At 46.1% G+C, this 71,482-nt stretch overlaps 1 protein-coding gene, 1 long non-coding RNA gene and 1 pseudogene across 4 annotated transcripts; all 3 read left to right on the forward strand.

Moving 5' to 3' along the window:
* Positions 1–14,166: 14,166 nt before the first annotated feature.
* LOC119862211 lies at positions 14,167–31,870 on the forward strand (annotated as a pseudogene).
* LOC119862487 (zona pellucida sperm-binding protein 3-like) lies at positions 28,332–49,755 on the forward strand. 3 transcript variants are annotated; one of them, XM_043493744.1, is made up of 10 exons: positions 28,332–28,337; positions 45,156–45,552; positions 47,245–47,414; positions 47,496–47,599; positions 48,045–48,222; positions 48,321–48,441; positions 48,532–48,623; positions 49,110–49,255; positions 49,380–49,487; positions 49,564–49,755. In XM_043493744.1, the coding sequence occupies exons 2-10, from the start codon at positions 45,367–45,369 to the stop codon at positions 49,650–49,652; spliced, it is 1,194 nt and encodes a 397-aa protein (XP_043349679.1). In that variant the 5' UTR covers positions 28,332–28,337; positions 45,156–45,366; the 3' UTR covers positions 49,653–49,755. The 3 variants fall into 3 exon arrangements, with proteins under 3 accessions (XP_043349679.1, XP_043349678.1, XP_038275218.1); XM_043493743.1 differs by lacking the exon at positions 28,332–28,337 and having other exon boundaries at positions 44,736–45,552; XM_038419290.2 differs by lacking the exon at positions 28,332–28,337 and having other exon boundaries at positions 44,750–45,552; positions 47,296–47,414.
* Positions 49,756–61,095: 11,340 nt separating this feature from the next.
* On the forward strand, positions 61,096–68,683 carry LOC122456078. The gene is made up of 4 exons (XR_006274723.1): positions 61,096–61,727; positions 62,288–66,802; positions 68,027–68,084; positions 68,216–68,683. It is a non-coding gene; the product is annotated as an uncharacterized LOC122456078 (long non-coding RNA).
* The last annotated feature ends 2,799 nt before the right edge of the window (positions 68,684–71,482 follow it).

A 71,482-nucleotide genomic window follows, 5' to 3' on the forward strand; every position in this document is an offset into this window, starting at 1 on the left:
CCACACAACAGAACCACTAACCCAGGAACCTATCCTTGCAACAAAGCCCGTTGCCAACTCTGTCCACATATCTATTCAGGGGATACCATCATAGGGCCTAATCACATCAGCCACACCATCAGAGGCTCGTTCACCTGCGCATCTACCAATGTGATATATGCCATCATGTGCCAGCAATGCCCCTCTGCCATGTACATTGGCCAAACTGGACAGTCTCTACGTAAAAGAATGAATGGACACAAATCAGACGTCAAGAATTATAACATTCAAAAACCAGTTGGAGAACACTTCAATCTCTCTGGTCACTCGATCACAGACCTAAGAGTGGCTATACTTCAACAAAAAAGCTTCAAAAACAGACTCCAACGAGAGACTGCTGAATTGGAATTAATTTGCAAACTGGATACAATTAACTTAGGCTTGAATAGAGACTGGGAATGGATGAGTCATTACACAAAGTAAAACTATTTCCCCATGGTATTTCTCCCTCCCACCCCACCCCCCACTGTTCCTCTGATATTCTTGTTAACTGCTGGAATTAGCCTACCTGCTTGTCACCATGAAAGGTTTTCCTCCTTCCCCCCCCTGCTGCTGGTGATGGCTCATCTTAAGTGATCACTCTCCTTACAGTGTGTATGATAAACCCATTGTTTCATGTTCTCTGTGTGTGTGTGTATATAAATCTCTCCTCTGCTTTTTCCACCAAATGCATCCGATGAAGTGAGCTGTAGCTCACGAAAGCTTATGCTCTAATAAATTTGTTAGTCTCTAAGGTGCCACACGTACTCCTTTTCTTTTTGCGAATACAGACTAACACGGCTGCTACTCTGAAACCAGTAGTTATTTTGTAGCAGGACTGTCCCTAGCCATTTTGGTGCCCTATGCAGCCCCCTGCGGGTGGGGCGGGGAGCCCCAGGCCTTCACAAGGGCAGGGGCAGGGCTGGCCTCAAGCCTCCATGGGGGGGCAGGAGGAAAACCACCCCCAGCACGAGCCGGCGGAGAGGAGTAGGTTGGGGCTGGGTCGCTCCACTTCCTGCTGCCTGGCGCGTGCAGGGCAGGCCTGACCCCGCAATTATGTGGCGGTGGGAAGTGGAGTGATCCGGCCTCAACCCACTGCACTCTGCTCCCCTGGCTCCCAGCCCTGGGACTTGGGGGGAGGGAGGAACTGCCCCCCAGCACTTATTGGCGGCGTGGGTGGGAGCCAGCGGTGTGGAGCAGGCTGGGGCCAGTTTGCTCCATGTCCTGCCACTCGGTGAGTGCAGGGCATTCCCAACTCCTGCTGCAGTCCTCAGGGGCCTAGCTCATGGGAAGGGGTGGAGTGAGGGCGGGGCTGGGGTGGAGCAGGGGCAGGAAGAGGCGGGGCAGGGGCTGGAGCAGCACACAGCTGCATAGGGCACCAGGAAATTTGGTGCCTCGAATTTCCTGGTGCCCTACACAACTGCGTACTTTGCATATGGATAAGGATGGCCCTGTTTGGCAGCACCACCATGGCAACCCCAGCTCATGATGTTTTGAATCTGCAAACAACCTGAGATTCTTTGCAAAAAGTACAGTGAGTCTCACACACCAAGGCAGACCGTCATCATGGTGTGGAGGGGAACTTTTGACTTTCAGCTGAGCACAGTAATATTACACGCTCCCTAATGATCATCCCATTGACAGTTACCCTCCTCCACACAATGCCCACAAAGTGATTACCAATGGCTGAGAATCACCAACCAAGCTGCTTCAAACCAGCTTTGCCGGGAACACCTTGGGCTGTCACTCTAAGTAATGTTCAGGGCAAAGGCAGAAACCAAATGCAAAACAACTGTAGTGAATTCCCCAAATGAAGTCTCATCCAGTCCTCATGGGCAAGGATAGTGGCTAAGTCTGCACAGCAGCTGGGCAGACACTTCCCAGCAAGGATAGACAGACACATGCTGATGCTTGAGTTAGCATGCTAAAAATAGCAGCTAGCCACCCATGTAGAATCCCGCCTGCCCCCCTGCATACATACGCAGGCATCTCGCCTGAGTCATGACCACACTGCTATTCAGTGGCTGTATAGCAGAGCCTGGCATGTTTGGGGAAAGGGCAGGGAGATGGGAGAGGGCAGGGCTTGAAAGGGAGAAAAATAGGGGACTGCTCAGAGAAGTAAAAACTCCAGAGAGGGGGGAAGTCTGTGCATGAATGCAGTCATGGGATCAGCAGGCAGGTAAGGGCAGCTCTGCTTACAGGCTCTGGTAGTCATAGAAATGTGAGGCTGGAAGGGACCTGGAGAGGGCATCCAGTTCAGCCCCTTGTGCTGAGGCAGGACCAAATAAACTTAGAGTGTCTCTGACAGGGGTTTATCCAACCTGTACTTAAAAGCCTCCAATGATAGGGATTCTGTGGGTGCTCCTGCCCCAAAGCACCTGTGGAGTCAACGCCTATGCAACTGAGTTGCAGGGCCCACCTTTTATACTTACTGTCCGGCCCCTCTGCTTCTGGCAGGGCAGGCGTGGCTTGCCTGGCCCAGCCCACCATTGGTTTCCTTCCCATTAGTCTCAGAAGAAGGCCATGTCCCCTTGCTTCAGAAACAATAAAGGAGCTAAAATTAATGAATGGTTCTAAAATATTCAGGGAGGGAATTCTGATGAGACGGTTGTGGTCTATGTCTTCTGCAGCTGTTAATGTAGCATGTCTATATATATATAATCAGATTAGAATAAGGCTAGTGATAGCTGCAAGAACTAATTTCTAACTGTAACATCCACATTTCCAGCAGAAAGTTCAGTTTATGCAACGTGTTTCAGGATGAGAGGAAATTCAATGTAGCAGAGAAAGATATAACACAATCCAAAGGCTAGAAATTGAAGGTAGATAAATTCTGACTGGATATAAGGTATAAATTTTTAATGGTGTGAGTAATTAACTTTTGGAACAATTTACCAAAGGGTGTGGTGGATTCTCTATCACTGACAATTTTTAAATCAAGATTGGATGTTTTTCTACAAGATCTGCTGTAGGAATTATTTTGGGGCAGTTCTCTGGCCTGTGCTATGCAGAAGGTCAGAGTAGGTGATCACAATGGTCCCTTCCGGCCTTGAAAGCTCTGAATCATAGAATCATAGAATCACAGAACATCAGGGTTGGAAGGGACCTAAGGAGGTCATCTGGTCCAACCGCCTGCTCAAAGCAGGACCAATCCCCAACTAAATCATCCCAGACAGGACTTTGTCAAGCCTGACCTTAAAAACCTCAAAGGAAGGAGATTCCACCACCTCCCTAGGTAACACATTCCAGTGCTTCACCACTCCCCTAGTGAAAAGGTTTTTCCTAATATCCAACCTAAACCTCCCTCACTGCAACTTGAGACCATTACTCCTTGTTCTGTCATCTGCTACCACTGAGAACAGTCTAGATCCATCTTCTTTGGAACCCCCTTTCAGGTAGTTGAAAGCAGCTATCAAATCCCCCCTCATTCTTCTCTTCTGCAGACTAAATAATCCCAGTTCCCTCAGTCTCTTCTCATATGTCATGTGTTCCAGTCCCCTAATCATTTTTGTTGCCCTCCGCTGGATGCTTTCCAATTTTTTCACATCCTTCTTGTAGTGTGGGGCCCAAATCTGGACACAGTACTCCAGATGAGGCCTCGCCAATGTCGAAAAGAGGGGAATGATCACATCCCTCGTTCTGCTGGCAAGGCCCCTACTTTTACATCCCAAAATGCCATTGGCCTTCTTGGCAACAAGGGCACATTGTTGACTCATATCCAGCTTCTCGTCACTGTAACCCATAGGTCTTTTTCTGCAGAACTGCTGCCTAGCTATTCGGTCCCTAGTCTGTAGCGGTGCATGGGATTCTTTCATCCTAAAAGCAGGACTCTGCACTTGTTCTTGTTGAACCTCATCAGAATCCATAAGTGCTGAACTTAGAGTGAAATTCACTAATGTGAAGACCTCTTAAGTCTCATGTAAGGCCTATTTAATCTGGAACTTAGATGATGCACTGGTGTTGTGCGACCCTCTGCAAAGGAATGAATTTCACCCAAGCAGAGGATTTTAGTCCTGTGATCAGAAGATGTGAGCGTTTTGGTGACATACTCTGTGAGGACTTCAGTCCTGTGTGAGGAATGTGGAATTAAAGGGACCCATTGTCTCTGTTCACCATTGAACCCATGAATCCCCCTGGCAAAGCCTTGGAAACATTGTAGATGCTTGAAAACACTGTAGACAGACTGAGGCTGCCAGTAAGTATTGTGGTAGGGCAGTGTTAGTGCCGTTTGCAACCAGTTTCCATTATAAAGGCCTATTGGAACTCACCACTTATAATTTTGGCCTGGAAATTTGCTTTGAAAGCCACCAGATTTGCTCAGAAGGCTAACAAGAACATTTGTGTGCAGTTAGTGGGAAATTCATCACACTGTTTGTGATTACAGATCATTTAAAAATTACCCTGCTCTGACATATTGACTTTCGTCTGTTTCATGTGCTGGGGAAAGGCGCTATGGTTGTAAAACTAAACTGGCTCTTTAGGAAGAGAACTATTGACAGAGGTGCTGCCACTGCATCTAGCCTTCTTGCCATGTGCACACAGGCTGACTTACTGGTGTCTCCTCCAAACTCTTTCCTCCTGTAACCTGTGTGCCTCCCTATGTTCAATGTAGGTTGCTACAGTTTAATATTGCTTTTCTCTGTGCAACTCAGTGAGCAGAAGGATGGTCCAGTGGTTAGGGTCCTTGCCTAGAACTTGGGAGAGCTGCATTCAGTTCCCTCCTCTACTGCAGTCTTTCTGTATGGCCTTAGACAAGACCCTTAGTCCCTGTGTGCATCAGTTCCCCATCTGTAAAATGAGGGTAACAGCACTTCCCTATCATTGAGGACATGAAAGACTACACCAGTAATGGGGGACCAGCTCGGTATCACAGATAGAATAACAAGCTGGTATTCAAACTTTACATGTAGCTACATTTCCTTGCAGGCTCATGTGTTGGCTGTAGCTGAAGATAAACACTGCTTATGATTAAGGGATGTTCTAAATGATTTTTGTTGCACACGGTTTTGGGGCCAGATCCTGATTTCAGTGGGAGTTATTGGACCAAATTGCTCTCATTATGAAAATGGGAAGTTTGTTCTTTGCCATAGATTTCAGAGGCAGCAGGATCAGGCCCCTTTCTGGCTAATTATATCTGATAAAGAACATGAGATTGTTTCTACTGTTGATATAAGGTTATTCCATGGCTGTGTTTCAGAGCTGAACTACCAGGGTTTCCATCACTACTCTGTTGCTGGGTGTTAGGGCCTGATCCATAGCCCATTGATGACAACAGGAGTCTTTTAGGCCCAGTTACTCACAGGAATTTTAGGAACCTAATTCCCATTGAAATCAGTGGGAAACATCTGCCTAAAGACTCTTGAGGGCCTTATTTGCTTTTGGTGAGCATTGTGGAGAGGTGATAGCTTCTCCCAAGCTATTGGTGCCAGGCTCAGCATTAACGTTGATTTCTTTTTCTTTAGCTCCGCTTGTTACAGCAAAAAGAAAGGAGAGAGAGAGCCTCATGCATTCACATTTTTATGGATAAGATCCAGGGACATCTAGTACTTTTTTTGAAAATATTGATGAATTTGAACAACGGCTTTGTGAGATTAAGCAATACGGAAACAAGGTAGAATATTTGTTTCTAAAAGATGGTCTCTTTTTTCCTTAAATTTGGTATGGCTCTTCACTTCTGCTTTCACTTGAATATTCCTTTTTCTAATGGCTCAAGGATGAAATATCCTTTCTGATACCTAATCTACTTGCGTCATTTCTTAATTCCAGCTTCTGTCTTAATGTTATGCCTCTCTCTGGAGTCTGAAAAGGTCTGTCTTTACATTTGTTTCCCTTCTGTAGATTTTTACTTGCTTTTAGGCCCTGATCTAGCAATGTACTTAAGCATGTGCTTAACTTTAAGCATATGTGTAGTTCCAATTCATAGGGACTACTTTTGTGCTTACAATTAAGCTTGTGAATAAGTGCTTGGTCTGATTAGGGCCTAAAGCCCTTCTATATCATAATTACAGCATTGATTTATTTTCCTTTATTTTATTTGGTCTCGCAACTGATGTGCCTTTTCTCTGAACCGGGTCTCCTGGTTACCACCACCATAGGGGCACTCTCCTGTTTCTCAGAATGTAGACACAAAGATGGGGCTTGCTCTGAAACTGCTGACTCTGCTTCTTCATGGATCATCAACATAGTGGGGGATGAAAAGCAGTTGCCAAGCTCTCTCCAAATCTTCAGGTTTCAGAGTAGCAACCGTGTTAGTCTGTATTCGCAAAAAGAAAAGGAGTACTTGTGGCACCTTAGAGACTAACAAATTTATTAGAGCATAAGCTTTCGTGAGCTACAGCTCGAAAGCTTATGCTCTAATAAATTTGTTAGTCTCTAAGGTGCCACAAGTACTGCTTTTCTTTTTGCAAATACAGACTAACACGGCTGCTACTCTGAAAACTGTAAGGAGAGTGATCACTTAAGATAAGCCATCACCAGCAGCAGGGGAGGGAAAGGAGGAAAACCTTTCATGGTGACAAGCAAGGTAGGCTAATTCCAGCAGTTAACAAGAATATCTGAGGAACAGTGGGGGGTGGAGTGGGGGGGAGAAATAACATGGGGAAATAGTTTTACTTTGTGTAATGACTCATCCATTCCCAGTCTCTATTCAAGCCTAAGTTAATTGTATCCAGTTTGCAAATTAATTCCAATTCAGCAGTCTCTCGTTGGAGTCTGTTTTTGAAGCTTTTTTGTTGAAGGAATGCCACTCTTAGGTCTGTAATCGAGTGACCAGAGAGATAGAAGTGTTCTCCAACTGGTTTTTGAATGTTATAATTCTTGACGTCTGATTTGTGTCAATTCATTCTTTTACGTAGAGACTGTCCAGTTTGGCCAATGTACATGGCAGAGGGGCATTGCTGGCACATATCACATTGGTAGATGTACAGGTGAACGAGCCTCTGATAGTGTGGCTGATGTGATTAGGCCCTATGATGGTATCCCCTGAATAGATATGTGGACAGAGTTGGCAACGGGCTTTGTTGCAAGGATAGGTTCGTGGGTTAGTGGTTCTGTTGTGTGGTGTGTGGTTGCTGGTGAGTATTTGCTTCAGATTGGGGGGCTGTCTGTAAGCAAGGACTGGCCTGTCTCCCAAGATCTGTGAGAGTGATGGGTCGTCCTTCAGGATAGGTTGTAGATCCTTGATGATGCGTTGGAGAGGTTTTAGTTGGAGGCTGAAGGTGATGGCTAGTGGCGTTCTGTTATTTTCTTTGTTAGGCCTGTCCTGTAGTAGGTGACTTCTACAATTAACTTAGGCTTGAATAGAGACTGGGAATGGATGGGAATGGATGAGTCATTACACAAAGTAAAACTATTTCCCCATGTTATTCCCCCCCTCCTCCCCCCCCACTGTTCCTCAGATATTCTTGTTAACTGCTGGAATTAGCCTACCTTGCTTGTCACCATGAAAGGTTTTCCTCCTTTCCCCCCCCTGCTGCTGGTGATGGCTTATCTTAAGTGATCACTCTCCTTACAGTGTGTATGATAAACCCATTGTTTCATGTTCTCTGTGTGTGTATATAAATCTCCCCTCTGTTTTTTCCACCAAATGCATCCGATGAAGTGAGCTGTAGCTCACGAAAGCTTATGCTCTAATAAATTTGTTAGTCTCTAAGGTTCCACAAGTTCTCCTTTTCTTTTTCCAAATCTTCAGTGTGCCTCCTCTCTTGAGCAGTCTGGAAAGCTAGAGCGCTACAGTCACCTGCTTCTCCAGCAGGTGGCAGACTATTGTCTAGCAAGCACTAGCCTGAAATGTCTCTGAATTCTAGTAGAATAAGTTACATTGGACAGACAGTGCTTTATGTGTAACAGATAGGTGACGCTCCTCACGCCCAGTTTAATCAGTTACACAGAGAACTGATTGGATTCTCCAATCTGCTCTGTGATAGTAATTACTTTTTACAGTATTTATATTTCAGTAGCACCTCGGCACCCCATGCATGGACCCAGGAATTGCTGTGCCAGGTGCTGTATGAACACAGCTTCTTCTCATTTCAGCTGTGAGCAATCAGACAGATTCAGAAGCACCCTCCACCTGAAAAACCTGAAGGTGTGCACTGAAGAGGGCCTTGCTACCTGAATAAACCAGGGAACCACTATCCAGCCATGTCAGTGCTGTGTCTAGCAATGGGATAAGGAGACCAAAAGCTGAGGAGGCTCCTGAGACATCCACAGCACCAGCAGCAGTGATCCAAGCATGCACTAAAAAGGGCTTTGTTGTCAAAGGAAGGTGGGGGATGCAGCACCCATTGTGAGAAGGAGAACAGAAACTACTGTGTTGCAGTCACAAGGAGAAGGGAGATTGGCAAAGAGTGGAGAGCAATGTGTATTTCCACCTCAGGAATCTGTACACCATACGTAAAAAACAGCTGTTTCTCTACAAAGGCTAACAGCCCAGCATTACAGCAAGGGCACTTGTTGCAAAGACAGACTGGTATTTTTACAAAATTTCCTGCAAAGCATTTTCTTTAAGAAAGATCATAAATAACCGACTCAAAACCATGCTTGTCAGATCAAGAGAGCATGTCTTGGGCTGCATTATCCTTGCTTCTTTGCTTGCTTACTTAGCTTGAGGGTGGCAAAGGACTAGCCAAGCCAGCTCTGTGCCAGCTAGGGATTTCACCAGGCCCAGGGCATTCCCAGACATTGGCAGCTTTGTGGTTAGGCTGGCAGCATGAAGGAGCCAGAGGATTTGGGCTTGGTTTAGGCTGAATAATGGCAACCCTGTGTCTCCCTGCCTTGCCCCCCTCCAACTCCCTCCAAACTATGCTGAATTGTCTCTGCACATGTATGAGAGAGTCACCATGGAGCCCAGGCCCCAGGCAGGTGGACTGATCCAATCCATGGGGGGGAGGGAGGTGACTCAGATGGGCAAGCAGAGACACATCCCTGTTTTGTTTTACCTCCTGCTGTTGTGTTTCATTTCACTACAAAATGGGAGACTTTGGTCTGGATATCTGGGTGGGAGTGACACTATTTGCTGGGATAATGGAACATCCCATTAACCTCCCTCAGGGAATTCCCATTCAGCATTTATCCCCTTCCCTGTCCAGTCAGAGCAGAGAGGTATATGAGCCAAAGCCCACTGAAGTCAATGGAAAGACTTCCCATTCATTTCAATGGGCTTCTGAATGTTTAATTAGGTTAATTCCCTCTAGGGCTCTGCCAGAACTGGTCTGTGGCATTTGCAGTAGAACGCCTCAGTGGCAGGTGTCACGGGGTCAGCAAAACGCAGTACAGCAGTGCTATGACTGAACACCGGGGGAAGTATGGGCCCTGCCTTATGGAGTCTGGCTCAGGCTGAGGGGGTACACCAGGGCTGCATCACTGCTCATCAGCAAAACCCTAGCTCCCAGTAACCACAGGCTCCTAGCAGCTAAAAAACTCTGCTTGGGATTGGAAGGGCAGGAGGGTGTAGTAGGGTAAACTGTCTGCAACCCTAAGGAGGCTTGAAGCAAGAAAGTGGCCAGGGTCTGCTGAGAAGGAGTTGGGATCAGGCCAGTCAAGTGGGACACTGGTTCACAGTAAGAAGAAAAGGAGTACTTGTGGCACTTTAGAGCCTCTGGATGGATTTAAAAGATGACTTCCCCATCACATTCTCCAGAGGCAGCTGCTGACAGTACTCTACTGCCCTTCCTAGGCTGGAGTGTCTGCTGGGCATACAGGGCTATGTAAATTGTACCTTCTGCCCTATAAGGGTGAATCTGGCCCTACATGTCTTTGTCTTGTATAGGTTCTTGGACATAAGCTGTGTCGAAAGATCTACAGCAGGTCTATGGCCTGTGTTCTATGGAGGTTAGACTAGATGATCACAGTGGTCCTTTCTGGCCTTGGAATCTACGACTCTACCTAAGTAATAATGGCTGCAGAGGCAAATAATAAATGCTAGCGGAAGGTGAGAAGAAAGGTCAGGGAGAAAAGAGTCTGTTCAGTTGGGATTTGAAGAACGATGGAGAGTCAGTGAGGTGGAAAGACATGAGAAAGTTGTTCCACATGAAGGCAGCTGCAGAGGAGAAGACTTTCTCACCAACAGTGTTGAGGATAGGGGAAAAGGCAGCGGCTCATCCTAGGTAAGCAGAGGATGGGAGGGTGCAGAGATGAGGGTCTTGTGGAGTTGGCTAGAGCAAAATTCAGAATGGGAAAGTGGCTTTTACTATCACTGTGATGGGTTGGATCCCCCTTCCACGGTGCCACCTGATGTGCTGGGGTCCCACTGAGCCCGTCCATTCCACCTGCCTGTGGGCTTCCTGACCCTGTCCTTGCTGTGCCAGGCCCTCAAGCCTTCTCTAATACACACATAAGTAAGGCCACATCTGTGATGGTGTGCCCCATAAGGCTTTATGGAAATATGCTTATGAATGTATATATGACATAACCGGAATATGTTTTATGCTAGATATGCCATGTAACATATCTCTGTAAAGGTTATGATCTATTGAATCTATTCATCCTATTTGTATGCATGTATCATTTTTGTATTCAAAGTTATGAATATTGGCTATGTACTTGCTTGATTTTTAAGTAGCCTTAGTAAAGCATTTGGTCAGCTTCTTGAGAAAGCAATGTGCAAATTAAGTGCCCAATCAAGAAACACTTAATGAACAATGGATCTTGGAAGACTCCAATCCACATAAGAAGTCTTCCTGGAGACATTCAAGATAGCATGTGGGCAATGGCTGCTGCCTGTAAAAACTGAGTTATGCATGGACATGCGACTTGCCCAGGTGACTCCAGAACTCCATCTTGGAGCTGGACTTTGCATAGGAGAGAGGAGGGGGTCTCCACCCACAAGACAAAGTCTATTTAAGCCCATGGGAGACCCCTCCATTTTGTCTTCAGCTGGCTCAAAAGATAACCTCTCCACCCCCAAAGGATACCTGAAAGAAACTGGAATAAAGGACAGTAACTACAGGGGATGTGAGTAATTGCTGGACCCAGACTAGAAGGAGACTAGTCTGTAAAAGGAAGCTTACTGGAACTCCTCTGAGGGTGAGGTTTTATCTGTATTCAGTTTTCTTACTGTATTAGGCATAGACCTGCGTTTCTATTCTATTTTGCTTGGTAATTCACTTTGTTCTGTCTGTTACTACTTGGAAGCATTTAAATCCTACTTTCTGTATTTAATAAAATCACTTTTTACTTATTAATTAACCCAGAGTATGTATTAATATCTGGGGGTGGGAGGCAAACAGCTGTGCATACTTCTCTATCAGTTTTCAGAGTAGCAGCCGTGTTAGTCTGTATCCGCAAAAAGAAAAGGAGTACTTGTGGCACCTTAGAGACTAACAAATTTATTTGAGCATAAACTTTCGTGAGCTACAGCTCACTTCATTGGCAAACAATTTATGAGTTTACCCTGTATAAGCTTTATACAGGGTAAAACAGATTTATTTGGGGTTTGGATCCCATTGGGAGTTGGGCATCTGAGTGTTAAAGACAGGAACTCTACTTAAGCTGCTTTCAGTTAAGCTTGCAGTTTGTGGGACATGGTTCAGACCTGGTTCTGTGTTTGTGGCTGTCAAGCATGTCTGGCACATCCAGGTAGGGCTCTGGAGTCCCAAGCTGGCAGGGAAAGCAGGGGCAGAAGTAGTCTTGGCACATCAGTTGGCAGCCCCAAGGGGGTTTCTGTGACTCAACTCATCACAACACCCAACTGCAGACAGAGACTGAAATCAGCTCTGTGTAGGAGGATTCAGCTCAGGGATTTACCCAGCACTCATGTGCACACCTCCTTTCGGGTGTAAACCCAAAATAATATTGTCTTACACTGTATAGAGTGATCTGTACAGTGCAAGCTCATAAAAATTGCCCCTTCCCTCAAGGTGGAGGGAGATATGCACTGCTTTTTGCCACACACTCCCTCCTCCCAGTTATGAATTGCACAAACTGGGTTTTGGAATAAACAAAAATAAGTTTATTAACTGAAAAAGGTAATTTTTAAATGATTAAACAGAACAAAGCAGATTACTTGAAAAATAAAACAAAACATGCCAACTAGGCTTAATACTGTCATATATATACAGATAAGGTAGCATAAAATCCCTCCTGGGTAGCTGTACTGAATATTTACCTGTAAGGGGTTAAGAAGCTCAAATAACCTGGTTGGCACCTGACCAAAAAGATCAATAAAGAAAGAAGATATTTTCAAATCTGGGGCGGGGGTGGGAGGGTGGGATTATTTGGGCTCTCTTTGTTTGTTCCCTCTCTGGATGGACAGAGAGACCAGGCATGTAAAACATCTCCTGAAAACATACCTGAAATGATCCATATAAGATTACAAAAATTGTAAGTAAGGGCAAGGAAATGCATTAGATTATCTTTTGTTTTAGCTTGTGAATTTTCCCTATGGTAAGAGGTAATTTCATTCCTGGTTTGTAACTAGGAAGCAGAGTCAGAGGGGAATCCTCTGTATTTCCAGCAGCCATCCTGGGCGGGGATTCGGTGAAGAACTGGCAACCATGATTAACTCACTGTCCAGCCTTAAATTGAATTTACATATGGTGGGAATTTTTTGTTTCCCAGTCTGACTCACCCCCCCCCTTAATAGAAAAACACTGAAAGCCCAAGATGGGGATCTAGTACCAGGTGACATGATCAGCTGACCCTGTAGTGTCAAAGCAGCAACCCAGGAAGCTTCTCAGGAAGGCGGGGGGTTAGTATCTTCAAAGTCTTATTGTTCTTCCTAATGGCCCATTCTGGCTGATTGCCTACTGTCTGGTGGGTGTTTCAGAGATGCAAACACTTTTGCAATTGATACAGATTTTATATTCCTAACTTCAGAGACAGCAATGATACATGCATACAAAGAGGATAATCATATTTGGTAAATCATAACCTTTCCAATGATATCTCACAAGACCCATCTTGCATCAAATACAACTTAGTTATGCCATATTCATATCATAAGCATATTTCTGTGAAGAATATGGGTGTGATGTGAGAATCATAAATGAAAGTAATGTTTTTGTTAAATATAAACAGCAGAGTGAATTTCAGCTCCATTCAAAATGCAGAGGTAAAAGACAAACCTGCATTGTCTCACAGGCTGGTCACCAGAACAGCTGAGAGAGATGGTAAGATTCAGACTGATATTTGAAGTATTTTTAGGATTGACAAACAAAGAGGGAAAAACAAACATGAAAAATTTCAAAAGTCAGTGATTAGTTAGTTGAGAAAGCACCTTGACGTGTGAAGTGCTGAGAATGGTTATTGTTACCATGGATGGACAAGGGGTAAGAAGGGTTAAGAATAACCCAAAGGTATATCAGTGCCTAACTCCCATTGAAATCAATGAAAGTTAGGTGCCTAAATACCTTTGATGATCTGGGCCAGGGTCCCCATTGTAAACTCTGTTCTATGACCAAACTGTAACTCATTGGACTGTGATCCCATTAGATCTTGCAAATTAAGTAGGATGTTTATTTGACCTGTACTATAAAAAAGTGAAGTGAAATAGTCATGTCTAATCATTATCAGTATTATATAAATAGGACAGTTTGTAAACGTCTTATTGAATGCCTCACAGACCCAGTTGTTATCGGAAACAGAGTGAAAACCCTGGTCTGCTGCATCCCAGACCAATGCCTCATCCCTTGGAGCCCAGTGATTCACAGCCAGCTCTTTACCCTCCTACGTCTCACTTGACAAGTAACACTGGGAAGATACAGGTAAATATCATTTTGAATGGATACAGATCCTCCTGAGCCATAGTGCTCCGAACATTTCCTGAAGCTGGTGAGTATATGTATCTCCATTTCACGGATAGGTAAAGCACAGAGAGCTTGAGGTTTGTGGCCCTCAATGTTTGGGTGCCCACGCTGATAACCCTGAAGGTCCTGGAGTTCTCTCTGGCCACTGACTAACAAGCTGTGCTGCCTGGTCTGCAGTGATTACCTACATCCACACTTGGCCTGGGCTTTAGATTCTTCATCACTGGCCATTTAAAAATCAAAATGAGACAGTTTCCTAAATCATGTACTTTAGTTCAAACAGGAATTCATTCAGGACTTTCCTACAGAGATCTGATGGGATGACCACAGGGTTCTGTTCTGGCCTGGGAACCTATGTATCTATTAAAGAACTGCTGAAAAACACACATAGGTGACATTTATAATCCACATTAGAGACTTGAATCTAATAACAGTGGCTCGGCAGCCCCACAATAGTTAGGGTTGCGTCACGACTTCTGTTCTAAGGTTGACCTTATAAAATCGACACACTTGGTCAGATTACTTTGAAAGTTGCTGTGACTAGGGGGGGATCCATGGTAGGGTTGGTGACCCAAATTTGGGGTCATTTGAGATATGGATTGTGTAGCTATTAGCCCTCCCTCCTCCCCTCCCCCAAGAAAAAATCCAAAAGGTTTTTAGGGGTTTTGTTGTTGTGCAGAGCTAGAGATCAAACAATTGATGTGATGTGAGTTCAAAATGGCCTCAGTTGGTCCAGTTTTATCCAAGGTAGTGCATGTCCAGGATTGGCTCCAGGCACCAGCTTTCCAAGCAGGTGCTTGGGGCGGCATTTAGAATGGGGCAGCAGTCCGTGTCCCGCGGCGGCAATTCAACGGCGACTGCTTGGGGCGGCAAAATTGGTAGAGTCGCCCCTGTGCATGTCACCTTTTAAATCATTGGGGATCCAAATTGAGAGTGGTATAAGGACATGTTCAAAGCCTGTGACTTCTGCTGGGGGCTGCGGCTGGGGCCATGTGCCCCCCCTTGTGGCTTCCCAGGGCCATGCACACCTCCTGCCCCCGCCAGCTGGGGCTGAGGCTGTGTGCCTGTGGCTGTGGCTGGAGCTGGGTCTGCATGCCCCTGTCCCGCAGCTGCAGCCAGCTCTGGAGCCAGGACTGCGCATTCCCCACTGTGGTTGCAGCTGCTAGAGCTGGGGGCTCGGCCTTTCAGTATCCACTCCACCTAACCCTGCCCCTGGTTATTTTTAGTAAAATCACAGACAGGTCACGGGCTCCCATGAATTTTTGTTTGTTGCCCATGACCTGTTCACATTTATTTTACTAAAAATAACCATGATAAAATCTTAGCTTTACATACCAACAAAGAAAAAATACCATGAGATGGTTTCTTTTCAGCCACTTTATGCTTGCCTGGGTAGTTTGAGGAAATGTGCCAACACCACTGCCTTTGGTGAACACCCCGCTGTTGATGTTACTAGTCCAAACGCTTGTACATCTGTGCAATAAAGATGTAATACCTCATGGTGCTTGCTGAAAGTTGTCTGTGGTTGAGAGTGAATGGGTTGTAAAAGGAGGTGAAGAGCTTGTACATTTCAGCAACTGTGGGGTTGGCGGAGTAAAGGCATATTGGGACATTGCGGAAAGTTGTGCATTTCCTGGTTTTCAGAAATTTGAGTTTTGCTTGACTCCACACTCTGCCTGGGATGACCGACCACCAAACAACATAACTCTGCTGTAACATAGTTTTTTGTCATTGAATTGCCTAGACCCGCTCCTGAATGCCAGCAACTTACCCTTGTAAAAGTGGGAACTGACCACAGGTGGCACAAATTCCCATTCTTTATTTCCCTGCTCCTGGATCTGGGCAGTGGGTGTAACTGGGCCCTAGGATTTCTCTAGGAGTGACTCAGCCACCTGGAGACCCACCCCCGGGGCTGATCCTCCTCGCAAATAATGGGGACCCTTTATTCTGGTTTCTGGTTACTGAAGGATGTGAACAGAGCTCGTCTCATTTCAAAGGACTGCCCTAATCACCAAGCTGGAGAACCAGTCTTCCATTTACCCGCTGGCCCAATGACTAGTCAAGTATTTATGAACAGTGGAACAGCTTTAACAGCAAAGATTAATAGGGGAAGAGCCCAGTGATTGGGGCGCTTTCATTCAGTGTAGGAGACCCAAGTTCAAATCCCCTTTCCATATCTAGAATTAACCATACACATACCAGGTGAGTCCTCTAACCAGTGGAATAGAGGGTATAAAGGACAAAGCAGCTACTCCTTCTCTGGACATTTGGGAATAGCACAGAAGCCCCCCACCCCCAATATTTTGGCCAAAACTAGTCAGGAAATTGATGTTAAATTCACACATAGGTGTGAATCAATGGAATTTGCATGTACTGGCACACAAATTATTCATCCAAAAACATGGCCTTCTTTGTTAAGAACACATATTATTCCACAATGTAGCCATGCCCTAAATGTTGGCCTGGATTAGGTAGTCAGGGAAGGGACTATTAACTCTATTCACGCATCATATATATTGTCCAAACTGGAGACTTTCACCACTAATTGTCTAGATCCCTCCAGGAACTTTCCAAAGGCTGGAGGGCACTGACTGCCAAGAGGCACAAATTTTCATTAATTATTTCCCTGTCCCAGGCACAGGGCAGTGGCTGTGACTGAGTGCTGGCTGCCTGCAGTCTAGGGGATGGTGTTAATTACCTGGGCAGTGGGGAACTGGTTTTAGTCAGGGGCTAAAGGGCCCCAAAGCAGCAGTTTCCCTCCAGGCTGGGTTTGCTGTAAGCCAGCAGGATGGGGCACAGCCTAGGCTTTGCTCTCCTGTGCTTGGCAGTCGGTGGGGTGGCCTGTTACAATCCCTGGGAGTTCTCTAATAGTGACTCAGCCATCTGGAGACCCAACCACAGGCCTGAGCCCCCTCGCAGAGAAGCCCATGTGTCCTTCTTGCCCAGCCCTACCCCGGGGCTCGGGTTGATGCTTCCTAGCTCAGGGCTGTGTCCCTGTTGCAGCCTGTCACAGCGCAGTGTGAGAAGGCTCAGATGGTGATCACTGTGCACAGGGGTCTATTTGGGACGGAGCAACTGATCAAAGCTGCTAACCTGAGTCTTGGCCTGGCTGCCTGCTGGTACATGTCCCTTAATGCTGCAGAGAACATGGTGACTTTTGCAGCTGGGATCCATGAATATGGCAGCACCTTGCAGGTAAGGCTGTTTCATACAAACTATAAGATCACAGTGGGTCAGATGAGGGGCCCTGTCCTATCTGACCCCAATACTGCTCTCCCCCCCCCCGCAATGTGTTTGATTAGCATTTGCATTAGCTTTTATGTTTCCTCCATTAACCAGCTGGAGTTTGAGGGAGAAGAGCTGTTTGTAATCTTACCTTACTGCAGCTAATTGTTTGGCAACAGTAGAATTCCTAAGGTGAACAGTTCTTAAACCAGGAATTTTTGTGGCTTTAATTAGTTTCAATGAGACTGTTTAGAAGAAGAAGAAGAAGAAGAAGAAGAAGAAGAAGAAGAAGAAGAAGAAGAAAAGGCCATTTTATTCTTATGAATGTTCCTCTCACTTTTTGGAGAGCAATTCTAAAATATCATCATTTAACACGTCACATTATTTATATGACAGGTTTCAGAGTAGCAGCTGTGTTAGTCTGTATCCACAAAAAGAAAAGGAGTGCTTGTGGCACCTTAGAGACTAACAAATTTATTTGAGCATAAGCTTTCGTGAGTTACAGCTCACTTCCTTGGATGCATGCAGTGGAAAATATAGTACGGAGATTTTATATACACAGAGAACATGAAACAATGGGTGTTACCGTACACACTGTAACGAGACTGAGCAGGTAAGGTGAGCTATTACCAGCGGGGTGGGGGGAACAAAAAACAAACAAAACCCTTTTATTAATTATATGATACATTCAATGAAAGGTTAAGATCAAACAGCTAAAAATAGTCACAATTTAAATAAGGAAAAGTTTTTAATTTTCATTATACAAACACTTTTTTAAAAAAAGTGACTTTCAATACTTTTTAAAAAGTGTCTAGTTTCATGGTGATAATGTACCAAAAAATATGTGTTCACTTCACTGCAACAGGCCTCTAATTCACTTTGTGTTGCACTGAATTCAAAGGGATTATCCTACAAGCATTTACACACATGCTTAACTTTACATTGATTTCAGCGTAACTACTCATGGTGCTAGAGCGAAGTGTGTAAGAGTTTGCAGATAGGGGCCCTAGTATAGAAAGTGGAGTTGCACATATGTAATTGAAAGCAATATTTTGATCTTATATATTTTTTAACCTCAAAAGACGGGCTCATGGGACCTGTTGGCCACTTCTTGTTTATATTCTCCTTCTAGCACTGGCCAACTTCTGGCTTTTCAACATAACTGAGTTAAAACTGCACAATACTTTCAAAAATCTGGAACTTGACAGAGTTTGGCCATTCTATAAACTGGTCCAAAAACCAGCAACAATGTTTTGTGGCAAACTTTGCAATCTTTTTGGACCAGTCCTAATCTTCAAAGCAAGACAAGGGTGTACAGAAAACAAACAAACAAATTAAAATCAGATTAAATCTCTCCAACAGCGTGCTCTGTATATGAAGCAGAGAATGTTCTTTCCTGGCCTTCAGGCAATAAAATGCATGCTGAAGCATATTTCATTATAATCTTAGCTTGCCTTGCTATGAATGCTATCACAGTAATAAAACTTTCCAGCCCTTAAAAAAAGTCTACTTTATTTGTGTTGATGGCTTCTTGAGGGGGAGTCAATTTTATGGGCTGTTTCTACACTTTTAGAATGTTTTTCTTTAATTTCCTTTTAACTTACTATTACTTTGAGTTTCCCCTTGCTCTCGTTAAGTTAGGAAGACAGGTAAACTGATCAGTTTATAGTGTGCCTTTCAGAATGTTGAATACCACAATCCATCTAATTGCTTGATAGTTGTGTTGGATTCAAGGTTTGTTTGGATTTTAGCCTCATAAGAAGGCTTTGTAGTCGACCTTTGATAACATGATTCTTAAGGAAATAACTAGGCTTAGAGCATAATAAATGGCAAAATGCTCAGGTATTCAGTCTTAGGAATGTTGCTATCTCATGATGTATCATGCAATTTAGTAGAATACAAAAAAGCTGCAAGAATCAGGAGAAATCAGTAATTCTCTGGGTTGTAATGGAATGGTGTCTAGATCATCCCAGTCTTCCCAGAATGTAAAAAGTAAAACCATTAATCCTATAACTAGTGAGAGGTGGCAGCTGTAAATGGTTATGCTAATTATTCCCTTTAAGTAAATCAGACTTACTGTGTCTAAATTAGAGAGAGGTCTTTTCTATTAGATCATCTAGTCCAGTCCTCTGCTATTGCTGGATTGTTTCCTATAGGGAACTGTTCACTAACACATGCTCACTTTTTTTTATGAGTCTATCACTTGTTTTGGTGTATTATAGGGCTACCTCCAGTAAGCTAGAGTAGCTGTCCTCTTTCGGTAAGGATGTGGATATGTGGTGAGGGCACTAAAGGCCATCCTTTAGGCAGATAGATTCTGGACTGCCAGGGGCTCCAGTGCTGTGTTATTCAGTGTTCTGATGAAATCTTATCCCTCTTGAGAACAGTACCACTGCTTGGGCACAGACAGGGTGTGTTTGTCTCCTCTCACCTCTAGAAGTTTAGCCTCTGGATTTTCTGTCAGTTTGTTGGGGAATATACTGCATCACCAGCATACAACAGGAAGAAAGTGAGATGTGTTGGCCTGTGCCCCATAAGAAACTTCAGAGGGGGAACTAGAATGAATAATGGTCTGCATGTGGGTGGTGAAGGAACCATCCTAGACAGACGATGGTTTAGACACGATTTTTATTTCTCATTGAAATAAGAGAAATGAGAGAACCACTTACAAACACTCCAGTGAAATTGAATTGTTCACATGCAGACTGAAAAGATACCATTTTATTTGGGGTGTCTCTGTTAAGAAGTAGAATTCCTACTGAATTCTCTCTCTCAACCTCAATCTACCTGAAAATTGTTGCAATCAATACACTTCTGTGAAATGTTTAGGCTTCGAAACAGCACATTTTGAGGAAAATACTGTTCATTAATGTTCCAACCAACTCTGCTCTCATCTCATCAAAGGGATAATGTGTGTTTCTTGCGTTCTGGTCTTCCTCTGTCTCCATCTGTCCATCAACCTCACCCTACTCTGCACAGCTAGACTAACCAGTTGCATGGAAAATGGAGACATAATCTAAATGAATTTGTTATAATAAGAGAGAGGCAGCTCATGGCATATATTCTCATTTTTCCCCTCCACCCCCTCCTCACACAGCCTGCACTTCTGCTGGTAGTATTCCAAGGTTTAGGCTAATATTTTGATAGCTACTCCCTGCTAAACCACCACTTTGGTACACCAGTTACTCCGGTGGCTCCTATATCCCTCATGGCTCTCACTTAAGAAAACACTGGGAAACTTGTCATTGTTCAAAGCCTTCCACGTCTACTGTTGCCCAACAATTAGCCGCAGTAAGGTAAGATTACAAACAGCTATTCTCCCTCAAACTCCAGCTGGTTAATGGAGGCAACATAAAAGCTAATGGAAATGCTAATCAAACACATTGCGGGGGGGGGGGGGAGAAGCAGTATTGGGGTCAGATAGGACAGGGCCCCTCATCTGACCCACTGTGATCTTATAGTTTGTATGAAACAGCCTTACCTGCAAGGTGCTGCCATATTCATGGAGTCCAGCCACCTCTTCCACGCCACCATCACTTTTCCCTTCATAGTAGACACCTTCAGACCACTCAGCGTCATCTCCTCCCTGGGCTGTAAACTGATAAACCTTTAATTCTCTGGAATAAAAGGGCTTTAGAGAATTAATATGGTACAATTTAGGCTTTCAGTTTGAGGTGGGGAATGCTATGAGATAATGAATAGCTCCCAGATGCTCTTGGACTGTGAATGGCCCTTCCCATGACATTTCCATTTTATGGGCCTGGAGCATCTTTAAGACCATGACCTGGTCCCCTACTTTGAAGGAACGCTCTCTGGCATGTTTATCATACCAGGCTTTTTGCTCTTTTTGAGCATCCTTTAGGTTTTCTTTAGCAAGGGCTAAAGAGGTTTGGAGAGTGTTTTGTAGGTTCGTTACAAAATCCAGAATGTTAGTTCCTGGAGAAGGTATAAACCCATTCTATTGCTGCTTCACCAACTGTAATGGCCCCTTAACCTTGCGGCCATATACAAATTCAAATGGTGAAAACCCTAAACTGGGATGTGGTACAGCTCTGTAGGCAAACAGCAACTGCTGCAACACTAGGTCCCAATCATTGGAGTGCTCATTTACGTATCGTAGCCCCCCAAAGTTCCATTAAACTTCTCCACCATGCCATTTGTTTGATGGTGGTAAGGAGTGGCAACCAAGTGATTTACCCCATGAGCTTCCCAAAGGCTTTCCATAGTTCCTGCCAGGAAATTAGTTCCTGCATCTGTGAGGATGTCAGAGGGCCAACCTACCCTGGCAAAAATGTCTGTTAGTGCCTGGCACACACTTTTAGTCCTAGTGTTGCTTAGAGCTACTGCTTCTGGCCATCGGGTGGCGAAATCCATGAAAGTCAGGATGTACTGCTTTCCTTTGGGTGTCTTTTTCAGAAAAGGACCCAGAATATCCACAGCTACTCGCTGAAATGGAACCTCAATGATGGGGAGTGACTGTAGAGGGGCTTTGACCTGGTCTTGGGGTTTTCCCACTCTTTGGCACACCTCACAAGACTGGACATAGGTGAACATCCTTGCTACTTTTAGGTCTGTAATCGAGTGACCAGAAAGATTAAACTGTTCTTCGACTGGTTTTTGAATGTTATTATTCTTGACGTCTGATTTGTGTCCATTTATTCTTTTACGTAGAGACTGTCCAGTTTGGCCAATGTACATGGCAGAGGGGCATTGCTAACACATGATGGCATATATCACATTGGTAGATGTGCAGGTGAAGGAGCCTCTGATAGTGTGGCTGGTGTGATTAGGCCCTATGATGGTGTCCCCTGAATAGATATGTGGACACAGTTGGCAAGGGGCTTTGTTGCAAGGATAGGTTCCCGGGTTAGAGGTTCTGTTGTGTGGTGTGTGGTTGCTGGTGAGTATTTGCTTCAGATTGGGGGGCTGTCTGTAAGCAAGGACTGGCCTGTCTCCCAAGATCTGTGAGAGTGATGGGTCGTCCTTCAGGATAGGTTGTAGATCCTTGATGATGCGCTGGAGAGGTTTTAGTTGGGGGCTGAATGGGACGGCTAGTGGCGTTCTATTATTTTCTTTGTTGGGCCCGTCCTATATTTTTCCCCCATACTGTTCCTCATACGTTCTTGTCAACTGCTGGAAATGGCTGAAGGTGATGGCTAGTGGCATTCTGTTATTAACACCAGCGTCTGCCTCTTTCCAGATGACCCCAGACTCCCGGGTCTACAGCACAAGCCTGTCCTACAACCCCAACCCTGCCAGCAACCCAGGGATCCTGAGAACCAGTCCAGCCGTGCTCCCTATTGAGTGTCACTATCCCAGGTGAGTGCCTGAGATGCTCTGTCCCTTTCGCTCATGTCCAGTCCCTGTCCTGGGAGCAGGTTCAGCACCTGAGGTTTCCTCCTTTCCCATGAAGGACAATGTGAGCAGCAAAGCCATCAAGCTGACATGGGTTCCCTTCAGGTCTACCCTGTCTGCAGAAGATAGGATGGGTTTCTCCCTCCACCTGATGAATGGTAGCAGCCTCTTAGAGCCAGCCTATGCAGTGGTTTGGATGCCCCAATGACTGCAAAGGGGTTATGAGACTTTCCCCTGTAACAAATCTCTTTGCCCTCTGCCTTTTCCCCACCTAGGGGCTTGCACATTGTGGGCCACTCTCGGGTAATTTGAACGGACTGCAGGATAGTTTGGGAGGCTGCTGTGGCTCTCAACAAGTTCTCCCTTATGGCTTTGGGGCAGGAGTAATTCCTGCTTGTCTACTAGCTGCCTCTCCATGTCCAGCAGCCCTGCTGTTTCCAGCTCCTCTACACCATGCTGGCAGCAACTGCTTCCCACCCACCCAATAGCTAGTCCTCATTGCTATGAAATAGCGAGATGCATGGGAGCAAAAGGGATCTATCAACTCTCCTCTTGCAGTGCTCTTGAAGAACTTGCATTGCAGATGACTGGAGTGCTGAGAGATCCTTCCATGGATTCTAGCTTGGGGAGGTCGTGCATATCCAAGCTGATGTCAGCACTGGGAACCATGTGGCTTTGAAGCTCTTTGTGGACAGCTGTGTGGCCACCCTGAGCCCAGACAGGGACTCCTCTCCCCAAAATGCTGTCATTGACTTCAGTGGGTAAGAGCTGTGGTGTCCCTTCTAGAGGATATTTATTACTATACCTGTTACAGACCCAGAGGCAACATGTGTGTGTGTGTGTGGGGAAGCATGTGGGGTCATGTGCCCCCCCACTATTGCTACTTGGCTTGTTCTGAGCATGCTTGGTAACATCTGCTGAAGCTGCTGCCCTCACTTTGTCCCTGCACTATTGGCCAATATGAGTTGTCTCTGTGAAGACCTATGCTTCGTAGGGAATCCCACTGACCCTTGACTCTTGTGTCTGGCTGCCTGGTCAACGGGAGATCAGATGACACCATCTCAGCCTTCGTATCCTCGAGGCTCAGGCAGGACCAGTACAGGGTTTACCATGGAACCATGGCGCCGGGCCCAGGCTCCAAAGGGGCCCCGGCCTGGCCTACTCTTCTCTGCCTCCCGCCCACCGCTCTATCCTGAAGGGGCAGAAGCTTGATCCTGCCGGCTCCTGCTGCAAGGCAGGCTCCACCAGAAGCCAAGCTCCCCCTTCCCCGCCTCTTCCCCCGAGCATTCCGCATTCCTGCCCCCTCCCTCCCCCTCCCAGCTCTTCCCCCACTGCTGAACTGCTGTTTGCCAGTACGAGGGAGGGGGAGGAGTGGGGCTGCACTGCGCTTGTTGCTCGGGGGAGGAGGAGGAGAAGAGGTGAGGGAGGGGCCTTGGAGAAGGGAGTGGAATGGGGACATAGCCCCTCCAGCCCGCTGCCGTGAGCTGCTCAGGGCAGGGGGCTGGGAGCACCTCCATGATGCCAGCCCACACCCCCGGCCCACTGCTCTGACTCCTGCATCCCCCTCACACACACACACATGTCACCAGCCCTGACTCTTCAACCCCCCACACATACTCAGCCCCGCCACACCTCATGCCCTGACTCCTGCACCCCCCAACCCAACCTGAGCAGCAAACAGGAGCTCCTGTACCCTCCCACACATTCCCACCTGCACCCCTCGCACCAAACAGGAACTGCCTCAGGTAAGCGCTCCACACCCCAACCCCCTGTCCCAGCCCTGAGCCCCTCCCTCACCCTAAGTCCTGACCAGACCCTGCACCCCAACCCCCAGCCTGCTCCTGCACCCTGACTCCCTCCCAGACCCTGCACCCCCAGCACTGAGCCCCCTCCCTCACCCTAAGTTCTGGCCAGACCCTGCACCCCAACCCCCAGCCCGTTCCTGCACCCTAACTCCCTCCCAGACCCTGCACCCCCAGCCCTGAGCCCCCTCCCGCACCCAAGTCCTGGCCAGACCCTGCACCCCAACGTTTTTTACATTTTTTAAATAAAGCACTCTCACCCCAAGCGCTTTGCAACAGTTAGCTAACGGCACAAACAATATTGGGAAAGATCACTAAGTGGTCCGCCGAGACCCTCGATGATTTTCAAGTGATCTGTGGAAAAATAAGTTAGACTACAAAAGGTACCGCACTTTATTTTCATTTACTTGCTATTACTTATAGGAGGAGGACGAAGAAAAAAAGCATGAAAAATGGGGGCGGGGGGAGATAAGAGAGAATGTTCTTTTTCTTAGCTGGGTCCCAAGGAGGGGCCCCAAAAATTAAGCTGAGCACAGGGCCGGGGGGGCCCCACTAACTCTAAATCCACCACTGGCTGTCATGTCACCTGGGCTGGAGATACTGTGTCGACTGATCCTCACAGTCTCCAACCTACCTGGGCAGTACAGCAGACATGGCCCTGCCCATAGCTCTTCTCCACTCCCTAGTCCACCCACCACTTGCTCCCCTCGCCCCTCGCCCTGCTTAAGGCTTAGCCCTCTCATTTGTAAAAATGATTGCTTCCCCCCCCCCTTCAGGTTTTTCTGGCACCCCTGTTGCCAGGTATCCAGCTTGAGACTGGAAACTCCAGTAGAAAACGGAACCCGAGTGTCCGGTTAGCAGTGCTGACTGGAAACTAAAAGTCCGGTTATAGAAGTAACAACATTAAACTCCGCTCCTCCCACTCCCAACACCCACCCCAGAGGGCTGGAAAAGAACCTGTCCTGCTGCTGCTGGATGTCACAGAGTGTGGGGGAGTCAGGTCCTGCACCCCCCACACTTTCTGCGATTCACCATGACTCTCAGACAGCCAGTAAAACAGAAAGTTTATTAGATGACAGGAATATAGTCCAAAACTGAGCTTGTAGGTACAGAAAACAGGACCCCTCAGCCTCCCTCTGTTTCCCCAGCCAGCTCCAAACTGCAACCCCCTACAGCCCCTCCTCTGGCCTTTGTCTCTTTCCCGGACCAGAAGGCCATCTGATCTCTTTGTTCTCCAACACCTTCAGTTGGCACCTTGCAGGGGAGGGGCCCAGGCCATCAGTTGCCAGGAGACAGGGTGTCAGCCATTCTCTGGGCAGACAGCATCACACCTGCCTAGCGCTCTGCAACAATCACACACCCTTATCCCACCACCTAGATACTTAAGAAATGCACAGGAGAAACTGAGGCACCCACACAGTATTCAGAGAAAACATTTAAGAACATTCCCATTTCATCACACTGGAGGAGGGGCAGCTCAGTGCAGAGAGAGATGAAGAGAATGGGCTAGAACCAGGGAGAAGGTAGGTACCCGTTCTATGTGGGCAGGGGCTGGAGGGGGGGGGGAGGGATCCTGTTTACCCCCTTCCCAGCCCTGCTGTGCTTGCAGTTTACTCCCAGCCCCTCCCTTGCTCCAGGGACCAACCCTAGCTCCCGCCCCGCTATGCTTTTGCCCCTGGCCCCTACCTTGCTCCAGTCAGCAGGGACTAATCCTCTCCCCATGTCCCACTGTGCTTATCTTGCCCCTGGCACCTGCCTTGCTCCAGCTGGGGACCAATCCTTCCCCCACCACCATGCCTCGCTGTCAGGGTGAATAAAAATCAATAATTTTTTTTAATTAAAAAAATTGGATTTTTTATTTAAATTGGATTTTTTGATAACATGCTTTTTGAGGAAAAAAACCTATCTAAAAGTAGTTTTAATTAAGATACATTATAGCTCAAAGATATATCATCATGGAATAGGGATTATAAATTCTAATTCTGTAGTATGAGACAACATATTCATGCAATGTTTAAGAAAAGTTTTGTAAATAAGTTCTAATAGTTCATGGATTAGGGACGCAATCTTATGGGGCTCCACAGGCTTCTGTATAGGTTATTTCGGTTAATCTTTCTATCTACCCAGTGGGACTCAGTGCTCAGTCTAGAAGATACCATCAGAGATGCTTAGTTTTGCAGTTCTCAAACTGTGGATTTGTGTCTCCAGAGGTAACATGCTTGTTAACTGCAAAAATGTTTTAACTAAATAAATAAATAATATCTAGAGGTGAGAAATAACAGACCTCAACTCTATTGTCCCTCTGCAAATTTGTGGACACAGAGTCAATCCCTTACCTCTCTCTAAAAGTGAAAAGTTTCAAAAAGTTCAATGCATAGAAGATTGTTGAGGGCAGCATAGATCTGGACAAAGAGAAGAAGTCTGGAGATAAATGTGAGACGCGAGGGACATATGCTTTTTTGTTAAAATATTATGTTTGCTGTTGAAGAAAAAAATCCAGAATACTTAATGTTTTTGTTTTAGTTAAATAAAACAATTTAAATGTCTGTCTAGTGATGTTCTCCTCCTAATACAGTGTGGCAAGAAAATCCTCCAAATATTCATGATTAACCTGTTGAACTGGAGATAGATAAATATCTCCTTCAGTTACCTTTGGTAAATGAAATAACCAAACAATCATTCATTTTCTGATATAGCTGTAAAACTCATCTGAAAAGTTTTCAAAATAAATCACTGTTTAAAAATGTATAGTGTGTACTTTCTAAAAATGAAACCTACGTACATCTCTGAGTTGTGAAGGTTATAACAACCAACAAGAATGCAATTTTATGAAGAAAACTATGATTAAATTGAGTCTTCCTGACTAGTGATTTAAATCAAATCTACCCTGCTCGCTATGCTCTTGCCCCGGCCCCTTCATTCCCCGGGGGGCCTACAAATATGTTTGGCGTCAGGCCCACAAAAAGTTAATCTGACACTGGGCAAGACACACTGCAGTTCATGGTGGATGTGTTCAGGTTTGCAGGAGATGCTAGAAATTTGATAAGGACTCGTGGAATAAGAGGGAAGGCCCTTTTATGATTTGTTTAGCCATTTTTCCAATGAGGTAGCAAAGTCTGCAGATAGCTAAAGCCAAAGCAGGCTGTGAAGAGTTACAAAGGGATCTCACTAAACTGGGTGACTGGGCAATAAAATGAGAGATTAAAGTCAGTGTTGACAAATGCAAAGTAATGTACATTGTTTTCCAATCAACTATGCATAAATATGGTGTCATAAATATAAAGGGAAGGGTAACCACCTTTCTGCATACAGTGCTATAAAATCCCTCCTGGCCAGAGGCAAAGTCCTTTTACCTGTAAAGGGTTAAGAAGCTAAGATAACCTTGCTGGCACCTGACCAAAATGACTAATGAGGAGACAAGATACTTTAAAATCTGGAGGTGGGAGGAAACAAAGGGTCTGTCTGTCTGTGTGATGCTTTTGCTGGGAACAGATCAGGAATGCTCTTCAGAACTTCTGTAAAAAGCAATCTAGCTAGAAATGCATTCATCCGATGAAGTGAGCTGTAGCTCACGAAAGCTTATGCTCTAATAAATTTGTTAGTCTCTAAGGTGCCACAAGTACTCCTTTTCTTTTTGCGAATACAGACTAACACGGCTGCTACTCTGAAACCTTTTGTTTAAATGGCTGGTAAATAAGTTGTGCTGAATGGGATGAATATTCCTGTTTTTGTGTCTTTTTGTAACTTAAGGTTTTGCCTAGAGGGAATCTCTATGTTTTGAATCTAATTACCCTGTAAGGTATTCACCATCCTGGTTACAGAGGTGATTCTTTTACCTTTTCTTTAATTAAAATTCTTCTTTTAAGAACCTGATTGCTTTTTCATTGTTCTTAAGATCCAAGGGTTTGGGTCTGTGTTCATCTATACAAATTGGTGAGGATTTTTATCAAGCCTTCCTCAGAAAAGGGGGTGTAGGGCATGGGGGGGTATTTTGGAGGGAAAGTCGTTTCCAATTGGGCTCTTTCCCTGTTCTTTGTGTAACACTTTGGTGGTGGCAGCACAAGGTCCAAGGACAAAAGGTAAAATAGTTTGTACCTTGGGGAAGTTTTAATCTAAGATGGTAAAAATAAGCTTAGGGGGTTTTTCATGCAGGTCCCCACATCTGTCCCCACAACTTCCCCTAGAGTTCAGAGTGGGGAAGGAACCGTGACATATGGAGTCTAAATTAGTTCTTGCTACTCTAGAAAGAGATCTTGGGGTCATTGTGGATAATTCGCTGAAAACATTTGCTCAATGTGCAGCAGCAGTCAAAGGAGCTAACAATGTTAGGCACCATTAAGAAAGGAATAGAAAATATCATAATGCCATTATATAAATCCATGGTATGCTGCCACCTTGAATACTGCATGCAGTTCTGGTTGCCCCATATCAAAAGAGTTGGGAAAAGGTACACAGAATGACAACAATGATAAGAGGTATGGAACAGCTTCCATCTGAGGAGAGATTAAAAAGACTGAGATTGGTCACCTTAGAAAAGATGACAGGTTTCAGAGTAGCAGCCGTGTTAGTCTGTATTCGCAAAAAGAAAAGCAGTACTTGTGGCACCTTAGAGACTAACAAATTTATTAGAGCATAAGCTTTCGTGAGCTACAGCTCACTTCATCGGATGCATTTGGTGGAAAAAACAGAGGAGAGATTGATATACACACACAGAGAACATGAAACAATGGGTTTATCATACACACTGTAAGGAGCATCCGATGAAGTGAGCTGTAGCTCACGAAAGCTTATGCTCTAATAAATTTGTTAGTCTCTAAGGTGCCACAAGTACTCCTTTTCTTTTCACTGTAAGGAGAGTGATCACTTAAGATAAGCCATCACCAGCAGCAGGGGGGGGAAAGGAGGAAAACCTTTCATGGTGACAAGCAAGGTAGGCTAATTCCAGCAGTTAACAAGAATATCTGAGGAACAGTGGGGGGTGGAGTGGGGGGGAGAATAACATGGGGAAATAGTTTTACTTTGTGTAATGACTCATCCATTCCCAGTCCTATTCAAGCCTAAATTAATTTTATCCAGTTTGCAAATAAATTCCAATTCAGCAGTCTCTGCGTGGAGTCTGTTTTTGAAGCTTTTTTGTTGAAGGATAGCCACTCTTAGGTCTGTAATCGAGTGACCACAGAGATTGAAGTGTTCTCCAACTGGTTTTTGAATGTTATAATTCTTGACGTCTGATTTGTGTCCATTCATTCTTTTACGTAGAGACTGTCCAGTTTGGCCAATGTACATGGCAGAGGGGCATTGCTGGCACATGATGGCATATATCACATTGGTAGATGCGCAGGTGAACGAGCCTCTGATAGTGTGGCTGATGTGAGTAGGCCCTATGATGGTATCCCCTGAATAGATATGTGGACAGAGTTGGCAACGGGCTTTGTTGCAAGGATAGGTTCCCGGGTTAGAGGTTCTGTTGTGTGGTGTGTGGTTGCTAGTGAGTATTTGCTTCAGATTGGGGGGCTGTCTGTAAGCAAGGACTGGCCTGTCTCCCAAGATCTGTGAGAGTGATGGGTCGTCCTTCAGGATAGGTTGTAGATCCTTGATGATGCATTGGAGAGGTTTTAGTTGGGGGCTGAAGGTGATGGCTAGTGGCGTTCTGTTATTTTCTTTGTTGGGCCTGTCCTGTAGTAGGTGACTTCTGGGTACTCTTCTGGCTCTGTCAATCTGTTTCTTCACTTCAGCAGGTGGGTATTGTAGTTGTAGGAATGCATGATTGAGATCTTGTAGGTGTTTGTCTCTGTCTGAGGGGTTGGAGCAAATTTTGCTCACCCCACCCCCCACTGTTCCTCAGATATTCTTGTTAACTGCTGGAAATAGCCTACCTTGCTTGTCACCATGAAAGGTTTTCCTCCTTTTCCCCCCCTGCTGCTGGTGATGGCTTATCTTAAGTGATCACTCTCCTTAGAGTGTGTATGATAAACCCATTGTTTCATGTTCTCTGTGTGTGTATATCAATCTCTCCTCTGTTTTTTCCACCAAATGCATCCGATGAAGTGAGCTGTAGCTCACGAAAGCTTATGCTCTAATAAATTTGTTAGTCTCTAAGGTGCCACAAGTACTGCTTTTCTTTTTTAGAAAAGATGAGAAAGGATGGGGATATGATAGAAGTTGGTAAAATGATGATTGGTGTGGAGAAAATGTTAAGAGGAGAACACTTCCCTATTCACAACACAAGAATCAGGGGTCACCCAATGTAGTTAATAGGCAACAGGCTTAACATAAATGTAAAGTGTTTTGTCACAATACAGAGGCAGCCTGTGAAACTCCATTGTCAGGGGATGTTGTGAAGGCCAAAAGTACACCTGGGTTCAAAAAAATTAGACCAGCTCATGGAGGATGGATCCATCAATGGCTATTAGCAAAGATCAACCCCATGCTCCAGGTATCCCTAAATCTCTGCCTGCCAGAAGCTGGGACTGGATGATGGGATGGATCACTCAAGGATTGCCCTGTTCTGTTTCCTCTTAAGCATGTGGCACTGGCCACTATTGGAAGGCAAGATACTGGGCTAGATGGATCATTGGTCTGTCTCAGTATGGCCATTCTTATGTTCTTATGAGATGCCTTCCTCCTCCCCTAATCCACATTTAAGATTGACTCTGTCCATGGGTTGATTCCTCTATTCCCACTTCCCCTCCAGATCTATATCACCTGCCATCTGAAAGTCACTGCAGCTGAGCAAGCCCCAGATTACTTGAACAAGGCTTGTTCCTTCAACAAAGCAGGCAGCATATGAGTAGCTGGTGTAGAGCCGTTGGCTGGCCAAAATCTGAACTTGTGACTCTTCCAGACACACTAGAAAAGATTTGGCTTTTCCACATCTTCAGTATCTCGGGAGAGTGGTGACTGCTGGACCAGAATGGGCAGCTTGCTTCATTGTTATCTAATGTGCTCAGACAGTAACTTCCTTTAACTTCCTATAGCATGGCACGCAGAAATAGATTCTAGGAAAATCTAAGAGTTGAACCAGAGCTGCTCAATTTGCTCTCTATAGTACATACAGTCCCTCTGTTCCAGCTGATCTCCAGTGGAAGGCACCAGAGACATCTGCAGCTGCTGTGAGAATGGGAACTGTGGGTTGCTTGGAGGACAGTGTGGGAGAGTAAACCCTCTGGACAGATGGCCAGGGAGGCGCTTCCAGAGAGATGTTCCCCCCAAGCATGGTAAATTTTCTGTACAATGCCTGCATTGCATTCTTTAGTTTATGGGGTGGACACACCTATTCCAGCTGAGTTAAGTCCATTCTGTTCCTTGTGACATCATCCCAGTTCCAGAACTGGTAAGTTTCAATCACTACTTAATTGGGGGCATTTCTTTCTTCTCCTTCCAACATAGATGACTCGGAGGAAGCAGAGGCTGATGTTGCTGTTGGACCCTTGTTCATCCTTAATGCAGCTGAAGGCTTAAGGTTTTAAATGGAGGCAGTGAAGATGTTGTCGGAGGGTAAGGAGACTGCTGGCTGGGAACGGAGTGACCAGCTCCTGCTTCAAGTTCTAATCCACTTTCTCCTCCCCAGGTCCAGAAGAGCCCATGATGATCCTGGGGTTATTTGCTGTGGCTCTACCTGTAGTTCTGTCCCTTGCTGCCCTGGTAACCAGGATCATATGCAAAAAGCACAGACACTCCACTGCCTGAGCTGTCTGGGTTGTGTAACTGCACAATAAAGAGTGAAATCAATATGAATAGTCTATCTGGATTTGTAGAGTAAAAGGGATGGGGGAGGGGAGAAAATACCAATGCCATTCAATAGCCCTTTTTCCTGGGCTTTGGATGAAGAATCTGAACTCACTGATAGGAAAGGTGGATCTTTGATTCTTTCCCAGTAGGGTGGGGACTGGGGACAAGAGAGGTGGTTCCTGCCTCATTTTGAGCTCATTAGCCTCCCCATCTTAGCTGGGCTTTGGACACTGTCTTCAAAGTGCCCATGATCCAACAGCCACTTGTCTAGGAAATGCCAAACTGCTCCAATGGCCCAATTTCCACCCCACCTACTGGCCAGTAGCATTCAGAGTGCAATGTAAGCAGTAGTGTAACTGAGGATAAAATGACAGGTTTCAGAGTAGCAGCCGTGTTAGTCTGTATTCGCAAAAAGAAAAGGAGTACCCATGGCACCTTAGAGACTAACAAATTTATTAGAGCATAAGCTTTCATGCATCCGATGAAGTGAGCTGTAGCTCACGAAAGCTTATGCTCTAATAAATTTGTTAGTCTCTAAGGTGCCACGGGTACTCCTTTTCTTTTTGAGGATAAAATGAGTTTCTACCACTGCTTATTGGGAGCTAGAGTTCACGTTGTACACACTCTTCTTACCAATCCACCACTGAACATGAGGATCAGAGACCCTCTGGGTGCCACCTAAGGTGAGGCAGTCCAGCTGGTGGCTCCAGCCTCCCTTCCAGCAGGGTCTGCATAAAGGTGTCAGAATGGAGCATGAGCTAAACATGAACAGCTGCAGCCCTGAGGGACTTAGGCTAAGTAAGCAGTGCTTCTCAGCCTATTGCCAAGACCCAAACCAGGGATTATGCCCTCCCTTGCGGGGGTCTTCAGCAGTTGGACAGTTTTTCCTTTGTATGGCTCTGGAAAACAGGCACATTCATTCTCCTTTGATCCATGTAGAACTGCTCTAAATCTTTCATGGTGGGTCCCCTGACGTGGCCATTCTTTACAAACAATAGACAGCATCCACTTCCTTTTAACTCTTCCACATGTGGAAAATTTGGGCTGGTGATTTGATTCTATGCTGACCCTCTAACTCTTCCCCAGCTGGACTCTAGAAGGGGGAGGGATAGGGTTGCCAACTTCCTAATAGCACAAAACGGAATGCCCCTGCCCCGCCCCTTCTCTGAGGCCTCACCCCCTGCTCATTCTCCCCAACCCTCACTCACTTTCATAGGGCTGGCTTGGTGGGGTGGCCTGAGGGCTCTAGGGTGGGGCCAGGGATTAAAGATTTGGGTTGCAGGAGAGAGCTCTGGGCTGGGGGGGTTGGGATGTAGGAGGGCGTGTGGGCTCTGGCCGGGCAGTGCTTACCTTAGGCAGCTCCCAGAAGCTGCTGGTATGTCCAGCTCCTAGACCTTACTGGGAATTCTGGGAGGGGGGCAGGCAGAGGGGCCTGACAGTTCTGTAAGCTGCTTCTGTCCGCAAGTGCCATCCCCACAGCACCCATTGGCCATGGTTCCCAGCCAATGGGAGCTGCGGAGCAGGCACTTGGAGCAGGGACAGTGTGCAGAGTCCCCGTGGCCACTCCTGTGTCTAGGAGCCGGACATATTGGCTGCATCTGGGAGCTGCGCGGAGCCAGGGCAGTCAGGGAGCCTGTGCTGTCGATCGGACTTTTAGTGGCCCAGTCAGCAGTGCTGACTGGAGCCACCAGGGTCCCTTTTCAACTGGGCATTCCAGTCAAAAACCAGATGCCTGGCAACACGGGGGGAGGAGGAAAATAACCCTGGGCCTTTGCTTTATTTCACTCAGTGACATAAAGAGAGGGAATCAAAACCCCTTTCCCAGGGAAAACATGGTGGTTTTAGCAGTTCCTACTTCAGCTGCAGCTCTCAAATACTGATTCCTGTTGCTGTCCTTGACTGGTGACAGCCCCTAGTACCCTCTGATGCACTCAGACATTCCCCAATTCTTAATCCAGCAGGCTCAATGGCTGTGTGGCTGGGTTCCATTGCAGCAGAACAGGAGGGCAGGAAGACCAGGCAGGCTCCACTTTCAAAATAGCTTTTTTGATTGCTGCTGCACATTGACTGGCTGTTTTCAAAGAACTATCCATGATGTCGCCAAGATCTTTCTTGAGTGGTAACAGCTAAATTAGACCCCACTATTTTATATGTATAGTTGGGATTATGTTTTCCAATGTGCATTACTTTACATTTATCAACACTGAATTTCATCTGCCATTTTGTTGCCCAGTCACCCAGTTTAGTGGGATCTCTTTGTAGCTCTTCACAGTCTGCTTTGGACTTAATTGTCTTAACTAATTTTGTATTGTCTGCAATCTTTGTCACCTCACTGTTTATCTCTGTTTCCAGATCATTTATGAGTATCTTGAATACCACAGTCCCAGTACAGATCCTTGGGGGCGCTGTTGTTTACCTCTTTCCGCTGTAAAAAATGCCCATTTTATTCCTCGATTTATAGAACCAATAACACTGGCTGCTGTGCACTGCAGTTGTCTTCCTCTCTGCACCTCTTTTCATCAGATCCTAACACAAGGGACTAATGATTCTGGAGAAAAGCAGTGTTGCCAACTCTGATTATTTTACTGTGAATCTCACAATTTGCAAACTGGATACAATTAACTTAGGCTTGAATAAAGACTGGGAGTAGATGGGTCATTACACAAAGTAAACTATTTCCCCATGTTTATCCCCCCGCCCCACACATACACACACTGTTCCTCAGACGTTCTTGTCAACTGCTGGAAATGGCCCACCATGATTATCACTACAAAAAGTCCCCCCCCCGGCTCTCCTGCTGGTAATAGTTCACCTTACCTGATCACTCTTGTTACAGTGTGTACGGTAAGACCCATTGCTTCATGTTCTCTATGTATATAAAACTCCCCACTGGTATTTTCCACGAATGCATCCAATTTAGTGAGCTGTAGCTCACAAAAGCTTATGCTCAAATAAATATGTTAGTCTCTAAGGTGCCACAAGTACTCCTTTTCTTTTTATGGATACAGACTAGCACGGCTGTTACTCTGAAATCTGTCAAAATGCAAGGCACTGACTTTAGCCGTATGGAGTGGAAATCTATCAACTTCATGAAAAAACTCATACAGATACAGACAGACATCATCTTCCTTTCCAAATGCAAACAGATGAACATCATACCAAAAGGGCTGAAGGTAAAAAATCTATTACAATCTACAGAGCACACAGACTATGCTGGCAGCTTGTGCCACACGCTCTCAAAGAAACTGCGGAACGACCTGATCAACATCCTTTACAGCAAACAGGGAAAGATTAAGAATGAGCTCTCAAAACTGGATACTCTCATAAAAAAAAGACCTTCCACACAAACTTCCTTGTGGCTGGACTTTACAAAAACTAGACAAGCCATTTACAACACATACTTTGCTTCTCTACAAAAGAAAAAGGACACTAAACTATCTAAACTAGTACATGCCACAAGGGGCCACAACAGTGGTTCCCGTAACCCACCCAGCAATATTATTAATCTATCCAACTATACTCTTAGCTCAGCAGAAAAATCTGTCCTATCTCGGGGCCTCTCCTTCTGCCCCTCCATCCCCACGAACATGACCTAGAATCCTGTGGTGGCCGAGAATCCTATTTTCGATGTCTCCGACTCAAGGAATATTTCCAACACACCTCTAAACAACATACTATCCCACAGAGAGCTTCCTACCAAGACTACAAAAAGAAGGTTTCTGAGTGGACTCCTCCTGAAGGTTGAAACAACAGACTGGACTTATACATAGAGTGCTTCCGCCAACGTGCACGGGCTGAAATCGTGGAAAAGTAGCATCACTTGCCCCATAACCTCAGCCGTGCAGAACACAATGCCATCCACACCACACCACACGAACCATTGTCTACAGCCAAGCTCTACAATACAACCGCATTTGTTCCAACCCCTCAGACAGAGACAAACACCTACAACATCTCTATCAAGCATTCTTACAACTACAATACCCACCTGCTGAAGTGAAGAAACAGATTGACAGAGCCAGAAGAGTACCCAGAAGTTACCGACTACAGGACAGGCCCAGCAAAGAAAATAACAGAACGCCACAAGCCATCACCTTCAGCCCCCAACTAAAACCTCTCCAACACATCATCAAGGATCTACAACCTATCCTGAAGGATGACCCATCACTCTCACAGATCTTGGAAGACAGGCCAGTCCTTGCTTACAGACAGCCCCCCAACCTGAAGCAAATACTCACCAGCAACCATACACCTCACAACAAAAACACTAACCCAGGAACATCCTTGCAACAAAACCCGTTGTCAACTCTGTCCACATATCTATCATAGGACCTAATCGCATCAGCCACACTATCAGAGGCTCATTCATCTGCACATCTACCAATGTGATATATGCCATCATGTGCCAGCAATGCACCTCTGCCATGTACATTGGCCATACTGGACAGTCTCTACGTAAAAAATAAATGGACACAAATCAGATGTCAAGAATTATAACATTCAAAAACCAGTCGGAGAACACTTCAATCTCTCCGGTCACTCGATTATAGACCTGAGGGTGGCTATCCTTCAACAAAAAAACTTCAAAAACAGACTCCAATGAGAGATTGCTGAATTGGAATTAATTTGCAAACTGGATACAATTAACTTAGGCTTGAATAAAGACTGGGAGTGGATGGGTCATTACACAAAATAAAACTATTTCCCCATGTTTATTCTCCCTCCCCCCCACCCCAGTTCCTCAGACATTCTTGTCAACTGCTGGAAATGGCCCACCTTGATTATCACTACAAAAGCTTTTTCCCCCCCGCTCTCCTGCTGGTAATAGCTCACCTTACCTGATCACTCTCGTTACAGTGTGTATGGTAACACCCATTGTTTCATGTTCTCTATGTATATAAATCTCCCCACTGTATTTTCCACTGAATGCATCCGATGAAGTGAGCAGTAGCTCATGAAAGCTTATGCTCAAATAAATTTGTTAGTCTCTAAGGTGCCACAAGTACGCCTTTTCTTTTTGTGGATACATACTAACACGGCTGCTACTCTGAAACAATTTTAGGTATTTTCTTGGCAGTCTTGTTTTCATGTAATAACGCCAGTGTCTGCCTCTCTCCAGACCCCAGACTCCCTGGTCTACAGCACAAGCCTGTCGTACAACCCTACCCCTGCCAGCAACCCAGGGATCCGAGAACCAGTCCAGCTGTGCTCCCTATTGAGTGTCACTATCCCAGGTTGTTAGGGAGCTTATTTCTTCATCCACTTACTTCCCTGGTCCTTCTTGCATGAACAGAAAGCAACAATACCCAAAGTCCAAAGGTACAAACAATTAGATGTTTATTGGGGTGAACTTCCAGCAAGCATGATTCCAGTTTCCTTCCTTAGTGTCCCCCTTCCCAGCTCTGACACCACAGAGCCTTACACCTGTGTCCCTGTTCCCATTCCTGCCCTTAGCCAAACATGATTCTAATTTCCCCACCCTCATTCCATGTTCCCATTTCCCCCTTTAGCAAAACATGATTCCAATTTCCCCATCCCCATTCCCTGTTCCCATTTCCCACCCCCCCACCCACTTCCTGATTAACTGCAGACTATATACAAAAAGAAAAGGAGTACTTGTGGCATCTTAGAGACTAACAAATTTATTAGAGCATAAGCTTTCGTGAGCTACAGCTCACTTCATCGGATGCATTTGGTGGAAAAAACAGAGGGGAGATTGATATACACAGACAGAGAACATGAAACAATGGGTTTATCATACACACTGTAAGGAGAGTGATCACTTAAGATAAGCCATCACCAGCAGCAGGGGGGGGAAAGGAGGAAAACCTTTCATGGTGACAAGCAAGGTAGGCTATTTCCAGCAGTTAACAAGAATATCTGAGGAACAGTGGGGGGTGGGGGGGGGGGGGGGAAAATAACATGGGGAAATAGTTTTACTTTGTGTAATGACTCATCCATTCCCAGTCTCTATCAAGCCTAAGTTAATTGTATCCAGTTTTGCAAATTAATTCCAATTCAGCAGTCTCTCGTTTGAGTCTGTTTTTTTGAAGCTTTTTTGTGAAGAGATAGCCCTCTTAGCGTCTGTAATCGAGTGACCACGAGATTGAAGTGTTCTCCCCAACTGGTTTTGAATGTTATAATTCGTCTGACGTCTGATTTGTGTCCATTCTTCTTTTACTAGAGACTGTCCAGTTTGGCCAATGTACAATGGCAGAGGGGCTGCTGGCACATGATGGCATATATCACATTGGTAGAATGCGCAGGTGAGCGAGCCTCTAGTAGTGGAGCTGATGTGATTAGGCCCTGTGATGGTGTCCCCTGATAATAGTTGGACAAGAGGGGCAAGGCCGGTTGGCTGTTTGTTGCAAGGATAGGTTCCTGGGTTAGTGGTTTTGTTGTGTGGTGTGTGGTTGCTGGTGAATATTTGCTTCAGATTGGGGGGCTGTCTATAAGCAAGGACTGGCCTGTCTCCCAAGATCTGTGAGAGTGATGGGTCGTCCTTCAGGATAGGCTGTAGATCCTTGATGATGCGTTGGAGAGGTTTTAGTTGGAGGCTGAAGGTGATGGCTAGTGGCGTTATATTATTTTCTTTGTTGGGCCTGTCCTGTAGTAGGTGACTTCTGGGTAGTCTTCTGGCTCTGTCAATCTGTTTCTTCACTTCAGCAGGTGGGTATTGTAGTTGTAGGAATGCATGATAGAGATCTTGTAGGTGTTTGTCTCTGTCTGAGGGGTTGGAGCAAATGTGGTTATATCATAGAGCTTGGCTGTAGACAATGGATTGTGTGGTATGATCTGGATGAAAGCTAGAGGCATGTAGGTAGGAGAGACTGGGAATGGATGAGTCATTACACAAAGTAAAACTATTTCCCCATCCGGATGTATTCTTCCCCAATGTTATTTCCCCCCACCCCACCCCCCCCCCACTGTTTCCTCATATTCTGTTAAACTGCTGGAAATAGCCTACCTTGCTTGTCACCATGAAAGGTTTCCTGCCTTTCCCCCCCGCTGCTGTGGTGATGGCTTATCTTAAGTGATCACTCTCTCCTACAGTGTGTTGATAACAACCCATTGTTTCATAAAAAGAACAAGGAGTACTTGTGGCACCTTAGAGACTAACAAATTATTAGAGACTAATCTTCGTGGTAGCTCACATAGACACTCATCGGATGCACGAAAGCTTATGCTCTAATAATTTGTTAGTTCCTAAGTGCCACAAGTACCCTTTTCTTTTTGCGAATGAAGACTACACGGCTGCTACTCTGAAACCATTGTTTTTCATGTTCTCTGTCTGTGTATATCAAGCTCTCCCCTCTGTTTTTCCACCAAATGCCCCCGATGAAGTGAGTCTGTAGCTCACGAAAGCTTATGCTCTAATAAATTTGTTAGTCTCTAAGGTGCCACAAGTACTCCTTTTCTTTTTGCGAATACAGACTAACACGGCTGCTACTCTGAAACCATTGTTTCATGTTCTCTGTCTGTGTATATCAATCTCCCCTCTGTTTTTTCCACCAAATGCCCCCGATGAAGTGAGCTGTAGCTCACGAAAGCTTATGCTCTAATAAATTTGTTAGTCTCTAAGGTGCCACAAGTACTCCTTTTCTTTTTGCGAATACAGACTAACACGGCTGCTACTCTGAAACCTGCAGACTATATAGTAAAACTTGAGTTCTGCTTCGCTATACCTTAACCAATCATTTTACTGAAATTTAACTAACCAATCCTAACATATTGTAACATGATTATTTAACCAATTATATCCCATCACCTTAATTAGTTTACACGCAGCAAAATTAATTATACAGCAGACAGAAACAATCACAGAACCAGACAGAGACCATGCAAATAAACAATAGCAAAGTGGGAACTATAGTGACATAACAATACAGAAGTGAGGATTTCACATCCCAGCTATTGATAAGTGAGTTCTTGCCAGACAGGATGCTATCAAACAAAGTTTCCTTTTACATCTTCTAGGCACTTCCCTTTCTCTAGAGGCAATAGGCACTATCAGGACAGGGTTGTATTCCTAACAGCCTAATAGCAACTTATTTCAATGTGACTAGTTTGGAATGTGAGGATGTGACCGGTCGCTTCCCAGCTTATGGCTGCCTCTGCTGCTTAGCCAAAGGCCTTAGCCTAAGAACAGGGCCTCAGACTGTCACAGTAAGAGAAGGCCCTTACACTGGCAGACAGTGATTTTGATTCTTTTATACCTCTAGAACAAGCCAAGTGATAAGAATACACCTAAATTCTTAGAGTATAGGCCTTTACAGACAGGCCTGAATATCTATATCCTAACACAGGTGAGTGCCTGAGATGCTCTGTCCCTATCGCTCAAGTCCAGTCCCTGTCCTGGGAGCAGGTTCAGCATCTGAGGTCTCCTCCTCTCCCAGGAAGGACAATGTGAGAAGCAAAGCCAACAAGCTAATGTGGGTCCCCTTCAGCTCTACCCTGCCTTTGGAGGACAGGCTGAGTTTCTCACTGCTGAATAGTAGGTGGTGGTTCCTTTGCACAGGGGCCTCCTGGAGTCATAATTTGGACGCACCAATGATTGCCAAGTGAGCCTTGTGCCTGTGGGGGAGTGTCTGTCACACAGCCCTCTCCTTCCCCCTCGGGGCTGTCAGTGGAGAGTGGTGAAGGGACACAACCAAAGTTCCCACGTTTTGGTAGTCTGACTGCAGTGTAGCTTCTCAGGCAGCTGAGGCACTCAGCAAGGTTCCCCTTATGTGTCTGGGCAGTAATTCCAGCTTGTGTCAACCAGCTCCTCTCCACAAATCCATGTGGGGGCTGGGCTGTACGTTGCAAGAGGAACTAAGCCTCTACCCTCCCAACACCTAATCTTGATAACTAAATGAGAGCAGGGGGCATAAGGACTCCAGAGGGGCTCCATATGCTGCCTGTGGTGCTCATGGAGAGCTTGCCTTGCAGATGACTGGAGCACTGAGACACCAGCCAAAGGATTCCAGCTGGGGGAGGTGATGCATATCCAAGCCAATGTCAGCACTGGGAACCAGGTGGCTTTGAGGCTCTTTGTGGACAGCTGTGTGGCCACCCTGAGCCCAGACAGGGACTCCTCTCCCATATATGCTGTCATTGACTTCAATGGATAAGAGCTGAGGTGTCCCTGCCAGAGGATATTTACTGATGTCACTGGTAAGGAACTACTCTTGCTGGGCATCTTACTAGGCATCTTAGTTACCCTTGACTCTTGTGTCTAGCTGCCTGGTGGATAGGAGATCACCTGACACCCCCTCAGCCTTCATATCCCCCCGGTCCAGACAGGACACACTGCAGTTCATGGTGGATGTGTTCAGGTTTGCAGGAGATGCAAGCAATTTGGTGAGATGCCTTACCCCACTCTCTGTCAACACCTAATAGAGCTGTTAAGACCCTGTCCCCTGGAATGAGTTCCTACTATTCCTACTTCCCCTCCAGATCTATATTGTTAGAGAGCTTATTCCTTCACTCTCCCACTTCCCTGGTCCTTCTCACATGAACAGAGAGCAACAATAACCGAAGTCTGAAGGTGCAAACAATTCAATGTTTATTGGGGTGAACTTCCAGCAAGCTTAAATCCAAGTTCCTTTTTCCTTATTTTCGAATCCCAACTTACTTTCTGTTTGCTCCTAATTTATATAGTAATATTCTTAGCTATACCTTAACAATCATTCTACTGAAATTTACCTAACCAATCCTAACATATTGTAACATGATTAGCTAACCAATTGAATCCCACCACCTTAATTAGTTTACACCCAGCAAAATTAATTATACAGCAGACAGAAACAATCACAGAACCAGACAGAGACCATGCAAATAAACAATAGCAAAGTGGAAACTATAATGACAAAACAATACAGAAGTGAGCATTTCACAACTACATCTATAAAGACATAAGGGTTTCCCAGCTGTGTCTATTGATAAGTGAGTTCTTACCAGAGAGAAAACTATCAAACTAAATTTCCTTTTACATCTTCTAGGCTCTTCCCTTTCTCTGGAGGTGATAGATAGACTATCCCTGTGTTGACTAGTTTGGAACTTGAGGATGTGACCGTTCACTTCCCAGCTTATGGCTGCCTCTGCTGCTTAGCCAAAGGTATTGGCCTAAGAACAGGGCCTCAGACTGTCACAGTGAGAGAAGGCCCTTACACAGATTCTTTCTTGTATACCTCTATTACTAGCTAAATGATAAACATATACCTAAATTATAGGCCTTTACAGGCAGGCCTGAATATCTATATCCTAACATATATCACCTGTCATCTGAAAGTCACTGCAGCTGAGCAAGCCCCAGATCCCTGGAACAAGACTCGTTCCTTCAACAAAGCAGGCAACATGTGAATCGTTGGAGTTGAACCTTTGGCTGGTCTTAATCTGTTTCCCTTCCAGATGTTGCAAAATTCAATTCTCTTGTACGCTCTCTATCTTAGGAATTGTCTGAGAAGTACTGGGATATGGGAGGGTTTAAAACTGACCAGACAAATGGGCAATGCTCGAGACAATATCGTTTCTGATAGTGACAACTTAAAACATGTATTCATGTGGAAAAGACTAGTAGGAAAAAGCTAATAAAGCATTGAAGAGCTGCACAGTAACTTGCTACAGTAAATAACTATCTTTTGTTTGGTTTCAGAGTAGCAGCCGTGTAGTGGAAGGCACCAGAGACATCTGCAGCTGCTGTGAGACTGGGAACCGTGTCGGCTGGTTGGAGGACAGTCTGGTAGAGTGAACCTTCTGGACAGATGTGCCCCCCAGGCATGGTAGGTTCTCTGTACAATGCCTGCATTGTATTCTTTAGTGCATGGGATGGACACCCCTATTCCAGCAGAGTTGTGTCAGTTCTGATCTTTGGATCATCATCCCACTTTGGAACTGGTGCATCTAAATTGTTACTAATGGGTTGTGGTGTGGGTGGGGAGGAGGGGTTGAGCCTCTTTCAATACAGGTAATTCTCTGACAGAAGCAGAGACTGATGTTGCTGTTGGATCCTTGTTCATCCTTAATGCAGCTGAAGGCTCAAGGTTTCAAACAGAGACAGCAATGACAGATGACACTACAGGATATGGATGCTGCTGGGTGGGAAGCTGATAGTTCTAGTTCTAACTGTCCACCCATGGTCTCCGCTCCCAGGTACATGAGAAGAGTCTGCAATTACATTGTGATGGGCTGTTGTGGCTCTGGCTGTAGTTTTGTCCCTTGCTGCCCTGCTCACCTTGACTATATGCAGGAAGTAGAAGAACTCCACTGCCTGGTCTCTGTATGATGTGCAAATCTGTACAATAAAGAGTAAAGCCAGCTTAACTGGGGTCTGTGGCTGAATTGTCTGGGTCAAAATTGGTGGGAGAAAAATGTTTGTGACTTAATAGGAGCTGGAGAAGGATCAAGAGTCCTGAACGCTGACTTATCACTCAGTGCAACGTTCCTTGCTCTGGGAGGATGGGGAGAGACAGATCCAGTGCCTGTCATTAGGAGGAGTGAGGGAGCCTCACAGCCTCCTTGGAATGTTGACACTCTTGCAAATGCTCATCGCCCAGCAGCCATGTGCTACTCTGCCTCATTCTCCAGGAAACCATGCCAAACTGGCCCAGCTCCAGTCCCTGCTTACGAACCATACACTTGCTACACAGAAGTTAGAGACAAATGAGATGACTGAGGCTAGGGAGGGCTTTGCCTGCCTGGGGAAGCACAACGGTCAAGCGCCTGGTTGCTACTGGCAAACAGTCTGTGAAACCTTCATGAGGAGGGGGTGGAGGCAGGCAATGCACCTGAGTCTGCCTCTTTCTGCCCAAATGGAGGCCTAGATGCTCGTTCCCACCCCTCTTGGTTTGCTTGGGAAGGGAGTACAGCAAACTTTCATCCTCTCTAAACATATGCCCTGCTGTCTTTTTATGGGACAGGCATGTATGCTACAGCCCCTTCCATCTACTCCAGTCAGAGGTCAAGCTCCTTCTCTTACCTCTTAAGACTCTCTCTATTTTGTAATACTCAGGTGCTCTGGGCCCTTCATAAATGGATCCTGAATAGTGGGCACAGTGGCTTTCCAGGTCTCACCCCAACAGACTGGGAGGGTAGAGATAACAGCTGGTCTTGTATCACTATTGGATGCAGTGCTTGCTGAATGCCCCTTGAAGACATCTCTCTCCTGGACTTCAGGCAGTACAGGTCAACAAGGAATACAATAACACCTACAACTCTCCCTAGCACTTATTCCACAGTTGCTCTAGCAGTGTGTTGCAAAAGTGGAGTTGCCTCAGCCACATAAGCCAGATACTGATTAAATAGAAGAAAGAAGCAATAAGGTGGGGAAGCAAAAGGGCATGAGGGATGAGGTGACATCAGGAACCCAAGTCTCATAGTTCAGGTGTTGGTGGTGATTGCCAGGAGATCCCTTTCTTGGGCCTATTTAGTCAGTGACAGGCTGGGTCACTACAAAAAATAATTTTCCCTCTGATATTCACCCCTTCTTGTCAACTGTTGGAAATGGGCTACCTCCACCCTAATTGAATTGACCTCATTAGCATTGACCCCCTCACTGAGTAAGGCAACTCCCATCTTTTCATGTGCTGTGTATTTATACCTGCATACTGTATTTTCCACTCCATGCATCTGATGAAATGGGTTATAGTCCACAAAAGTTTATGCCCAAATAAATTTGTTAGTCTCTAAGGTGCCACAAGGATTCCTCATTGTTTTTGCTGATACAAACTAACATGGCTATCCCTCTGAAATCTAGTCAGGATACCTCTCAGGATCAGGAAGGCCCAGGGGTGTGGTGGTGGGTCCCAGGATATGGGGGTGGGGGCTGCCATGGTGGTAAAGCTCACTCCTTCCATTCCATCCTGCTCCTAGGGTGCACCCGGCTCCCACTGCTGGAACCCTTCAGCTTGTCATATCAGGCCATGACTTCACCAGGAGCCTTGAACATTTCTTATCACTGTTCTTTTCACCCAAACAGTTCAGTGTGCACCAGCCTATTGTCTCCAACTTCCGATGCCATCTATAAACAATTCTGTGTAACAGGCAGCGTGGGATTTTTGTTACCTTGGACAGTTTAGAGAACAGGCCTCTGATGGCCAGTTGGGTCTGATTCTCACTGTTTTCCCTGCCCCAGGGTCAGGGCAGTGGCTGTGATTGGGCCCCAGTGGCCTGAAGTCTAAGGGAGGGTGTTAATTATCTGGGCAGCTGGGAGCTGGCTTTAGTTCAGGTTATAAAGGGCCCCAGAGTAGCAGTTTCCCTCCAGGCTGTGTTTGCTGCAGGCAGGCAGAATGGGATACAGCCTGGGCTTTGCCCTCCTGTGCTGGGCAGTCAGTGGGGTGTCCTGTTTCAATCCCTGGGATTTCTCTAGGAGTGACTCAGCCATCTGGAGACCCACCCAGAGGGCTGAGCCCCCTCGCAGACAAGCCCATGTGTCCTCTCTTGCCCAGCTCAACCCTTGGTCTTGGGTTGATGCTTCCCAGCTCAGGGCTGTGTCCCTGCTGCATCCTGTCATGGTGCAGTGTGAGGAGGCTCAGATGGTGATCACTGTGCACAGGGATCTGTTTGGGACAGGGCAACTGATCAAAGCTGCTGACTTGAGCCTTGGCTCGGCTGCCTGCCAGTACATGTCCCTTAATGATGCAGAGAACACAGTGACCTTTGCAGCTGGGCTCCATGAATGTGGCAGCATCTTGCAGGTAAGCATCCCTCAGAAACTGGAAACCCCCTCTTGCCATGTTGTGGTGGGGGAGGTGTCAAGAGTGTCCACTCCTCTGCTTTGTATATATAATTCTATATCCAGTGTTCTAGACATATGTGAAGTATTCTGCGCAGTGCTTGAAAGAACTGATGGCTCTGTGCTTGTGACCTGATGGCTGTGGGTGGTGTGCAGCTGTGGGTGTCTCGGGGCCTGGCTATAAGTCCTGTCTGAGCCAATGGGAATATAGCTTGTACAGAAGCATGGTAAGCTGTTCTGTTGTGCTCTCCAAAATATGGGAGGAAAGGCTGGAGGGAGGGAATCCTTCTAGAGAGAAGATGACAAAAACCCTCAGTTTTGACTGTGTAAGTGATGGCTGGAGAAACATCCAAGCCTGTCTTCAGCCTATGGGTTCAACCAATGGCTCTTGGATCTGCCACACTGGGGGCGGGGGTGGGGAGGGACCATTTGTTAGCGATAGGGAAGGACAGAGTGGCTGTGACTTTCTGGGCCCTGTTTATGACCCTGTTGGAAGGGGGTTGTGACTCCTGGGCTGAGAGCCCCCTGGGTTACACCTGCGGTCCCTGTGTCCCAAGAGCTTACCTGGCTTGAAAGGCTGAAGTAATTCTAGAGACTAAACTCATCCTAGTCTGAGTATAGCTACTGATCCCTTCCCATTCCTTGGCTCTCTCTGGAGTTCCCCTCGTCCCCACAGCTGGAACGGTTTGCAGCGACTGGTTGGTACCAAATCTCTCATTGGTCTACTTCCTGGTCTCCTTGTTGCCAGCATGGGCCTCGCACAAAGATAACATGCAAATTCACTAACCATTCCCAATCTGGAAGGCAGAGTGGTGCTGGAGTGGGATTCTGGCCTACTGGATGATGTTAGGCAAGTCACTTCCCCTGCTCTGTGCCTCAGTTTCCCTACTTGTACACTGGGGCTAAGAAATGATAGTTGCTTCATTTGTAAAGTGCTTTGAGATTGCTGATGAGAAGATATAGGTAAGAGGTTTCAGAGTAAGAGGTTGTGATTGTTCCAGTTAGGAATAAAACCCCCCTTCAGAAATGCAAAATCTCTGGTGGGATGCAAATTCTAGTTCTCGCATAGCTCTGCTGGGACCACTTGTAATTTGAGCCATTGGTTAGTTACATCAGCTATGATTTTGTTTCTGCTCTCTCAATGAGAGCCTTAATATACTATAGTTACTAACGACTTACTGCTGGGGCAAAATTCATCCCCATGCATGACTAAAGCCTTCAAAATAGAGTGTATCTAGTGCATGGGCCTTGCATTGGCTCAGTTCACCTCTAACAAATAACGAAACTTAAAATGTACTGTCCTCTCAAGTCTTAGCAGCACAAAGAGACTCGATGTCTAGGGCAGAGATCACTAAGGCTTATAAAGGAGGGTCAGAAATTGCTGTAGGATTCAAACATGCCCTTTATCCTATCTTCCTTTCTGTCTCTGCCAATGTGTGACAGAGTCTAAGCTAGCATCAATGTATGTCCAAGAGGCCCCCGCAGTGTGAAGTCTACCAGCTTAGATGCCTTCTAAATTCCCCTTCAGTTGCCTCTCGACTTGACCCTTCATTTCCTAATCCCTGCCTCATGTGCAAAATGTTAAACATGAATCTGAGCAGGTTGGAAACATAGGGATATTGTGAACGCTCTTCATTAAACTTCTCTAAACCAGAGGGGAAATGCCAATCTTACTGTGAGTCTTTCAACATCTGCCTCTTCTCAGATGACCCCGAACTCTCTAGTCTACAGCACAAGCCTGTTCTACAACCCCACCCCTGCCAGCAACCCAGTGATCCAGAGAACCAGTCCGGCTGTGATTCCTGTTGAGTGTCACTATCCCAGGTGAGGTGAGACTCTAATCCTGTCCTTGCACTTAGTGGCCATTCTGGGGTCTGTCTTAACCACTGGGCCTATCTCTCCCAGGAAGGACAATGTGAGCAGCAGAGCCATCAAGCCAACGTGGGTCCCCTTCAGCTCTACCCTGTCTGCAGAGGAGAGGCTGGATTTCTCCCTGCACCTGATGAATGGTAGGTGGGAGGTCCTGTCACCCTCTCATCAGACATGCCAATATCTGTTACATTGGACTCACTCTCTAGCTTCAAAGGGGTTGGGAGCTTTCCTGGAGCACTAGGACTCAGTACAAAGCTGGGCAGCTCTCGGAACTGGCCACTGACCCCATACTACAGGAAGGGAGACTTGGATGGCAGAGCCAGAATAATTCACAGACTGTGCAGCATTTCCCAGCCAGCTCCTCTCATCCCTAGTATGATCACCTTTGAGGCTTCTCTCCTGCGGGGATATCCCACTAGCTTGCATTCCCACCTGCAGCTCTTATCTGCCTGTCTTCCATCTAGACATTCTTCATCTCCTCCTCCAAAGGCAGCGACTCCTCTCCATGCCAGCCCAGGAGCTAGGGGTCTATAGGGAACCATGCCATCTGCCTGTGGTGCTCATGGTGAACTTGCCTTGCAGATGATTGGAGCTCTGAGAGACCCTCCAATGGATTCCAGCTGGGGGAGGTCATGCATATCCAAGCTGATGTCCGCACTGGGAACCACGTGGCTTTGAGGCTCTTTGTGGACAGCTGTGTGGCCACCCTGGGCCCAGACAGGGACTCCTCTCCCCGCTATACTGTCATTGACTTCAGTGGGTAAGTGCTGGGGCTTTCTTCTAGAGGATATTTACTGCTGTAGCTAGAGAGGATCTATACATGGTTAGCATCTTATTGACTATGACTCTTGTGTCTAGCTGCCTGGTGGATGGGAGATCAGATGACACGACCTCAGCCTTCGTATCCCCCAGGCCCCGGCAGGACACACTGCAGTTCATGGTGGACGTGTTCAGGTTTGCAGGAGATGCCAGCAACTTGGTGAGATTCTTCCTCTCCCTAAATTCAGACTAAACAGATGTTGGTGTCCCCTTGTGTGCTCCTAACCCCTCTATTCCCCTTCCCCTCCAGATCTACATCACCTGCCATCTGAAAGTCACTGCAGCTGAGCAAGCCCCAGATGCCTTAAACAAGGCTTGTTCCTTCAACAAAGCAGACAACATGTGAGTAGCTGGAGCACAAAACATGAGCATGTGATGAGACAGTGGAGATCTGACCTATTGCATGGCTTGGATCCAGAGACAGGGCTCATGCTTACTCTCTGAATATAGGATATTGTTTGGTCCAGGGACTGTTGGGCTGCGGCGGGAAGGATGCTGCCTGCTCACTAAGGATATGACTCTGATGTAGATCAGGTGTGCCAGCAGTCACTGGAATTACACATCTGACACACAACATGCTCTGAGGAATTGGGTAACTGCTCCCAGGATCAAGCTTATTTTTGTGGGGTGGCTGCAGAAGGGGCCCCCTCTATGCAGGATTTGCATTGAAAACCTTCACCCTAAGCTCCCTTCAGTGCCAGTTTTTCTGTATTAACTTAATTCAGGAAGCCATGGTGGGGAATCCTGTCTACAGCAGTTACTTGGCCTGTGGCCTGCAGGAAAAATAAACAGGTCTAAATATAGGTAATTGCACTCCTTCTATTCCAGCTGGTCTCCAGTGGAAGGCACCAGACAGATCTGCAGCTGCTGTGAGACTGGGAACTGTGGGCTGGTTGGAGGACAGTCCAGGAGAATGAATCCTCTGGACAGATGGTCAGGGAGGCGCTTCCAGAGAGATATGCCCCCCAAGCATGGTAAGGTCTCTAATGTGTATATATGTCAAACTGAGATGTTCAGCTCTGGCTCTTCCAATGGGGCTCCACCCCAATCCGGTGTCTAAGGTGTTACTGGTGAGTTTCTCTTCCATTCTCCATCCAGGTGGCTCCTGGGGGAGAGAAGATCAGGCTGATGTTGTGGTTGGACCATTGTTCATCCTTAATCAAGGCTCTAAGGGTCCCTTAGAACACCAGGTGGAAGCACCACAGGGTAAGGCATCTGCAAGCTGTGACATGGCTGAAATGCCCATGGTTTCAGTTCTAATGGCCTTATTGTCTCTCCACAGGTGCTGCAGAGGAGCAGGGCACAAACTTGGGCCTGGTTTCCATGGCAGCAGCCGTAGCTCTGGCCTGGTTTCCATGGCTGTGGCTGTAGCTCTAGCCTTTCTTGTCTTAATTGTTCTCCTAGGCAAAAAAAGTGATTGTTTGCTTCCTTGGCTTTACTCTTGTGACTTCTCTAATAAAACATGTCAATGGGATCCTGTGCTAATGCTGAATTCCTACTGGTGGTTCTATAGGTGGGAGGAGAATGAGCTCTGCTGTGGATTGGGCTCTGGTGGGGGAAGGCATGCTTCTCTTCTGATGAAACTACCCCTGAGAGGGAAAAGTGGTGTGAATAGATAATGGAGATGGGTAATGCCTGGTCATCAGGATAGGGAGAGCTGCAAATGACTCTAACTCTATAACGGAGACTATATTTTTTTTTTATCTGATAGCGATCTGGCAGTCCAACTTTCACTGAATGAGATGGGAACTGGTTACATATCCTCTGCGATGGCTCTGAAACTTGGCCTATCATAAATATATGTAATTTATCCCAAGCATTGCCAACCGGGGCTATCTTCATACTAACGAGAACCAACTACATCAACTGCCCCAAGTCCATCCCTTCTGCACATCTATGTAGCAACAAACAAAGTCATTAGTCTCTTTTCCCTCCGCCCCCTCTCCCCCCCAAATCCTGAGGCAGAAGTAAACCTAGACCATCTCTGACAGGGGTTTGTCCAATCTGTTCCTAAAAACCTCCAGCAATGGGAATTCTACAGCTTCTTGGAAGCCTGTTCCAGAGCTTAACTCCCCTTATGCTACAAAGTCTTTCCTAATAAATAACCTAAATCTCCCTTGTTGCACATTAATCCCATTACTTCTCTACATCCATAGAAGGTAGGACAAGAACAATTGATCCCTGTCATCTTTATAACAGCCTGTAACCGATCTGAAGACTTATCAGGTGCCCCCTTGGTCTTCTTTTTCTCAGGACTGAACATGTGCAACTCCCTAACCTTTCCTCAGTGGCCAGGTTTTCTAACTCTTTCATAGCTCTGAACTCTCTAACTTGTATACATCTTTCCAGAACTGGCTGCAGTACTCCAGCTGAGGTATCATCAAAGCTGAGCAGGGTGAGACACTTCTTGTATCTTACCTATGACACCCCTCTGGTGCCCTACCCCCCTCTTTTTTCAACTGCATTATATTGTTGTCTCCACTTGTGATCCACCCTAAGTAGGAGAAGGAAGTGGTGTGAAACAGACAGACAGCTTCTTCATCCCCACCCCAGTAAGCTCTCTGAAGTGCCAGTGTGTAACCACTAAAATTGCTTAAGGCTGGGGCAGTTGCAAACTGGAAGGTGCTAAAGCTGTTTTTCCTAAGCTGCAGAAAGTGAGTGTGAGCAGGGGAATCCTGTCCTCCACTGCCACCTTGTGGGGAAAGAGGGTTAGAGGTTGGAGGTCATGGAACAAAAGCACTTCATCACTGAAAAAGTCAGCCCTAGCATGACCTTGATTAGATAATAGGCCAAACTGAACTCACTCTCCTACTGCCCCCTCATCACTCTATATTGAGACACACGGCTGGTCTTTATGATCTCTTTCAGGCTGTGGGTCCACTTGTGAGGTGCGATCACTCAGACTGCATTTGATGTACTCTCCTGCTGTATAAAGACGTGCACTAGTGCCACTAATGCTGAGGAGATGCAAAAAGTTGGAAAGTCAAAATAGAGGTGGAGGCAACTTTAGAAGACCACCTCTTGAATAGCCCTTAGCTCCTCTCATCTAGCCCTTCCCCAGGAGAATAACATCCATTTAGAGTTCCTCTGATCCTGACCCAGCAGCAAATTAACATAAGAATGGCCATACTGGGTCAGATGAAAGGTCCATTCAGCCCCAGTATCCTGTCTACTGACAGTGGCCAATGCCAGGTGCCCCAGAGGGAATGAATCTAACAGGTAATGATCAAGTGATCTCTCTCCTGCCATCCATCTCCACCCTCTGACGAACAGAGGCTAGGGACACCATTCCTTACCCATCCTGGCTAATAGTCATTAATGGACTTAACCTCCATTAATTTATCCAGTCCTCTTTTAAACCCTGTTAGAGTCCTAGCCTTCACAACCTCCTCAGGCAAGGAGTTCCACAGGCTGACTTTGCGCTGAGTGAAGAAGAACTTCCTTTTATTTGTTTTAAACCTGCTACCCATTCATTTCATTTGGTGGCCCCTAGTTCTTATATTATGGGAACAAGTAAATAACTTTTCCTTATTCACTTTCTCCACACCACTCATGATTTTAGATACCTCTATCATATCCCCACTTAGTCTCCTCTTTTTCAAGCTGAAAAGTCCTAGCCTCTTTAATCTTTCCTCATATGGGACCCATTCCAAATCCCTAATAATTTTAGTTGCCCTTTTCTAATGCCAGTATATCTTTGTTGAGATAGGTTCCTATTTTTTAAAAAAGGAAAAAAAAAAAAGTGATCCAGGTAACTACAGGCCTGTTAGTTTGACATCTGTAGTATGCAAGGTCTTGAAAAAAAATTTTGAAGAAGAAAGTAGTTAAGGACATTGAGGTCAATGGTAAATGGGACAAAATACAACATGGTTTTACAAAAGGTAGATCATGCCAAATCAACCCAATCTCCTTCTTTGAGAAAGTAACAGATTTTTTAGGCAAAGGAAATGCAGTGGATCTAATTTACCTAGATTTCAGTAAGGCATTTGATACAGTGCCACATAGGGAATTATTAGTTAAATTGGAAAAGATGGGGATCAATATGAAAACTGAAAGATGGATAAGGAATTGGTTAAAAGGGAGATGACAACAGATCATACTGAACGGTGAACTGTCAGACTGGAGGGAAGTTACCAGTGGAGCTCCTCAGGGATCAGTTTTGGGATCAATTTTATTTAATCTTTTTATTACTGATCTTGGCACAAAAAGTGGGAGTGTGCTAATAAAGTTTGTGGATGATACAAAGCTGGGAGGTATTGCCAATTTAGAGAAAGACCGGGATATCATACAGGAGGATCTGGATGACCTTGTAAACTGGAGTAATAGTAACAGGATGAACTTTAATAGTGAGAAGTGTAAGGTCATGCATTTAGGGATTAATAACAAGAATTTTAGTTATAAACTGGGGATGCATCAATTAGAAGTAATGGAGGAGGAGAAGGACCTTGGAGTATTCGTTGACCACAGGATGACTATGAGCAGCCAATGTGATATGGCCGTGAAAAAATGCGGTCTTGGAATGCATCAGGCGAGGTATTTCCAGTAGAGATAAGGAGGTGTTAGTACCGTTATACAAGGCACTGGGGAGACCTCATCTGGAATACTGTGTGCAGTTCTGGTCTCCCATGTTTAAAAAGGATGAATTCAAACTGGAACAGGTACAGAGAAGGGCTATTAGGATGATCCGAGGAATGGAAAACCTGTCTTATGAAAGGAGACTCAAGGAGCTTGACTTGGTTAGCCTAACCAAAAGAAGACTGAGGGGAGGTATGATTGCTCTCTACAAATATATCAGAGGGATAAATACCAGAGAGGGAGAGAAATTATTTAAGCTCAGTACCAATGTGGACACAAGAACAAATGGATATAAACTGGCAATCGGGAAGTTTAGACTGGAAATTAGACTAAGGTTTCTAACCATCAGAGGAGTGAAGTTCTGGAATAGCCTTCCAAGAGAAGCAGTGGGGGCAAAAGACCTATCTGGCTTCAAGGTTTAAACTTGATAAGTTTATGGAGGAGATGGTATGATGGGATAACATGATTTTGTCAACATGATAACATGATTTTCTGTAGTATCTTGCTGGTGAATCTTGCCCATATGCTCAGGGTTTAGCTGATTGCCATATTTGGGGTCAGGAAGGAATTTTCCTCCAGGGCAGATTGGAGAGGCCCTGGAGGTTTTTCACCTTCCTCTGTAGCATGGGGCATGGTTGAATTGAGGGAGGCTTCTCTGCTCCTTGAAGTCTTTGAACCATGATTTAAGGACTTCAATAGCTCAGACATGGGTGAGGTTTTTCATAGGAGTGGGTGGGTGAGATTCTGTGGCCTGCGCTGTGCAGGAGGTCGGACTAGATGATCAGAATGGTCCCTTCTGACCTTAGTATCTATGAATCTATGAATCTATAATGGTCCCTTCTGACCTTAATGTCTATGAGTCTATGAGATAAGGGGACCACATCTGTATGCAGTATTCAAGATGTGAGTGTACCATGGATTTATATAAGGGCAATAAGATATTCTCCGTCTTATTCGCTATCCCTTTTTTAATGATTCCTAACATCCTGTTTGCTTTTTTGACTGCCACTGCACACTGCGTGGACATCTTTAGAGAACTATCCACGATAACTCCAAGATCTTTCTCCTGATTAATTGTAGCTAAATTAGCCCCCATCATATTGTATGTATAGTTGGGGTTATTTTTTCCAATGTGCATTACTTTACATTTATCCGCATTAAATTTAATTTTCCATTTTGTTGTCCAAATGGAGTGACGATGTGAAAAGGGGAGGGGTAAATGATTGTGACTAAATTGGCCTCCTATAAGCTGGGATGGGACTGGAAGAAAGCAGAGGTTACACCAGCTAGGTTTCTCTGGAGTCTCTCCTTTTGATTCTGCTGGCATTGAAATTTGATAATATAGACCAATCCCCCTGAGCCTCATCCCATGTTAGAAATATTTCCAAATTTAAAAGAGGTGTAAAGCCCTCCTGCTCACACTGCTGCTGACTGTGGTTAGCAAAATCTTGCTGTTGCCGCTTATACACTTGTTGCACGTCTTTTTAAATAAAATCCTGCCCGCCTACAACTTTAGACAGCTGCTGGTAGACTGTGGGCTTTTGAAGGACTTATTTTGCTTGTGATGGGTTGGATCACAGAAACCCCTTAGGAACTGCCAACTGATGTGCCAAGACTACCTCTGAGCTCGTTTCCCCTGGCAGCTTGGGACTTCAGAACCCTGCAAGGTTATGCCAGACATGCTAGCCTGCTACAAACACAGACCCAGGTCTGAACTACGTCCCACAAACTGCAGGCTTAACTGAAAACAGCTTAAGAAATGCTCCTGTCTCCAACACTCATGTACCCAGCTCCCAATGGGGTCCAAACCCCAAACAAATCCATTTTACCAGGTATAAAGCTTATACAGGGTAAATTCATAAATTGTTTGCTCTCTATAACATTGATAGAAAGATATGCCCAGCTGTTTGCCCCCCCTCCAGGTATTAATACGTATTCTGGGTTAATTAATAAGTAAAAGTGATTTTATTAAATACAAAAAGTAGCATTTAAGTGGTGCCAAGTAATAACAGACACAACACAGTAAATTACCAAGCAAAATAAAATAAAACACGCAAGTCAAGCCTAGTACTGTAAGAAAATGATTACAGATGAAATCTCACCCTCAGAGATGTTCCAGTAAGCTTCTTTTACAGATTTCTAGTCTGGGTCCAGCAATCACCTACACCCCTGGGGTTACTGTCCTTTGATCCAGTTTCTTTCAGGAGTCCTTTAGGGGTGGAGAGGCTACCTCTTGAGCAAGCTGAAGACAAAACGGAGGAGTCTCCCAGGGGCTTAAATAGACTTTCTCTTGTGGGTGGAGAGCCCCTTCCTCTCTCCTATGCAGAATCCAGCTGCAAGCTGGAGTTTTGGAGTCACAGCGGCAAGTCACATGTCCATGCATGACTCAGAACTTTACAGGTGGCAGCCATTGTTCACATACTACCTTGAATGTCCTCAGGTAGACTTCTTATGTGGATTGGAGTCTTCCAAGTTTCCATTGTCCATTAAGTGTTTCTTGATTGGGCACTTAATTTGCAAATTCCTTTCCTAAGAAGCTGACCAAATGCCTTACTAAGGCTATTTAAAATCAAGCAAGTACACAGCCAATATTCATAACTTCGAATACAAAAATGATACATGCATACAAATAGGATGAATAGATTCAGTAGATCATAACCTTTACAGAGATATGTTACATGGCATATATAGCATAAAACATATTCTAGTTATGTCATATATACATGCATAAGCATATGTCCGTAAAGCATTATGGGGTGCAATGTCACATTGCTAATCTGAGATACATGAATCCAACTCTTTCCCCCATGCTTTGATGCTCATTTGTCTAAAGTTTAGATGCTTTATTAAAAAAAAAGTTCCAATAACTATATTTAAATCCCTGCTTATGAAATTCACAAGTAGCTACTTGCTTTCAGCTACAGCTCCTTAGTTTGTGCAAATCTGTGTAGTTCTATTGACTTCAGTTGATCAATATTGACACCAGCTCAGCATCAGGTCCTGTTGAGACAATCAGGTTCCACCAGTAAGCTGCCAATGACAGGCTAGGCCTGCCCTCTGTTTTGGCTGCTAGCAGTCAGAGGATATTCTGCCTGGTGCCACTATCACTTGGCTGAACCCCAGCCAGAGTAAAATCAATGGCTTTCATTACAGTAGCCATGAAAACCAGTGTCTTGGCCTCACTTCAACTGTGTGGGAGAAGAATAATGGATGCAAGGAGAAGATGAAAACTTAAGGTTTTCTAACATACAGCTTATTATAAAGGCACTGCAACTTCTGGGCCCAGTACTGCATGATGCAACAGCATTTACCTAGGGTACTTTATGACCCCCTTGACAGCCATCTCTGACTACTTCCTATCTGTCAGGTTTTGAGGTAGGACAGTGCTGCTCTCCCCTTTGTACAGGTGGGGCACAGAGCAGTGACTTGCTCAAGGTCACTCTGGCAGCAGGGAACTCTGTCTGCTGTAAGAGAGAAAGCAACATGTAGTGGGTGTGGGTGTGATGTTCCCCTCTGTGTTATCTGGACCCGTGATCTGCTAGGTGACTCCAATCCTCGACTCTGGGAGCCAGTCTTACCCTGCTCTGCTGTAAGAACCCCCACTCCTGGGCTGTTCATGCACAGTCTCTGGCATGTAAACTACTCCTTGGATTGTGCAACTGAATTACACTAGCCAATACCTCCAGTCCCAGACACAACCCTAGGAACCTCCATCCTGCAGTGTCCAGTTATGCCTGCTGGACGCTGCAAGCTTATATAAGTTTGTCAATTTAACAAAGAAATTGATATGTACCAGGCTTGTTATCCCAAGGGGAGTCTCTGACACCCTTCAAACCAAACACATGGCTTCAGGTAGAATAAACAAATTTATTAACTATAAAAGATATATTTTAAGTGATATTAAGTGATAGGCAAAAAGTCAGTTAGTTACCAAAATAAAATAAAATAAAATAAAATATAAGCACGCAGTCTAAACTCTCAACCCTATTAGACTGCGCAACATCTAGATTAAGCAGTTTTTCTCACCCCACTGGATATTGCAGTTCTTAATATACAGGTTTGTTCCTTTAACCTGGGCCAATCTCCTCTGTTGGAGTCTTGTCTTCTTCTCAGGGTCTTAGTTGCTTGCAGTGAAGGTGGGGGCAGGAGAAGGGCCCAGTATGTGTCCACTCTGTATGTTTTATACCCTCAGTCCATTTGCTTGGGGAGCACATGTCCAGGCATGTCTGGGGGGCATTGCTGAGTCTCTCCAAGCAAGGCTGAGCAATTCCCCTGGTGTGGCCTCATGCAGGTGAGTCATTGCATTGTAGCTCCCTTGCTGGACAATGGCTGTTGATGGGTTGTTTGACACCCCGCCTGGGTGTTGGTTACTTTGCTTGCTGTTGTCTCTGGGGAGCTAATATCTGACTGATTCCCCCAACTTACAGCATGTTTTAGTGACCACCATACTACATAATTCTCATAACTTCATATGTATTAATGATACACATCTATGGATAGAGAAATGATTTTCAGCAGATCATAACCTTTCCCGATACCTTACAAGGCTTGCTTTATACGTAAGATCACAATTATATGAAAATAAGTAATATGGGGGTTACAGTATTCTCCCCCAAGGTATAGAATGTCACAGTGGGTTTAATGCAGTTGAAGAGTGAGAACAGATAGCGGGGAATGGGAACTCCCTTTGTTCACCCTTGTTGATTGCTGGGTGTCTTTGGAGCAGCTCAATTACATCAGTTTCCCTCTGTCTAAAGTAGATGCATTAATATTTCCCTGTCATTTGGGAGGCCAGGAGGATTAATGGCAGGCAAATGCTGTGAGCTCTTCAGCCAGAAGCGGGAGGGGATGGCTGAGGTCAGCAGGAGCGCTGCTCGGCACTGGCTATAGATCAGATGAGTCTAGTGGGGCAGCACTAGGGACTCTGACATATTGTTCTCACATAGCTCATTTATTATCCCCATTTAATGGCATGGGAAACTTTCAGCCCAACAAGGTAAAGTGCTGCACCCCAGAATGTGGTTGGGAGCCTGGGGCAGAGCTGGCAATAGAAAGCCCCCGGCTGCTGGGACAGGATGTGTGGAGGTGTGTGGGTACAGGCAGAGTCAGGGCTGGGTGCCAGTTTTTTAGCATTAGCCCCAACCCAACCTTCCTCCCTGCATGGTGAGCTGGGTTCCTGCCTGTGTGGGTTCCAAATACCATGCTAACTTTGGTGTTATGTGATGGGTAGTTTGCTCTTCAGGAGCAGCATTAATTCATGCTGCCACAGTTAACGATCAGGTACAGTCTCCTTCCACAGCCCTACCCTCACTGAGATTTACCACGTGCCCATAAAAGTTCCTCAGTAGGGTTGACACATGGAGTGAGGGATCTCTGCTCACAATTGCCTTTTCTTTCCAACTGCCCCATTGTTGGAGGAGAGAAGGGATAAATCAAACAATCCTCAGAAATGTGACCCCTTATCAACAATTCCTCAGCCCTTGCCCCTCCCTAATCCCCAGCCAACCAACAAGTCCTCCTTATTCTAGTGCCAGGCCCAGCCCTGACTCTGCCTGTACCCACACACCTCCACACATCCTGTCCCAGCAGCTGGGGGCTCGCAGCTGGCTTGTCTCCCTCTTGATGGGGCTAGGAAAACTGGCTGCCTGGGTTTGTGGCAGCAGGAAGAGGTGCTGCAGGGGCCTTTCCCCAAACCACAGGAGTGGCTAGCCCTCACTAGCACCATTATGTGGCCTGCCTACAAAACCTGAAATGAGGCAGAATAGTCTAGTGGCTAGGGCCTTGCCCTGGGACTCAGCAACTCTGACATCTGTTCGCAGCTGTGCTGCCTCGCTCTTGCGGTTGCTTGGGCAATCGCTTTACCTCCCTGGTTCGCCTGCTTTTTAGCCACCAGGCTAGTGGAAGCATTTTGAGGCAGGGCTGTTTTCTCACTCTGTGGCTATGCAGGACCTATCCCACTCTGGGCTGGGCCATCTAGGCACTCATGGACTGGCTGTGGTGAGAAAATACTCTCCGGCTGCAGTGTCAGCCTGCTGGCAGAGGGTCAGCTTTTCAAAGGTTAAATTAGTAACCTCCAGGCTTGGAGCGCTCCTGTTGCATGTGCAGCTCTCCCTATCCAGCTTGGCTTGCTTTCCACCCCACCAGAGCTTGGCAAGACCATCTTTTCCTTTGCTGAGGGGTTGGTGTACTGCCCGAACCTTTCCCCTTTCTTCCTCTCGTTTCTTCCTTTTGATCCTGAAGACTTCACTTGGCATTTTCAACTGAAAGCTAGAGCTGGGGGCTGTGTCAGCATCTGCTGGCTGAGATCACGAGAGAGATGTTCTCTCAGACTGTCGCGAGGAGAGCAAAGCTGGCTGGCCAGCCTGGAGATTCTGGGCTGCTGAGAGCTGCCTTGCGTTATGGAAATGACATCACTGTTTGTTCTGCTTTCCCCTTAGACCAACGCCCACTGGCCTTGCTTTTTCTGCTTCACATGGGCCAATGCTGCATGGCCCAGCAGCCCACCTGAGTTCCAAAAACAAGTGTCATAATGATTGCTTTGCTGTCACTACCTTGCTAGAAGTTAGGATTGGCTCGCCTGCCCTAGGCTAGCTCTGGAGAGGACTGTGGAATTTATATTAGAGACTGCAACTACAATCAGCATCTCATTGTGCTAGGTGCAGTCCCTGTCCCCAGGCGCTTACAATCTGCATAGCCGAGACAGACAAAGGGGAGGGGAAGTGGCTTGCCCATGGTCCCTCAGCAGAGGTACCTGGATCTCAGCTGGGTGCCCTACCCACTAGTCTGCACTGCCTCCTGCCACAGCATTGGCTGAGGGGAGAAGGGGTTTTATGTCCCTATGCACAGACCTCTCTGGCCCATTAAGGAGCAGTAATGACCATTGCTGAAGCCTTTTCAAGAGTAGCCCCAATCCTGCTGGCTGCTATACCTGAACCTGGAGGCAACACAGCCCTGGGGGTTGGGCAGACAGTGGTGTTCTTTTTCCAGTCTCAGCCACCAACGGCTGTAAATAGCGGGGTGGGGTGGGGGGCAACAGCACCACAGGGCATTGGGAAAGGGGTAAGAGGGTCAGTAATAAAAAGGGTCTGGGAGGAAAAACTGTGTAACTCTAAGTGGGTGGTCGTTGGGGTCAGAGGACATGGATTACAACGGATTGTTTGCATGGGAAGAAAGCAGGCAGCCAGCTCAAACAGCTGTTCTGGGCTGGCTGCAGGAGTCACTGTGAGGTTCTCTGGCCGGCGCTGCAGGAGGGTGGATGAGATGATTGCAGTGGGCCTTGCTGGTCTTAAAACCCATGACTCAGTCTGGGAGGAGAGGTGCACTGTCTAGGAGCCCAGCCAAATGCTGCTACTCCCCTGCCAGCGCCTCCCAGGCAGGCTGCTTAAGTGTTATGAAGGCTGGGCTGTCGAAGAACAAGGATGTTTCCACAAATAACTCCACTGGGTGGGACAAAAGGCAGGATGGATCAGTCCTCTGTGAGGAGCACAACAGTTAGTTACAGTCTCGTTATCATCTGTCCTCCTCGCCTGGGGCTGTGTACTCCCACAATAGCCCAAGAGCTGGTCGCAACCCTTGGGAGATGGGCACACAAGCACTTCAGAGGATTAATATGCCCCACCCCAAGTGGAGACACAACTTCTGGGGAGTCCCTTTGCAGCTGGCACAGCACAAATGCCATAGCAATGCAGCCTGACTGGTGATCCTAGTGAGGGGACGTGGGGGCTGTGGGGAGGCAGGAGACAGGACCCAGGAGAGCTGAAGAGCAGGGGGTGGGGTTGGTTAGGACTGAGTTAAGTAAGTTTGCTCAGCTCTATGGGGTACCAGGCTCCCTGAACTAGAATAGCAAGGGGAGATGGCAGCTGGTCTGAGGGGCACTGGCAGAGCTGTGTATGATTGGCCAGGACTGGAGGTCAGGCTACAGGTTGGGACTGAGGGTCATCACAGGGTTGGGGAGGGCAGTCAGGAATCACTGGGGCATGTGGGGAGGGGGAAACTGCCAGGACTGTCTGTAGCAGGGCATAGCAGGACCTGCAGGGCCTGTTTGGAGCTGCATGGAGGATGTTTGCTGCTGTTCCTGGCTGCAGTGCACCTCCCTCTACCAATCCCGTTACTAGTACCTGTCCAGCGAGTGCTATCAGTGCCAAGCAAGGCAGACGCTTTCCCAGGCCTCCCACCGACGCAGCAGCAGTGTAGGCCTGTGGCTGCACAGCAGCAGCCCAGTTGGCTTGCGCTCCTGTGCCTCCTGCCAGCGAAGAGTTAAGAGTAGGAGGAATGTGTTGGAGGGCTGCCACATACCAGTCATTCCTGTCTGACTCTGCCTTGACCTGCTTTCCCAGGCTCCCTTTGAGGGCTTTGTTTTTCAAGGATTCCATTTCCTTGGCTCCCCTCCAGCAGGTTGCTTGGGTCTCCAGTTCGGGGGAAGCAGAGGAAAGACATGCTTGAGGAGTCTGTAGGAACATGGTTGCTTGTGGCCTGTATAGCAGGGACAAGTTGGTTCTTGAAACAAGTCACTACAGGCAGCAAGTAGGTTGGGAAGGGGCAGCCTCCCAGGTGCACAGCATATCTGGGCTTCCTGTTAGTCCTAAACCTCACGATTACTGCTGGTACCTTACATTCTAAAGAGACCTGCTCTGGCGGCGGCGGCGGCTGCTGCTGCAGCAGCTGCAGAGGTCTCAGAGAGGCAGGGTTTCTGAGCTTATCTCCCTCTACTGCCTGCCAAGGGCTCTTTCCCTAGAGACTGGGAGATAAGATGGCTTCTTTGGTATCCTCAATGTAAGATCAGAGCTTACATTTGGAGAGGGATGTGCCCTTAAAGTGCAGTGTTACTCTGAAAAACCAGAGGGCAAAATGGTGCCTTGGAACTAAAGCCAGGTGGGCATTTTCCAACAAAACATTTGGCATTGAAAAATGGCACGGTGGTGAAACTAAAACTATTTCCAAGCAAGGGCTGGTGTTGATAAGTCTCCTGCTTTGGAGAAAAAATGTATCCAAATGGTCCTGTTTCATCTTTTTTTTTTAAATGAAAAGCTTCATTCTTTGGTTCAAAATGATTTTTGGTTTCAAAATTGTAGTTAATTTTATACTTAAAAAAGATGTAAACAGTCAAAATATTTCAAAACTAGCTAAAATAAATCGGTTGATTGATCCAATCTGGAAGGTGTTTTTTGGGGGGGGGGGGGTATTGGTTTGCAGATATTTTCAAGCTCTTGATTTTTCATCCCTATGCAGCATAGTAAAACATTCAAAAATGATTGTGGAATGGGAAAAAACATTTCCTGCTTAGCACTTCTGTGATAAATTAAGCGCGGTGGTGGTGGGATAGCTCCCTTTTATGGACACCCAGCCAGCCAGTAGCTATAATATCCCTCTTATTAGCTGTTCTCTAATTGCTCTACCTGTAAAGGGTTAAAAAGTCTCATTGCTATGCATAGGTAAAAGGAACTGAGTGGGCACCTGGCCAAAAGAGCCAATGGGAAGACTAGAACTTTTTAAAATTGAAAGAAGACTCCCCTTTTGTCAATCTGTTGTTGTTGTGGTTGTTCTCCCAGAGATGAGAGACAGGGCTGGAGCTATGCTGTAAAAAGCTGTGGGCCAGGTATGAAAATCACCAGATCATGCCAAGAACAACTTATTTGAAACCCCAGGTATGTAAGTAGATCACGAAATGTCTAGGAAGACATGATTAGGTTTATCTCTTTTATTTATTTATGGCTTGTGGATTCCTCTGTGCTAACCCCAGGTGCTTTTGTTTTGCTTGTAACCTTTAAGCTGGATCTCAAGAAAACCATTCTTGATGCTTAATTATTATATTTGCTCTTTTTAAATCTAGCAATAGCCTAAATTCCAGATGTATTTTCTTTCTTTCTTTCATAAAATTTACCCTTTTTAAGAGCAGGATTGGGTTTTTGTGTCCTAAGAGGTTTGTACATATGTTGTTTAATTAGCTGGTGACAACAGTTGATTTCCTTTGTTTTTCCTCAGCTCTTCCCCAAAGGGGGTGGTGAAAGGGCTTGAGAGTACCCCACAGGGAGGAATTCCCAAGTGCGCCTTCCTGGGTTCAAAGGGTTTTTTTTGTTGTTGGTTTTTTTTTGCATTTGGGTGGTGGCAGCATCTACCCATCCAAGGTCAGAGAGAAGCTGTAGCTTTGGGAGTTTAAGACCAGCCAGGAGTGGCCAGTATTAATTTTTAGAATCCTTGTGGGCCCCCACCTTCTGCACTCGAAGTGCCAGAGTGGGGAATCAACCTTGACATGGTGGCAGAGCAGTGGGATCATTTTGAATCAGAAGCACAGACCTCAGGGTTTTAAAAGGACACATTTTCCTTTTGGCAGCCTGCAAAGCCTGGAAGGGTTTTTTTTTTTCCCTTTCTTTCTATTCTTTTCTTTGCTGCCTGAGGGAGAACAGGCATGAAAAAGGTTCAGACAGTCAAGCCAGAGAGTCCAACAAGCAGTTTATTTTATTTTTTCCTTAGGTTCTTGGCAATGAAATAGCTAGGCTATAGTAGGGCAGCCCTGTGCATGAGGTTGAGGTCAGGGACCAAATCCCTAGAGAAACCAGTCTTCCCAAAGCAGCACGCCACAGAGAAGACAGACCCAGATCAAGCCCAGACATCCAGCTCCATGACGGAAATGCAGGGAGGGGATGGGGTAATGAAGATTTCCCAGAAGAGAAGGGTCAGCCCGCCCCGAACTAAGATCTCAGTGCCAGGATGGAGGAATGCCCTTAACAAAGGCCAAGTTCTAACTGAGGATGAAAGGAATTTCTTCTTAGAGATGAAATGTTTGGAAGTGGAGGACAAGCATTTGGAGACAGAAATAGAAATGAATTGTTTGGAGGTGGAAGCGGAAAAGAAGAGAGAGGTGAAGTGGTTGGAAGTGGAGCTGAAACACTTAGAGCTGGAAAAGGCTAAGCTGGATCAATCAGGTAGCCCTAACAATCCTTCTCCAGGTACTGCTCCCCATTTCAAAAAATTCCCCACATACAAGGTAGGCAATGATACAGAAGCTTTCTTAGAAAATTTTGAAAGGGCCTGCCTTGGGTACAACATCCCTACAGACCAGTATATGGTGGAGCTCAGTGGACCCTCAGTGGACCCTTAGTAGATGTGGCAGCTGAAATGTCTAAAGAACACATGAACAAGTACGAACTTTTTAAACAAAAGGCCAGAATTAGAATGGGGCTAACACCCGAGCAGGCCCGTTGGCAGTTCAGAGCCCTAAGGGGGAAACCAGACCTGGCATTTTCCTGACACGTCTACCAGATTGTAAAAAATTGGGATGCCTGGATATCAGGAGCAAGTGTTAAGTCTGTGGAAGATCTGTCTCTCCTCATGCAAATGGGGCAGCTCTTAGAGGGTGTTCCTGAGGAAATAGAAAGATACATCCTAGATGGGAAGTCCAAAACTGTAACTGAAGTGGGGAGATGGGAGCCAAATGGGTGGAGGTGCCGGGGAAGAAGAAAGTTACGAGCATTTGGTGCAGATACCAGAAGGGGCAACCCGAGATGACACTCCACCATCGGGGTCAGCCCAAAGCCCCACCTCACAAGGAGCAGCCATCCACACATCCAGGGATACCCCAGATGCCCTCTTGTCCTACCACCTACTCTCCAACCACCCACATCGCCTCAGCCCACAGTCAGCTGGGAGATGCTTCAAATGTAATGAGTTGGGGCATGTGAAGGCCAACTGCCCCAAGAGCAACAGCTGACTGCAACTCATCACCCCGGGGCCCCACCAAGAGTCTTCAGGCCCAGATGCCTTGCAAATACCGTCAGAGCGAACGGAAACTGTGAGTGTGGGCAGGAGGAAGATTACTGGGTGGAGAGACACTGGAGCACAGGTGTCAGCTAACCACCAATCCCTGGTGGACCCCAAATTCATCGACCCAGAGTCCCAGGTGACAGTGCAACCCTTTAAGGCCAACTCTTTTAACTTCCCTTCAGCCAAGCTACCTGTCCAGAACAAGGGCTGGTCAGGAATATGGACTTTTGCAATCTATGATTATTATCCCATTCCCTTGCTGCTGGGAGAAGTCTTAGCCAACCATGCATGTCTAACAAAAAGGGTAGGGATGGTCACCCACAGCCAGGCTAACAGGCCTCCACACCTAACTCCATTCCTGAGCCTCCTGAACCAAAGGTGATGAAAACAGACCCCAGACCAAAGTCTATGGGAGTAGTTGTAGATCCAGTTCCTGGGACCCAGCCAGAACCAGCCCAAGAATCAAAACTGGTGGAGCAGTCAGCACCAGAACCCATGCTTGCAACCCCACCAGAGTCAGGGGAGTCAGCCCCAAAGGGCACCACAGAGCCTGCACCTGCAGCAGCAGCTAAACTGGCACAAGAAGCTCAACTGGAGCCTGAAATACAACTTAGTGCACCAGCAGAAAGTGGTTCACAATCGACGGAGACAATCCCATCACCTGCATCGCTTCCAGTGGGACCAAGCCCAAGTCCACAACCCAGTGAGGAACTAATGTCTCCAGCATCAAGGGAGAGCGGATGAAAGCCTCAAGGGAGCTTAGATGGCAGCACGGAACGACCCACTGCCTCTCAGCTCTTCCAATAGGTCCAGGTTTGTTGTAGAAGGAGGACTCTTATACAAGGAAACCCTTTCTGGTGAGCACAAGGAGGACTGGCATTCTCAGAGACAACTGATAGTTTCAATTAAGTGTGGGGAAAAGCTCTTGAGCTTAGCTCACAATCACCCTAGTGGCCATGCTGGGGTGAACAGGACCAAAGACTGTTTGGGGAAGCCATTTCACTGGAGGGAATGGGCAAAGACATTTCTACCTATGTCCGGTCTTGTGAGGTTTGCCAGAGGGTAGGAAAGACCCAAGACCAGGTCAAGGCCCCTCTCCAGCCACTCCCCATCATTGAGGTTCCATTTCAGCGTGGATATTCCGGGTCCTTTCCCTAAGAAGACACCTAGAGGAAAGCTATACATACTGACCTTCATGGATTTTGCCACCTGATGTCCGGAAGCAGTAGCTCTAAGCAACACCAGGGCTAAAAGCATGAGCTAGGCATTGGCAAACATTTTTGCCAGGGTAGATTGCCACCCCAATATCCTTATGGATTCGGGAACTAACTTCCTGGCATGGACCATGAAATGTCTTTGGGAAGCTTATAGGGTTAACCACTTGCTTGCCACCCCTTACCACCATCAAACGAATGGCCTAGCGGAGAAGTTTAATGGAACTTTGGGGGCCATGATATGTAAATTCATGAATGAACACTCCAATGATTGGGATCTAGTGTTGCAGCAGTTGCTCTTTGCCTACAGGGCTGTACCACATCCCAGTTTGGGTTTTTCACCCTTTGAACTCATTTATGGCCACCAAGTTAAGGGGCCATTACAGTTGGTGAAGCAGCAACGAGAGGGGATTACATCTTCTCCGGAAACTAACATTTTGGACTTTGTAAACAACCTGCAAAACACCCTGAAGGACTCTCTAATCCTTGCTTGAGAAAACCTAAAGGATGCTCAACAAGAGCAAAAGACCTGATATGATAAACATGCCAGAGAGCGTTCCTTCAATGTAGGTGACCAAGTCATGGTCCTGAAAGTGCTCCAGGCCAATAAGATGGAAGCATTGTGGGAGGGGCCATTTATGGTCCAAGAGCACCTGGGAGCTGTTAATTACCTTATAGTGTTCCGATACCCTACCCTAAATCCTAAAGTGTACCATGTTAATTCTCTAAAGACCTTTTATTCCTGAGAAATCAAGGTTCTCCAGTTTACAGCCCAGGAGAGAGATGACACTGAGTGGCCTGAAGGAGTCTACTATGAAGGAAAAAGCAATGGTGGCGTGGAAGAAGTGAGCCTTTCCATAACCCTTGTGCGAAAACAGCAACAGCAAATCCAGGAGCTGTGCACCAGCTTCACAATGAAGTTTTCAGCCACCCCAGGATGGCCAGAATGGGCATACCACTCCATTGACACAGGTAATGATTGCCCAATTAGAGCCCAACCCTACCGGATGGCTCCTCAAGCCAAAACCGCAACAGAAAGGGAGATCAAGGATATGTTACAGATGGGTATAATCTGCTCCTCTGAGAGTGCATGGGCCTCTCCAGTCATTCTGGTTCCAAAACCTGATGGGGAAATCGCTTTTGTGTGGACTACGGTAAACTAAATGCTGTAACTCGCCCAGAGAACTATCCAATGCCACGCACAGATAAGCTATTGGAGAAACTGGGTTGTGCCCAGTTCATCTCCACCTTAGAATTAACTAAGGGGTACTGGCAATTGCCGCTAGATAACCCAGCCAAGGAAAGGTCAACCTTCATCACCCATGTAGGGCTGTATGAATCTAATGTGCTCCCTTTTGGACTGCAAAATGCACCTGCCACCTTCCAGAGACTGGTAGATAACCTTCTGGCTGGATTTGGGGAATTTGCAGTAGCCTACCTTGATGATGTGGCCATATTCTCAGATTCATGAGCATAACACCTGGAACACCTCCAAGCTGTCTTCCAGCGCATAAGGCAGCCAGGATTAATCGTTAAGGCCAAAAAATTTCAAATAGGCCTAAACAGGGTAATGTACCTTGGACAACAGGTGGGTCAAGGAATGATCAACCCCCTATAGGATAATGTAAATGCTATCCAAAATTGGCTTGTCCCTAAGTCAAAGAAAGGTCCAGTCCTTCTTGGGCTTGGCCAGGTATTACTGAGGATTTGTACCACACTATAGCCAAATTGGCACCCCACTGACAGACCTAACCAGGAAAAAATAGCCAAATGCAGTTCAGTGGACTAAGAAGTGTCAGGAAGCCTTTAACCAGCTTAAGGCGGTCCTTACGTCTGACCCTGTACTAAGGGCCCCAGACTTCCACTAGCCGTTCATCGTAACCACAGATGCTTCTGAGCGTAGTGTAGGAGCAGTTTTAATGCAGGAAGGACCAGGTCAACAGTTCTATCTTGTCGTGTTTCTCAGCAAAAAACTTTCTGAGAGGGAAAGTCACTGGTCAGTCTCAGAAAAAGAATGTTATGCCATTGTGTATGCTCTAAAGAAGCTATGTCCATACATTTGGGGACAGCGTTTCCACCCGCAGACTGACCGTGCTACACTGAAGTGGCTTCACACAGTCAAAGACGCTAACAAAAAAGTTCTTCAGTGGCATTTAGCTCTCCAAGACTTTGATTTTAAAATACTACATATTTCAGGAGCCTCTAAGAAAGTGGCTGATGTACTCTCCTGGGAAGGTTTCCCAGAATCAGCCAGGTAAAAATGTCCCTGCATTCTAAGTCATAGTAGAAATGTGAAATGTGAAAAATACTGTTTAGTTCTTCATGTAATTATTAGTAAAGTTAGAGGTTCATGTATCTTATTAACTCTGTTTCTTAAACCTCCAGGAAGAAATCCCAGCCGGTGTGGACCTGACCTGAACCAGACTGGCCAGCACTGTCTGATTTGGGGGGCGTCTGATAAATGAAGGGCAGGGTAGCTCTCCTTGATGGACACTCAGGCAGCCCGTTAGATGTATTTTCTTCCTTTTTTGTTTTTAATAGAATTTTCCTTTTTAAATAACAGGATTGGGTTTTTGTGTCCAAAGAGGTTTGGGCATATGATATTTAATTAGATGGTGGCAACAGTTGATTTCCTTTGTTTTTTTTTTCTCAGCTCTTCCCTGGAAGGAGGAGTGAAAGGGCTTGAGGGTACCCCATAGGGAGGAATTCCCAAGTGCGCCTTCCTGGGTTCTAAGGATTGGGTTTTTTGCATTTGGGTGGTGGCAGCATCTACCCATCCAAGGTCAGAGAGAAGTTGTAACTTTGGGAGATTAATATAAAACTGGAGGGGCCAGTATTAATTTTTAGAATCCTTGTGGGTCTCCATCTGCTGCACTCGAAGTGCTAGAGTGGGGAATCAGCCTTGACATCTTCTTCTAAAACCTATGCCACATCCCTGGAGTGGTATGCAGAGGCCAGCTCTAGATTGCAGTGGTGTGGACTACACTAAGCATGTCAAGTAATATCGTTCTCTTCCTTGTCTCCATGGGATTTATACGCACTCTTGAGCATATTGGGGGTTGGACTAGATGACCTTCTGGGGTCCCTTCCAACCCTGATATTCTATGATATAAAGTAAAAACCTAAATGATCAAAGAGGCATGTCAGCTGCACATTTGAGCCATACCTTGGGGTCCATCACCAGAGCTGTTAGGCTACTTTCCCATGGACCCTATAGTCAACCTGTTAAATCACTAGGCATTGGAAGCCACTGAGGCAAAGAGTGTTGGTTGGTTAAGAACTAGGTCATTCATACAGTGCATATCATTGAATCATAGAATATTAGGGTTGGAAGAGACCTCAGGAGGTCATCTAGTCCAATTCCCTGCTCAAAGTAGGACCAACACCCACAAAATCATCCCAGCCAAGGCTTTGTCAAGCAGGGCCTTAAAAACCTCTAAGGATGGAGATTCCACCACCTCCCTAAGTAATCCATTTCAGTGCTTCACCACCCTCCTAGTGAAATAGTGTTTCCTAATATCCAACATAGTAGACATCACCCACTGCAACTTGAGACTATTGCTTCTTGTTCTGTCATCTGCCACCACGGAGAACAGCCGAGCTCCATCCTCTTTGGAACCCTCCTTCTGGTAGTTGAAGGCTGCTTTCAAATCCCCCCTCATTCTTCTCCTCTGCAGAGTAAATAACCCCAGTTCCCTCAGCTTCTCCTCGTAAGTCATGTGCCCCAGCCCCCTAATCATTTTCATTGCCCTCCACTAGACTCTCTCCAGTTTGTCCACCTCCCTTCTGTAGTGGGGGGACCAAAACTGGATGCAATACACCAGATGTGGCCTCACCAGTGCTGAATAGAGGGGACTAATCACTTCCCTCAATCTGCTGACAATGCTCCTACTAATACAGTCCAATATGCCGTTGGCCTTCTTGGCAACGAGGGCACACTGCTGACTCATATCCAGCTTCTCATCCATTGTAATCTCAAGGTCCTTTTCTGCAGAACTGCTGTTTAGCCAGTCGGTCCCCAGCCTGTAGCGGTGCATGGGATTCTTCCGTCCTAAGTGCAGGACTCTGCACTTGTCCTTGTTGAACCTCATTGGATTTCCTCCAATTTGTCTAGGTCACTCTGGACCTTAGCCCTACCCTCCAGCATATCTACCTCTCCCCCCAGTTTAATGTCTTCTGTGAACTTGCTGAGGGTGCAATTAATCCTATCATCCAGATCATTGATAAATATGTTGAACAAAACCAGCCCCAGGACCGACCCCTGGGGCACTCCGCTTGATACTGGCTGCCAACTAGACATTAAACTGTTGATCACTACCCGTTGAGCCTGACAATCTAGCCAGCTTTCTATCTTATAGTCCATTCATTCAATCCATACTTTTTTAACTTGCTGGCAAGAATACAGTCGGAGACCATATCAAAAGCTTTCCTAAAGTCAAGATATATCACATCCACTGCTTTCCCCATATCCACAGAGCCAGTTATCTCATCAAAGAAGGCAATCCCATTGGCCAGGCACGACTTGCCCTTGGTGAATCCATGTTGACTGTTCCTGATCACCTTCCTCTCCTCCAAGTGCTTCAAAATGGATTCCTTGAGGACCTGCTCCATGATTTTGCCAGGGACTGAAGTGATGCTGACCGGTCTGTTGTTCCCCGGGTTCTCGTTCTTCCCTTTTTTAAATATGGGCTCTCTATTCGCCTTTTTCCAATCATCTGGGACCTCCCCCGATCTCCACGAATTTTCAAAGATAATGGTGCATTGTGCTTATCAGGCTCCTGCTCCCATTGAAGTCAATGGGATCTTTGCTCTTACCTGGAGTGGGATAAGGCTTAAAGCCAATATCTCTTGCACTCAGAGGTAGGCTTGAAAATTCCAGATGAAGAGGCAGTATCAAAGAACAGAGAGGAAATCCAGCTGTGCACAGCTGCAAATGTGTAGGTATGCAAGCTATGGGCAATGGACTCTCCTGGCTGCAGAATAATAGTGAGGGTTGCATGGCTGGCCCGGTGCAGTCCGGTTTTTCCTTGTATTGCCTTCCCGTGATTTACCCAGCATGGTTATAACATCTATTAGCCATGTACTATCTATGAAACCTGATCTAAAGGGCAACCAGGATTTTACTGTTTTCATCTTTGAGTGTATTCCTTGGTGTTGTGTATTTGGTTGTCATGGTAATAGCACCTTGAGTTAGATTATTAGGGGATAGCCCAGCCAGTTTTGGCTGGTTTGGTTAGTCCAGTGTGTGGAAATAAATGCAAAAAGAAAAGGAGTACTTGTGGCACGTTAGAGACTAACCAATTTATTTGAGCATAAGCTTTCGTGAGCTACAGCTCACTTCATCGGATGCATTCAGTAGAAAATACAGTGGGGAGATTTATATACACACACACACAGAGAAAATGAAACAATGGGTTTTATCATACACACTGTAAGGAGAATGATCACTTAAGATGAACTATTACCAGCAGGAAGGGGGGGGAGGGGGAAAACCTTTTGTGGTGATAATCAAGGTGGGCCATTTCCAGCAGTTAACAAGGATGCCTGAGGAACAGTGGGGGTGGGGGGGAAAGAGAAATAACATGGGGAAATAGTTTTACTTTTTGTAATGACCCATCCACTCCCAGTCTCTATTCAAGCCTAGGTTAATTG

The sequence above is a fragment of the Dermochelys coriacea genome, chromosome 10, assembly GCF_009764565.3.
Source record: "Dermochelys coriacea isolate rDerCor1 chromosome 10, rDerCor1.pri.v4, whole genome shotgun sequence".
Lineage (NCBI taxonomy): Eukaryota > Metazoa > Chordata > Testudines > Dermochelyidae > Dermochelys > Dermochelys coriacea.

Coding starts and splice junctions, on each gene's coding strand:
- LOC119862487 (XM_043493743.1), top strand. CDS start 45,145: ATGGGATACAGCCTGGGCTTTGCCCTCCTGTGCTGGGCAGTCAGTGGG. Junction 47,415..47,495: donor GTTGAGTGTCACTATCCCAG/GTGAGGTGAGAC, acceptor TATCTCTCCCAG/GAAGGACAATGTGAGCAGCA. Junction 47,600..48,044: donor CTCCCTGCACCTGATGAATG/GTAGGTGGGAGG, acceptor CTTGCCTTGCAG/ATGATTGGAGCTCTGAGAGA.